General features: G+C 54.8%; 2 protein-coding genes across 2 annotated transcripts in view; one reads left to right on the top strand and one right to left on the bottom strand.

Moving 5' to 3' along the window:
* Nucleotides 1-11,118: 11,118 nt before the first annotated feature.
* Nucleotides 11,119-41,437, top strand: LOC116956417 (uncharacterized). Its single transcript, XM_076054363.1, has 4 exons — nucleotides 11,119-11,470; nucleotides 39,956-40,555; nucleotides 40,586-40,852; nucleotides 40,919-41,437. The coding sequence occupies exons 1-4, from the start codon at nucleotides 11,453-11,455 to the stop codon at nucleotides 41,117-41,119; spliced, it is 1,086 nt and encodes a 361-aa protein (XP_075910478.1). The 5' UTR covers nucleotides 11,119-11,452; the 3' UTR covers nucleotides 41,120-41,437.
* Nucleotides 41,438-70,071: 28,634 nt separating this feature from the next.
* Nucleotides 70,072-71,684, bottom strand: part of LOC142906455 (uncharacterized) — a 2,846-nt gene continuing 1,233 nt past the window's right edge. Inside the window, exon 2 of the mRNA XM_076054219.1 lies at nucleotides 70,072-71,579. Within this exon, the coding sequence (XP_075910334.1) occupies nucleotides 70,925-71,579 (655 nt within the window). The 3' untranslated portion in view covers nucleotides 70,072-70,924. The remainder of the gene's footprint in view (nucleotides 71,580-71,684) is intronic.

Below are 71,684 nucleotides of genomic sequence, written 5' to 3'. Positions count from 1 at the left end.
AAAAATGGAAATATGTTTTTTTTGGGGGGGGGCAGAGCTTTGTGACGTCATATTTGAGGGGGGGGGTCTGACTTTTTGTGACGCCGTGTGACGAAGTGGGGGGGGGGGGGGGGTCAAAAATCATCCAAAATTGCGTGACGTCATTTATGGACGGCTCTTAAGCCCTTTGCCTCTGCGCTTGTGTACACACAAGGCAAAAGATAACCCCCCCCCCCCCACGCCCCTTGTATAGCCTCAAACAGATTGTCAGGGCAAGTTCTGTTAGCGAGTAGCACCTCTGAAGGCCGGCACTGTGCTCAATTAAGGCTGAGTCAACCTAGGCGATGCCCAGGGACCGGACAAAGACACCCCGTATAGCCCTTAACAGACTGGAGGGGCAAGTGCTGTTAGCGAGCACCTATAAAGGCCGGAACGGTACACGAGGGGGTGGGTGGCCAACACCACGCCCGACCGCCTTTGTCGCCCCAGTGGCGATATTTACACACCGCACCAGCTACTCATTGGAGGCTGAGTCGAGCTAGGGGAGGCCCAGGACCGGTTCAGATAATCGTCACTGGGTGTTGGCCGTGAGCGGGAATCGAACCCGGGTTTGCCGGGTTCATAGCGCAGCGTAGCGCTAACCGCTGCACCACCGCTCCCCCAGTGAGTGTATGGGTCTCTGTGTAAGTCTATGGGTGTCTTTACGAGGTTATGGGTCTCTTCGTGAGTCTATGGGGTCTCTGTGTTTGAGTTTGTGGGTATCTCTGTGCGAGCCTATGGGTCACTGACCACGTCTATGGATCTCTGTGTTGCGTCGATGGGTCTCTGTGCGAGCCTCCCTGAGGCGGTTCGAATTCCAGGTGTTGGTTGGGGGCGTTGAACAGCGAAACGAGTGAGTGTCGAAGGGCTCGCGACAGGCAGCGATTCCAGGGTTGACCGAAGCGTAGGCCAGGCTCAGTACCGGACGAAGCTGGTGCGGTGCCTGTAGCATGTGATGTTATAAATGGGGCCCTACATAAAAAAAAAACAATATATATGAAAACACACATTTTTTTACTTGCATAGTAAAGTAATTGTATTTTTTTTAATTTTGCTATACAGCCCAGATAATACGACAAATCGCTAACCTTAAACACCCGGTCGTTCATATAAGTTGAAGGTGGTATAGTACTATAGTAATAGAGCAAGTGCAGAATCACTGAACCGGAATTGATAGCTTGAAAATATTTAGCGTGGGGCCCTTGAAAGTGCGGGGCCCGTAGCTACTACATATGTAGCTACTACATATGTAGTAGCTACATAGTGTAGCAGCTACACTATGCAGCAGCTACACTATGTAGTAGCTACATATGTAGCTGCAACATATATAGCTACTACGATAATCCGGTACTGATGGGCTGAGTGTGAGTCTCTGTGTCTGTGAGTCTCTGCGTCTGTGTGAGTCTCTGTGTCTGTGTGAGTCTCTGTGTCTGTGTGAGTCTCTGCGTCTGTGTGAGTCTCTGTTTCTGTGTGAGTCTATGTCTCTGTGTGAGTCTCTGTGTCTGTGTGAGTCTCTGTCTCTGTGTGAGTCTCTGTGTCTGTGTGAGTCTCTGTCTGTGTGAGTCTCTGTGTCTGTGAGTCTCTGTGTCTGTGTGATTCTCTGCGTCTATGTGAGTCTCTGTGTCTGTGTGAGTCTCTGTGTCTGTGTGAGTCTCTGTGTCTGTGTGAGTCTCTGTGTCTGTGAGTCTCTGCGTCTGTGTGAGTCTCTGTGTCTGTCTGAGTCTCTGTCTCTGTGTGAGTCTCTGTGTCTGTGTGAGTCTCTGTGTCTGTGTGAGTCTCTGTGTCTGTGCTAGTCTCTATGTCTGTGTGAGTCTCTGTGTCTGTGTGAGTCTCTGTGTCTGTGAATCTCTGCGTCTGTGCGAGTCTCTGTGTCTGTGTGAGTCACTGTGTCTGTGTGAGTCTCTGTCTGTGTGTGAGTCTCTGTGTCTGTGTGAGTCTCTGCGTCTGTGTGAGTCTCTGCATCTGTGTGAATCTCTGTGTCTGTGTGAGTCTCTGTGTCTGTGTGAGTCACTGTGTCTGTGTGAGTCTCTGTGTCTGTGTGAATCTCTGCGTCTGTGTGAGTCTGTTTCTGTGAGTCTCTGTGTCTGTGTGAGTCTCTGTGTGAGCCTCTGTGTCTGTGTGAGTCACTGTGTCGGTGTGAGTCTCTGTGTCTGTGTGAGTCACTGTGTCTGTGTGAGTCTCTGTCTGTGTGAGTCTCTGCGTCTGTGTGAGTCTCTGTGTCTGTGTGAGTCTCTGCGCCACGAACCCGGCGACTATTGCCTCGCTCACGGCCAACCAAACACCGGTGGCGATTATCTGAACCGGTCCTGGGCCTCCACCAAGGTCGACTCAGCCTTAATTGAGCACGATGAAGTTGTTATTGTTGTCGTCGCTTGCAGCCCGCGATTTACATTCGCTTCGTTTGCGGATTTCCCACCCCCCCGTCCTCCTTTGCCACTGAGACTCCGATCCTCGTGCGCGTTCGTGAGCACATCGCAAAGCTGCCACTGCAGCTGCCCCTGCTGCTACTGCAGTAGGTGTAGCTGCAGTAGCTACAGCTGCAACTGCAGCCACAGCTGCTGATACTGCAGATGCAACTGCTGCTACAGCAGCTGCTGCTGCAGCTACAGCTGCCGCTACTGCAGATGCAGCTGCCGCTACTGCAGATACAGCTGCTGCTGCAACTTCAGCTGCTGCTACTGCAACGGCTACTACAGCTGCTGCTACTGCAGCTACAGCTGCTGTTACTGCAGCTACAGCTGCCGCTACTGCAGATACAGCTGCTGCTGCTGCAACTTCAGCTGCTGCAACTTCAGCTGCTGCTACTGCAACGGCTACTACAGCTACAGCTGCTGCTACATTTGCTGTTACAGCTGTAGCTGCAGCTATAGCTGCTACTGCTGCGGATACAGTAACAGCTGCTGCAGATACAGCTGCTGCTGCAGATACATCTACACATGCGAAAGCTACAGCTGCTCCTGCAGATACAGCTGCTGCTACAGGTACAGCTGTAGCAGCTACAGATAATTCTGCAGGTACAGCTGTAGCAGCTACAGCTGCAGATACAGCTGCTGCTGCTGCTGTAGAAAATGCTGCTGCAGATAGAGCTATTGCAGCTGCAAATGCAGCTACAGCTGCTGCTACTGCAGATACAGCTGCCGCTACTGCACATACAGCAGCTACAGCTGCTACAGCTGTGTGCGTGTGCGCAGCCTCATGGGGGTAGGCTGTGCGGTTCCCGCTCACGGCCACCGACGCCAATGACGATCTTCCCTCCCCTAGGTCGACTCGGCCTGAATTGAGTACAAACATCGCCATGCGGGGAGACAAAGGCGGCCGGGCATGGCGCTGGCCACCCAAGCGCTCGTGCGCCGTGCCGGCGTTAACTCGCGAACAGCACTTGACCCCCAAAAACAGCCTGTTGAAGGCTATGCGGGGGACCTTTGTCTTTGTGTATGTGTGCGCGTGGGGAGCGGTGGTGCAGCGGTTAGCGCTACGCTGCTGCGCTACGAACCCGGCCACCAGGGTTCGATTCCCGCTCACGGCCAACACCAGTGACGATTATCTGAACCGGTTTTGCCCCCCCTCTAGGTCGACTCAGCCTCAAATGAGCACCCGGTGCTGTGTGTAGTGAACATCGCGCCTAGGGAGACAAAGGCGGCCGGGCGTGGGTGCTGGCCACCCCACCCCCTCGTGTACCGTGCCGGCCTTCATAGCGAGTGGTGCCACTCGCTAACAGGCTATAGGGCCGTCCATAAATGACGTCACGCACCTAGGGGGGGGGGTCAGACATTTGTGACGATGTGTGACGAGGGGGGGTTTGAGAAATGTGACGTCACGTGAAAATGCGCAACTTTAAATAAATATATAATTGTTATAACAACACTCCTACAACATCAGAGTGCAGCGCCACATTAAACACGCACGACAATGACGATAGTTTAAAGCGATTTGAAGCATGGTTTATTTTCAAAATGGTTTTGGGGGGGCAGAGGGGGGGGGGTCAGTGCTTTGTGACGTCATATTTGAGGGGGTGGGGGTCTGACTTTGTGTGACGAGGGGTGGGGGGGTCAGAAATCGTCCAAAATCGCATGACGTCATTTATGGACGGCCCCTATATACTATTTTTTTTAAATTGATCATTGCTTCTACCACGCGGCCTAGGTTTTAATGAGGTTTTGCCAACTCGCTCGAGATGAGCGCTCAGACTCCTTCCAGGGCTACTCCCGCCAGCAGATTGTTACGTAACGCGCTCTCTCGCTCTCTCACAACACAACGACAAACACAGCACACAATCTGTACCGCGTAGCTAGCCGCAGATCATACATTATACATGCGAGTGATTGTGTGTGTGTGCGTGTGTGTGTGCGCGTGTGCGTGTGTGTGTCAAGCGGAGAGGTGGCGCAGCGGTTAGCGCGCTGCGCTACGAACCTGCTCCCCCGGGTTCGATTCCCGCTCAGGGCCAACACCGGTGTTAGATTATCTTATCTGAACCGGTCCTGGGCCTCCCCTAGGTCGACTCAGCCTCAAATGAGTACCTGGTGCGGTGTGTAAATATTGCCATTGGGGAGACAAAGGCGGTCGGGCGTGGTGCTGGCCACCCACCCCCTCGTTTATCGTTCCGGCCTTCATAGGTGCTCGCTCGCAGCACTTGCCCCTACAGTCTGTTGCAGGCTACACGGGGGATCTTTGCCTTTGTTGTGTGTTGTTGTGAGTGTGGAACGGGCACCGCGCTACGATACCGGCGATTACCTGGGCCTCCCCTAGGTCGACTCAGCCTCGAATGAGTAACCTGATGATGATGGCGATGTGTCGTCAGCGTCGCCGTGCCGGCCTGCATAGGCGCTGCTACTCCCTTGCTCCAACAGTCTGCTAAAGGCTACACGGGGGATCTTTGTCTTTACGCGTCTCGGTTGACAATTCAAAGCGACCCGTGTCATCGTCAACAACAGCAGCAGCACTGTGTTTGATGTTCCGTCTATATGATTGGCGACGTTTCGGGCACGTCGTCTGTCATTTACAGTGTTGACGAATGCGTTTGATGTTATTTTTCATTCACGTGAACGAGAGAACACACGCACCCTCACGTTGATCTTCATCGAGCAGTGGATCGACCACGATGACGGTGGCACCCGGAGAGGAACACGTGGACTCGAGAACCCGCGTGGGTTCGAGTGGAGCCTGGGCAGGACGCGTCCCGGCCAGGAGGGATGTTGATGATGATTGAGGATGGTCGAGACTAACAATGGAACAGCAGCTAAGGGATGGAACGTGCGTGCGTCTGGTGGGGGGGGGGGGGGGGCAGCGTGTAGGAGACGGAGCGATAGCGAGGTCGAGTTAATGCGCAAGTTCGTGCCCCCTACTGGACATCTGTCGTAGGAAAAACAAACAGACAAGAGCTTCATAGCTCATCGGATTCCTCCTGCAAGTAGAAATTACCGATTCTGGATTTGTTACTTCGCAGGATCGCGAGAGGTGGAGGCGGCTCGGCGGCCTTCATCCAGCAGTGGATTGACCATGGCTGGCGATGATGATGATTTAATTTTTTTGTTTACAAAAAATATATCCAAATTAAGGGTGGATACAAAACGGGGGGGGGCGGGGTGGGGGGGGAGCCTTCGATTTCGACGGCCACAGCTAACATCGGGCGCCAAAGTAAATATTACTGACACTATGTACCACGCATTTTTGTTCCTGGGTATTCAGTGTTTTTATATTTTTGTTTATTGCTTATGCCTGAAAAGTATAGAAAATGGCTTTTTGTTCCCCGCAATCTTTGCTTTTGTGACCAGGACTTAACGTGAAGGAATGACACAAATTCCGCACCCTTTTCTCATTGAAAATAGCTACATTTCAAAATATCAATGCCCTCGTCACAAAAGCGAAGTTTGTGGGGAATAATAGCCACTTTCTGCACTTTTGAGGCATAAGCAATTAGGAAGTAATACTTACTACCCAGGGACAAAAAAAAATGTGCTTGTTACACTGTGTTTGACCAGGGTCTGGGCCACGCCTAGGTCGACTCAGCCTTAGAGAGACAAAGGTGGCCTTGCACTGTTGCTCGCTACAATCATCCCACTGTGCGCGCCTCGAACACTTCAATAGCTCGTGTAGGCTGCATCTGTGTGCGTTAGATCTCTGTGTGTGCATCTCTGTGTGCGTGCGTGTGTGTGTTTCTCTGTGTGTGCGTATCTACGTGTCACTGTGTGTATCTGTGTGTGTGTGTGCGTATCTGTGTGTGTGTGTGCGTATCTGTGTGTCACTATGTGTGGGGAGCGATAGTGTAGCGGTTAGCGCGCTGCGCTATGAACCTAGCGACCCGGGTTCGATTCCCGCTCACGGCCAACACCAGTGACAATTATCTGAACCGGTCCCGGGCCTCCCCTAGGTCGACTCAGCCTCAAATGAGTACCTGGTGCGGTGTGTAAACATTGCCACTAGGGAGACAAAGGCGGTCGGGCGTGGTGCTGGCCACCCACCCCTTCGTGTACCGTTCTGGCCTTCATAGGTGCTCGCTAACAGCACTTGCCCCTACAGTCTGTTAAGGCTATACGGGGGATCTTTGTCACTATGTGCATCTGTGTGTGTTTATCTGTATCTGTGACGATGATCTGAACCGGTCCTTTGCCTTCCCTAGGTCGACTCAGCCTCAAATTAGTACCTGGTGCGGTGTGTAGTAAGCATCGCCACTAGGGGAGACAAAGGCGGCCGGACGTGGTGTTGGCCACTAACCCCCTCGTGTGCTGTTCCGACCTTCATAGGTGCTACTCGCTGACAGCACTTCCCCCTACAGTCTGTTAAGACTATACAGGGGATCTTTGTCTTTATTTGTCTGCGTATCTCTGTGTGTGTCTGTGTATCTCTATGTGTATCTCTATGTGTATCTCTGTGTGTATCTCTATCTCTGTGTGTATCTCTATCTCTGTGTGTATCTCTATCTCTGTATGTATCTCTGTGTGTATCTCTGTGTATCTCTATCTCTGATACACACAGAGATACACACAGAGATACACACAGAGATACACACAGAGATACACACAGAGATACACACAGAGATACACACAGAGATACACACAGAGATACACACAGAGATACACACAGAGATACACACAGAGATACACACAGAGATACACACAGAGATACACACAGAGATACACACAGAGATACACACAGAGATACACACAGAGATACACACAGAGATACACACAGAGATACACACAGAGATACACACAGAGATACACACAGAGATACACACAGAGATACACACAGAGATAGAGATACACACAGAGATGTGTGTATCTCTATGTGTATCTCCATCTCTGTGTGTATCTCTATCTCTGTGTGTGTCTCTATGTGTATCTTTATCTCTGTGTGTATCTTTATCTCTGTGTGTATCTCTGTGTGCATCTCTATCTCTGTGTGTATCTCTGTGTGTATTTCTGTGTGTATCTCTATCTCTGTATGTATCTCTGTGTGTATCTCTGTGTATCTCTATCTCTGATACACACAGAGATACACACAGAGATACACACAGAGATAGACACAGAGATAGAGATACACATAGAGATGTGTGTATCTCTATGTGTATCTCCATCTCTGTGTGTATCTCTATGTGTATCTCTATCTCTGTGTGTATCTCTATCTCTGCGTGTATCTCTGTGTGTATCTCTGTGTGTATCTCTATCTCTGTGTGTATCTCTGCGTGTATCTCTGTGTATCTCTATCTCTGTGTGTATCTCTATGTGTATCTCTATCTCTGTGTGTATCTCTGTGTGTATCTCTGTGTGTATCTCTATCTCTGTGTGTATCTCTATCTCTGTGTGTATCTCTGTGTATATCTCTATCTCTGCGTGTATCTATATCTCTGTGTGTATCTCTGTGTGTATCTCTGTCTCTGTGTGTATCTCTATCTCTCTGTGTATCTCTGTGTGTATCTCTGTGTGTATCTCTATCTCTGCGTGTATCTCTGTGTGTATCTCTATCTCTGTGTGTATCTCTGTGTGTATCTCTATCTCTGTGTGTATCTCTCTGTGTATCTCTATCTCTGTGTCTATCTCTATCTCTGTGTGCATCTCTGTGTGTATCTCTATCTCTGTGTCTATCTCTATCTCTGTGTGTATCTCTGTGTGTATCTCTATCTCTGTGTGTATCTCTGTGTGTATCTCTATCTCTGTGTGTATCTTTGTGTGTATCTCTATCTCTGTGTGTATCTCTGTGTGTATCTCTGTCTCTGTGTGTATCTCTGTGTGTATATCTGTGTGTATCTGTCTCTGTGTGTATCTCTGTGTGTATCTCTATCTCTGTGTGTATCTCTATCTCTGTGTGTATCTCTATCTCTGTGTGTATCTCTGTGTGTATCTCTGTCTCTGTGTGTATCTCTGTGTGTATCTCTATCTCTGTGTGTATCTCTATCTCTGTGTGTATCTCTATCTCTGTGTATCTCTGTGTGTATCTCTATGTGTATCTCTATCTCTGTGTCTATCTCTATCTCTGTGTGTATCTCTATCTCTGTGTGTATCTCTGTGTGTATCTCTGTCTCTGTGTGTATCCCTGTGTGTATCTCTATCTCTGTGTCTTTCTCTATCTCTGTGTGTATCTCTGTGTATCTATCTCTGTGTGTATCTCTATGTGTATCTCTATCTCTGTGTCTATCTCTATCTCTGTGTGTATCTCTGTGTGTATCTATCTCTGTGTGTATCTCTGTGTGTATCTCTATCTCTGTGTGTATCTCTGTGTGTATCTCTGTCTCTGTGTGTATCTCTGTGTGTATCTCTATCTCTGTGTGTATCTCTATCTCTATGTGTATCTCTATCTCTGTGTGTATCTCTGTGTGTATCTCTGTCTCTGTGTGTATCTCTGTGTGTATCTCTATCTCTGTGTGTATCTCTATGTGTATCTCTATCTCTGTGTCTATCTCTATCTCTGTGTGTATCTCTATCTCTGTGTCTATCTCTATCTCTGTGTGTATCTCTGCGTTAAGAGGAAGCTCGCGCGCCTCCCTGCCCCTCGCGCGCGCGCCCGTGACTCACCCCTCCCCCCAATCCCCCTGCCCGCCCTCCTCCCCCCATTCCCCCCCTCCCCCGCGGAGCCCCCGGATAAAATCGGCCCCGCGCGCCACTCCGCGCTCACTCGGCGCGGCATCTCGAGACGCGCGCAGCGCCGCTACCGGCAAGCGGCACGGCACGGGTACACCACGGCACGGGTACACCACGGCACGGGTACACCACGGCACGGGTACACCACGGCACGGGTACACCACGGCACGGGTACACCACGGCACGGGTACACCACGGCACGGGTACACCACGGCACGGGTACACCACGGCACGGGTACACCACGGCACGGGTACACCACGGCACGGGTACACCACGGCACGGGTACACCACGGCACGGGTACACCACGGCACGGGTACACCACGGCACGGGTACACCACGGCACGGGTACACCACGGGCACGGGTACACCACGGCACGGCACGGGTACACCACGGCACGGCACGGCACACTCCATCCAGTATCTCCTCCCCGTGCCTGACAAACCTGCCTCTAGCGCCATCGTGCCTCCACCATCATCACAATCATCATCATCACAATCATCATCATCACAATCATCATTATCACAATCATCATCATAATTATCACAATCATCATCATTACAATCATCAGCAGCAGCAGTAGCTAGCGGCATAGTCATCATGATCATCAGCAGCATCATCATCAGCAGCAGCAGTGTCGACATCGTGTCATCATAATCAGCATCATCATCAGCAGTATCCCCAAAGGTCCCGTCGGCGTTTGTTGTTGAATGTGACGAAGTGCGAAGCGACTCATTGAGACTTCGATCCTCTTCAGATTGCGCAAGGAACGCGTGGCCTGTAGCAGCAGCAACAGCAACAACAACAACGTCGTCAACAACAACATCGTCGTCATCATCGGCGTCGGCAAGAGACATCGGGGAGCAGCTACAACAACAACATCATCATCAACAGCAGCAGCAGCAGCAACAACAACACCATCATCATCAGCAGCAAGTGCAACAGAAGAAGAAGCTGCAGCGACAACATCATCAACAGCAGCATCATCATCAACAGCAACATCATCAGCAGCAGCATCATCAGCAGCAACATCATCATCATCATCAGCAGCAAGTGCAACAGAAGAAGCTGCAACAACATCATCATCAGCAGCAACATCATCATCAGCAGCAGCAGCATCATCAGCAGCAACATCATCATCAGCAACATCATCATCAGCAGCAACATCATCAGCAGCAGCAACATCATCATCAGCAGCAACATCATCAGCAGTAGCAGCATCATCAGCAGCATCATCATCAGCAGCAGTAGCAGCAAGCGCAACAGAAGAAGCTGCAACAACATCATCATCAGCAACATCATCATCAGCAACATCATCATCAGCAACATCATCATCAGCAACATCATCATCATCAGCAACATCATCATCATCATCAGCAACATCATCATCAGCAATAGTAGCATCATCAGCAGCATCATCAGCAGCAGCATCATCATCATCAGCAGCAGCATCATCATCAGCAGCAGTAGCAGCAAGCGCAACAGAAGAAGCTGCAACAACATCATCATCAGCATCATCATCAGCATCATCATCAGCAACATCATCATCAGCAGTAGCAGCAGCATCATCAGCAGCAGCATCAGCAAGCGCAACAGAAGAAGCTGCAACAACATCATCATCAGCAACATCAGCATCATCATCAGCAACATCATCATCAGCAACATCATCATCATCAGCAGCAGCAGCTGCGGTGGCAGGGACCGCGCCAATGCTGAGCGCTCCCAATTAGAACCACGAAGTAGAACCACGAAGTTCCCGTGCCCCTTGCGGCTGCTGCGGCTGTGGAGGAGAGCCGAGGAAGCGAATTGCCACGTTCTGCCGTGAGCGTGCGGACTGAGCGAGAGGAAGTGGAGAGAGAGGAAGAGAGAGAGAGAGGAAGAGAGGAGGAGAGAGAGGAGAGAGGAGGAGGAGAGAGAGAGGAGAGAGGAGAGAGGAGGAGAGAGAGGAGGAGAGAGAGTGGAGAGAGAGAGACGAGAGAGAGAGGGCAAGAGGGGAACACCACACCACCCAGCAGCAGAGCAGCAGGTTAGTTTGAGAGTGGTGCAGGAGGAGGAGGAGGGGGGCGAATTGCAACGTCCTTGCAGAGCGTGCGGACTGAGCTAGAGGAGGAGGAGAGAGGCGAGGAAGAGAGGAGGAGGAGAGGAGGAGGAAGAGAGGAGGAAGAGGGGGGGTCGCGAGCTTCGTGGGAAGGGAGTGGCGGCTGCGGGGAGGCCTCCCGGCCGGGACGAGCATGGGCCGGTCTCGAAGTGGGACGACGACGACGATGATGATGATGGTGGTGGTGGTGATGGCGATGATGATGGTGGTGGTGGTGATGTGATTCCGTTGGGGGACACCTCTCGTCTCTCCAGCTCCTGCCATGGGCGCCGCAGTAAAGGTGAGAGGAAGGAAACTCTCCCTCCCTCCCTCGCTCTCTCCTGGCTCGCTCTCTCACAACGTCTCCCTCCTCCCACCCCTCCAACGTCTCCCTCCTCCCACCCCTCTCTCTCCACACGTCTCTCGCTCTCTCTGTGTCCACGTCTCTCTCTCTGTCTGTGCCCACGTCTCTCGCTCTCTCTCTCTGTGTCCACGTCTCTCTCTGTGTCCACGTCTCTCTCTCTCTGTGCCCACGTCTCTCGCTCTCTCTGTGCCCACGTCTCTCTCTCTCTGTGCCCACGTCTCTCGCTCTCTCTGTGTCCACGTCTCTCGCTCTCTCTGTGTCCACGTCTCTCTCTCTGTGTCCACGTCTCACTCTATCTGTGTCCACGTCTCACTCTATCTGTGTCCACGTCTCTCTCTCTCTCTGTCCACGTCTCTCGCTCTCTCTCTGTCCACGTCTCTCGCTCTCTCTGTCCACGGCTCTCGCTCTCTCTGTGCCCACGTCTCTCTCTGTGTCTACGTCTCTCCCTCTCTGTGTCCACGTCGCTCTCTCTCTCTCTGTGTCCACGTCTCCCGCTCTCTGTGTCCACGTCTCCCGCTCTCTGTGTCCACGTCTCCCGCTCTCTCTGCGTCCACGTCTCTCGCTCTCTGTGTCCACGTCTCTCGCTCTCTCTGCGTCCACGTCTCTCGCTCTCTGTGTCCACGTCTCTCGCTCTCTCTGTGTCCACGTCTCCCGCTGTGTCCACGTCTCCCGCTGTGTCCACGTCTCTCCCACTCTCTGTGTCCACGTCTCTCTCTCTCTCTGTGTCCACGTCTCTCGCTCTCTCTGTGCCCACGTCTCCCGCTCTCTGTGTCCACGTCTCCCACGTCTCTCTCTGTGCCCACGTCTCTCGCTCTCTCTGTCCACGTCTCCCGCTCTCTGTGTCCACGTCTCCCGCTCTCTGTGTCCACGTCTCCCGCTCTCTGTGTCCACGTCTCTCGCTCTCTCTGTGCCCACGTCTCTCGCTCTCTCTGTGTCCACGTCTCTCGCTCTCTGTGTCCACGTCTCTCTCTCTCTGTCCACGTCTCCCGCTCTCTCTGTGCCCACGTCTCTCGCTCTCTCTGTGCCCACGTCTCTCTCTATCTCTGTGTCCACGTCTCCCGCTCTCTCTGTGCCCACGTCTCTCTCTATCTGTGTCTACGTCTCTCTGTCTCTCTCTCTCTGTGTCCACGTCTCTCTCTCTCTGTGTCCACGTCTCTCGCTCTCTCTCTCTGTGCCCACGTCTCTCTCTCTCTCTGTGCCCACGTCTCTCTCTCTCTCTGTGTCCACGTCTCTCGCTCTCTCTCTCTCTGTGCCCACGTCTCTCGCTCTCTCTGTGCCCACGTATCTCGCTCTCTCTGTGTCTACGTCTCTCTGTCTCTCTGTGTCCACGTCTCTCTCTCTCTGTGCCCATGTCTCCCGCTCTCTCTGTGTCCACGTCTCTCGCTCTCTCTCTCTGTGCCCACGTCTCTCGCTCTCTCTGTGCCCACGTCTCTCTCTATCTCTGTGCCCACGTCTCTCGCTCTCTCTCTGTGCCCACGTCTCCCGCTCTCTCTCTCTCCCCACGTCTCTCGCTCTCTCTCTCTCTCCCCACGTCTCTCGCTCTCGCTCTCTCTCCCTTCCTCTGCTCGGCGAGTCTTGGAGTGGTACCTGCGCGGGTTTTCCGTTTGTTTGTCACGGGTCCCGCGGTTCGCTCGTTCATCTACCCCTCCCGCATGCGTGTGAATGCGCTCGTTAATTACCCGATAACACCTTGATGATGATGACGACGATGATGATGATGATGACACCTTGATGATGATGACGACGATAATGATGACACCTTGATGATGACGACGATGATGATGATGACACCTTGATGATGACGATGATGATGATGACACCTTGATGATGATGATGATGACACCTTGATGATGACGACGATGATGATGACACCTTGACGATGATGATGACACCTTGACGATGACGACGATGATGATGACACCTTGATGACGACGATGATCATAGTGACACCTTGACGACGATGATGATGACACCTTGATGATGACGACGACGATGATGACACCTTGATGATGATGACACCTTTACGCTGACGACGACGATGATGATGATGCCACCTTGATGATGACGACGATGATGATGACACCTTGATGATGATGACGACGATGATGATGATGACACCTTGATGATGATGACGATGATGATGACACCTTGATGATGATGACGATGACACCTTGATGATGAAGACGACGATGATGATGACACCTTGACGATGATAACGATGATGATGACACCTTGATGATGATGACGACGATAATGATGACACGATGATGATGACACCTTGATGATGATGATGATGACGACGATGATGATGACACCTTGATGATGATGACGATGATGATGACACCTTGATGATGATGACACCTTGATGATGATGACAACGATGATGATGACATCTTGATGATGACGATGATGATGACACCTTGATGATGATGACACCTTGATGATGATGACGACGATGATGACGACGACGATGATGACGACGACGATGATGACGACGACGACGATGATGACGACGACGACCACGACGATGATGATGACAACGACGACGATGATATATAGAGGACCTCAGCCTGGGTGATTGCCCAGTAGCGTCGGCTCTTCACGCGCGCGTGGCTCATGCTGCTGAGTCGTCCTTTCTCTCTGAGTCGTCTTCTCTCTCTCTGAGTCGTCCTCTATTTGAGTCGTCCCCTCTCGGAGTCGTCCCCCCTTCTCTCTCTTGCGTCGTTCTCTCTCTCTCTGAGTCGTTCTCTCTCCGAGTCGTTCTCTCTCTCTGAGTCGCCCCCTCTCTCTGAGTCGTCCTCTCTCCACGAGAGCGAGCGACTACCCGTGCGTCACGAGTGGACATCGCTCGGTCGCCCTTTGTCTCCTCCCTCCGTGTCGTCCTCCAGTTGTCCACCTCTCCCCGCGTCCATCCTCCCTCGAGTCACCCTCCACATACTCGCTCCCGTCCCCCACGGTTGAAGTTCTATCCCAGGTCATGTCTCGCGCGCGCGACCGTGAAACGAGCTAAACCGCTACGAACCCGGCGGCCTGAGTTAGATTTCCCCTGGCGCGATGCGTAAACATCGCCGCAACAGGAGATGAAGGCGGCCGGGCGTGATGGTGGTGGTGGTGGTGGCCGCATTCCCATCGTTGAGTAGCCGTGCCGGCCTTCGTAGGCGCTGCTACTCGCTAACAGCGCTTGCCCCAACAGTCTGTCGAGGCTACGCGGGGGAGCTTTGTGCGTTGTGGAACGGTCCCCCGCGTGTCCTCTCGTGGCCACGTCGAGGGGACGTGGTGACATCGACTCCTGCCCGCTCCTCTGTCGTCTCTCTCCCACTTACTTGTTGGAGAGTGCACGGTGATCGCGTGCACTCTCCAATAATGGAGTCACGCGTCCCGGCACCTGCTACATCATCATTACCACCGCCACCGCCATCATCGCCACCTCCATCATCGCCGCCTCCATCATCGCCGCCTCCATCATCGCCGCCTCCATCATCGTCGCCTCCATCATCGCCGCCTCCATCATCGCCACCTCCATCATCGCCACCTCCATCATCGCCACCTCCATCATCGCCACCTCCATCATCATCATCATCGCCACCTCCATCATCATCGCCACCTCCATCATCATCACCTCCATCATCACCACCTCCATCATCACCACCTCCATCATCGCCACCTCCATCATCGCCACCTCCATCATCGCCACCTCCATCATCATCACCTCCATCACCATCATCGCCACCTCCATCATCGCCACCTCCATCATCGCCACCTCCATCGCCACCTCCATCATCGCCACCTCCATCATCGCCACCTCCATCATCGCCACCTCCATCATCGCCACCTCCATCGCCACCTCCATCATCGCCACCTCCATCATCGCCACCTCCATCATCGTCATCGCCACCTCCATCATCATCATCGCCACCTCCATCATCATCATCATCATCGCCACCTCCATCATCATCACCTCCATCACCTCCATCACCATCATCATCACCACCTCCATCATCACCACCTCCATCATCGCCACCTCCATCATCGCACCTCCATCATCGCCACCTCCATCATGGCCACCTCCATCATCGCCACCTCCATCATCGCCACCTCCATCATCGCCACCTCCATCATCGCCACCTCCATCATTGCCACCTCCATCATCGCCACCTCCATCACCGCCACCTCCTTCACCGCCACCTCCATCACCACTTCCACCACCACCACTTCCACCACTTCCACCACCACCACTTCCACCACCACCACTTCCACCACCACTTCCACCACCACCACCTCCACCACCACTTCCCCCACCATTTCCACTTACACCACCACCACCACCTTCACCACCACTTACACCACCACCTCCACCACCACTTCCACCACCACCTCCATCACCACCACCACTTCCACTACCACTTCCACCACCTCCACCACCACTTCCACCACCAGCACCACCTCCACCACCTCCACTACCACCACCACTTCCACCACCACTTCCACCACTTCCACCACCACTTCCACCACTTCCACCACCACCTCCACCTCCACTTCCACCACCAGTTCCACCACTTCCACCACCACCACCACCACTTCCCGCTCATTCTGCCCTTCCACCGCCTCGTGACGATGCCGGCACGCGGCGTCGTCTGTCCCTGGGGCTCCGGACGTGACGATGATGACGATGATGATGACGACGATGATGACGACGATGATGGATCATTGGGGCCATTTGATGATGATGATTGCGTCATCGGACAATGATGCTGATTCTGCTGCTTAGTGGTGATGGTCATTCTGATGACGCTGATGATGGATTAGTCATCATGAAGATGCTGATGATGATGCTGCTGATGATGAATCAGTTATCATGAAGATGCTGATGATGAATTAGTCATCATGAAGATGCTGAGGATGCTGATTCTGTTGCTTGGTGGTGATGGTCATTCCGATGATGCTGATGATGAATTGGTCATCATGAATATGCTGATGATGCTGATGATGAATTAGTCATCGTGAAGATGCTGATGATGCTGCTGGTGAAGCGGGGGGTGGGGGTAGAATGCGCGCCCGTGCCTTGTGGTTTAACTTCTAAGCGCTGTGGGTTGGGGGGTTTGGGGGGGGTTGTGTGTGTGTGTGTGGGGTATTGAGTTCAGTGGTGAGTGTGGTGGTGAGTGTGTGGGTATCGGGATGAGTGTGGGGGGGGGGGGTGTAGTGGTGAGTGTGGCAAGCGTATCGGGCTGAGCGGTGAGTGTGTGTGGGGGGTGTAGTGGTGTGCCTGGAGGGTGAAGCGGTGGGGGCGGGGGGGTGAGGACGACCTATGGCTGCGGCTCGCTCCACATGGCTTCTGTTGCAGCCACAGAGAGGCGGCTGTGGGCGCAATGCCAGTGTGCGTGCACGTGTGTACAAGTGTGTGCACGTGTGTACAAGTGTGTGCACGTGTGTGTGTGTGTGTAGGCGTGTGTGTGTGTGTGTACGCGTGGGTGTGTGTGTGTACGCGTGGGTGTGGTAGTGTAGCGGTTAGCGCGCTGCGCGAAGAAACCCGGCGGCACGAGTTCGATTCCCGTTCACGGCCAACAGCAGTAACGATTAATTGAACCGGTCCTGGGCATTCCCCTAGGTCGACTCAGCCTCAAATGAGTACCTGGTGCGGTGTGTAAACATCGTCACTGGGGAAGACAAAGGCGGTCTGGCGTGATGCTGGCCACCCACCCCTTCGTGTGCCGTGCCGGCTCTTCATAAGTGCTCACTAACAGCACTTGCCGCAAATCTGTTAAAGCTATACGGGGGGTCTTTGTCTTTGTGTGCACGCCTGGGTGTGTGTACACGTATGTATGTGTGTACTTAGTGTACTTAGTGTAGCGGTTAGCGACGCCCTGCGCCACGAACCCGGCTACAGGACATGAGCGACGATGATTTGAACCGGCTCTGGGCCTCCTCTAGGTCAACTCGGCGTCAAATTCGGCCCGGCGTGGTGCTGGTCACCCACCCGCTCGTGCGCCGTGCCAGCCTTCATAGGTACCTGGTAACAGCACTTGCCCCAAACAGGCTGTGTTGGGCTACACTGGGAACCTTTGTCTTTGCATCATGTATTTTTTTGGTTATCCTGGAAACTTTGTGAATATATCATCGGACCTTTTTTGTTGTTGCCAGCATCAAAGTTTGAAAAAATGAGAATAGGTTTTTTGCCCTTTCTGGGAATAAAACACGAGCTGTGTTAAGATGTTCAAACACAAAGTATATACATTTGGCAAGGATTCAAGTCTGTATTTACCACACACAGTACTTGTGGTGAACATGCTAACTAAAATCTGGTAATATACGGCATGGTCCTTGTGCTGTTCGCCGTTTGGCGTTAGTCTCTGGTCTGGCACTGGTAGTGAGATCAGGGTACAAAGAAGGCTGTTGTCTCTGGTGTAGGCCCATCAGTTTCAAAGACACTGCACATTTATTATCGGGGCAATGTCTGTTTGCACGTTCACCACAAGTGCTGTGTGCGTGGTTAAAGCAGTACTTGGTGACTTGCAAAATGAATCTACCTGTTTATTTGTCACAAAGGGTAAAATGTAATCTTATTTTTTTTTATACCTTTGTGAAGATCTTAAGATCGTTTGGCCGCTGGTCGGTTTGCACGCCCCCACGTGCCTCTGGCCGCCAACGAAAGTGACGTCACTGGCCGTCACGTGACACCGACATTTATTTGGCGGGAATTTGTTTTACGTCACTGGACTCCACGTGCCACCGTTTTTTTTTGGCGCTCGTAAAAAGACGTCACTGGACCACAGATTTTTCTTTTTTTGGCGGGAAAACAAACGCGCACTTCCATCATTGGGAATGAATTCCTCAACAACAGCAACAACAACAAAAAACTATTTTGGGATCTTCCGAAATATTTCATGTCTCGGCCTGGTTGTCGGTTACGGGGTTAACCGAGAAAATCTGGAGCACACCTCTCGTGCCTGCCTGTGCGTGTGTCTGTGCGTCTGTGTGTGCATGTGTGTGTGTGTCTGAACGGGCGCGACACGGGGCTAGAGAAGAGATGGAGTGATGTGGTACGGGAGGACGTGGAGCTGAGTGGACTTGCCGATGACTGGTACCAGCGGTGTCAAGATCGGCCTCTGTGGAGGAGGCTCGTGAAGGACGCTGCTGGGCAGTTGGAGGTAGTCGCCCTCCAACAACAACAACGGAGGGCGGAGGAGCGACGCTCACAACAACGAGCGGAGTGCCGGGTGGCTAAAGCACAACAGGTTGGCACAGTAGGGGGCACAGGCTGTGCATCGGCCAGTCATCTCAGTCAGTCGACCCATGGCACCGGGATCTGCCCCGTGACCTCCTGCCAGCGGGCGTTTGACACTTCACGTGGCCTTAACGTGCACATAGCCTGGTACAAGCGCCGTGGTGACGTAACCGCAATTAGTGGCTGTTTGTTTGTAGTTATTGTTGTTGTTGTTGGTTGTGCGTGTGGTGTTGGCCACTCGCTTCCAGCACTTGCCCCTAAATCAGCCTGTGGAGGCTACCCGGGGGATCTTTGTACATGTGGTTTTGTGAGCGGGAATCGAACCCAGGTAGTCGCAGTGGGAGGCAGCAGCTCTCGATGAGTTACCTGGTGCGAGGGAGAGAGGGGATGGAGGGAAGAGGAGGGATAGATGGAGGGGAGGGGGGACGGGGCGATAGGAGGGGGATGGGGGGGGGGGAATGCGATGGAGAGAGAGAGGGTAGGGGGAGAGGGTGGGTGGGTGGGTGGGGGGAGAGGTTGGGTGGGTGGGGGGAGAGGGTGGGTGGGTGGGGGGAGAGGTTGGGTGGGTGGGGGGAGAGGGTGGGTGGGTGGGGGGAGAGGTTGGGTGGGTGGGGGGAGAGATTGGGTGGGTGGGGGGAGAGGTTGGGTGGGTGGGGGGAGAGGTTGGGTGGGTGGGGGGAGAGGTTTCGGTGGGTGGGGGGAGAGGTTTGGGTGGGTGGGGGGAGAGGTTTGGGTGGGTGGGGGGAGAGGTTTGGGTGGGTGGGGGGAGAGGGTGGGTGGGTGGGGGGAGAGGGTGGGTGGGTGGGGGGAGAGGGTGGGTGGGTGGGGGGAGCTAGAGAGTGGGCGAGAGGGGAGGGAGCAATTGAAGATAGGGGAGGGGGGAGAGTGGGAGAGAGATGGAGAAGGAGGAAACGAGAGGGAGGGAGAGCAGAGGAAGGGATTATTGGGCAAGAGATGAGAGAGAGGGAGGGAGGGACAGCGAGGGAGGGAGGGAGAGTGACAGGAAAGGAGGATTGGGGAGGTGGAGGGTGAGAGATGGAGAGAGAGAGAGGGAGAAAACAGGGGGAACATAGAGTAGTGAGAGGAGGGGGTAGAGAGAGAGGGAAGGGGTAAGGAGAGCAGAGCGTGAAATCTTTCATTTGAAAAGAGGGGGGCGGGGGGGGGTTACATAAAGCAAAGCATTGAAAAAAAACCCGAAATGATGAACGAATCAAAGTGCCGACTACATCAAGCATCTTCCTGTTTCCTCTGATGGTAAAAAAGGGAGAGAGGGAGGGAGAGAGGGAGGGAGAGAGTTGGAGAGTGTAATTAGTGGCTATATTTAGGCTCCGGTTCCGCCAATTAGCGCGCGGGCAACGCGCGCTCTGGACACGAGGCCCTATGACGTCACAGAGCAAGGTGCATCCCTTAATCAGCATCAACATCGTCATCAACATCGTCAGCGTCAGAGACACACAACGTGAAACACGTGCCTCGCTAATGCTGTGGTGACTAGACGTGCGTGGACACGTGATCTGTGTGTTCGCTGTGGCCTTAGTAACCTGGTGGTGGGTGGGGGCTGGTGGATGGGGGGGGGGCTGGTGGTGGGGGGCAGGAGAAGACAAAGGTCTTGATTGGGGGGCCACCATATCAACCCTACCTCTCACACCTTCACTCCTCACCTGTCCAACCCCATCACTCCTCACCTGTCCACCCCCATCACTCCTCACCTGTCCACCCCCATCACTCCTCACCTGTCCAACTCCTTCACTCCTTACCTGTCCAACTCCTCACCTGTCCAACTCCTTCACTCCTCACCTGTCCAACCCTTCACTCCTCACCTGTCCAACTCCTTCACTCCTCACCTGTCCAACCCCATCACTCCTCACCTGTCCACCCCCATCACTCCTCACCTGTCCAACTCCTTCACTCCTTACCTGTCCAACTCCTTCACTCCTCACCTGTCCAACTCCTTCACTCCTTACCTGTCCAACTCCTTCACTCCTCACCTGTCCAACTCCTTCACTCCTCACCTGTCCACCCCCATCACTCCTCACCTGTCCAACTCCTTCACTCCTCACCTGTCCAACCCCATCACTCCTCACCTGTCCACCCCCATCACTCCTCACCTGTCCAACTCCTTCACTCCTCACCTGTCTAACCCCATCACTCCTCACCTGTCCACCCCCTTCACTCCTCACCTGTCCACCCCATCACTCCTCACCTGTCCAACCCTTCACTCCTCACCTGTCCAACCCCATCACTCCTCACCTTTCCAACCCCATCACTCCTCACCTGTCCAACCCCTTCACTCCTCACCTGTGCAACCCCATCACTCCTCACCTGTCCAATCCCATCACTCCTCACCTGTCCAACCCCTTCACTCCTCACCTGTCCAACCCCATCACTCCTAACCTGTCCAACCCCATCACTCCTCACCTGTCCACACCATCACTCCTCACCTGTCCAACTCCTTCACTCCTCACCTGTCCAACCCCGTCACTCCTCACCTGTCCAACCCCGTCACTCCTCACCTGTCCACCCCCATCACTCCTCACCTGTCCAACCCCATCACTCCTCACCTGTCCAACCCTTCACTCCTCACCTTTCCAACCCCATCACTCCTCACCTGTCCAACCCCTTCACTCCTCACCTGTCCAACCCCATCACTCCTCACCTGTCCAATCCCATCACTCCTCACCTGTCCAACCCCATCACTCCTCACCTGTCCAACCCCATCACTCCTCACCTGTCCAACCCCATCACTCCTCACCTGTCCAACCCCATCACTCCTCACCTGTCCAATCCCATCACTCCTCACCTGTCCAACACCTTCACTCCTCACCTGTCCAACCCCATCACTCCTCACCTGTCCAACCCCATCACTCCTCACCTGTCCAACCCCATCACTCCTCACCTGTCCAACTCCATCACTCCTCACCTGTCCACACCATCACTCCTCACCTGTCCAACTCCTTCACTCCTCACCTGTCCAACCCCGTCACTCCTCACCTGTCCAACCCCATCACTCCTCACCTGTCCACCCCCATCACTCCTCACCTGTCCAACCCCATCACTCCTCACCTGTCCAACCCTTCACTCCTCACCTGTCCAACCCCATCACTCCTCACCTTTCCAACCCCATCACTCCTCACCTGTCCAACCCCTTCACTCCTCACCTGTCCAACCCCATCACTCCTCACCTGTCCAATCCCATCACTCCTCACCTGTCCAACCCCATCACTCCTCACCTGTCCAACCCCATCACTCCTCACCTGTCCAACCCCATCACTCCTCACCTGTCCAACCCCATCACTCCTCACCTGTCCACCCCATCACTCCTCACCTGTCCAACACCTTCGCAGGTGAGGATTGACGGGATTGGACAGGTGAGGTTGCGGGGCAAGTGCTGTTGACGAGCACCTGTACACAGGCAGACCCAGAGATCCACCCTCAGGAGGCTGTCAGGGCCAAGTGCAGGCATCGAACAACATCGGAAGAATCACACGAGGAGCCGGTGGGGGTGAGGTGGGGGTGCGGTGGGGTGGGGTGGGGGTAGGGGTGGAGTGGGGTGGGGGTAGGGGTGGGGTGGGGGTGGGGTAGGGGTGGGGTGGGGGTGGGGTGGGCCAACGTCACGCCCGGCCGCCTTTGTCTCCCGCGTGCTGACGTTAACACGCCGAATAAACCCACCCATACCCCCACCACCAACCCCCAACCCCCCCACCTCAACCCCCACCCCAACACCCACCCTCACCGCAACCCCTCCACCTCAACCCCCAGCCCGACCTCCACCCCAACCCCCACCCCAACCCCATCCCAACCCTCACCCCAACCACCGCCCCCCCAACCTCCACCACCACCCCGCACCCCAACACCCACCCTCACCCCAACCCCCCCACCTCAATCCCAACCCCCAACCCCGACCCCCACCCCAACAACCCCCAACCCCCACGTGACAGAACGCGTTGGTCTCGGTGCAGAAATCTGCGTTGCAATCAACGCACGGACAAAGATCCCCCGTGTAGCCTGCACAGACTGTAGGTGGCAAGTGCTGTTAGCGAGCACCTATGAAGGCCGGCACGGCACACGGAGGGGGTGGGTGGCCAGCGCCACGCCCGACCGCCTTTGTCTCCCCCAGTGGTGATGTTTACACACCACACCAGGTACTCATTTTGAGGCTGAGTCGACCTAGGGGAGGCCCAGGACCGGTTCAGATAATCGTCACCGGGTGTTGGCCGTGAGCGGGAATCGAACCCGGGTCGCCGGGTTCGTAGTGCAGCGCGTGTGCGGGAGCGGTGGTGCAGCGGTTAGCACCACCGCTCACGCATACACACAGACAAACGCTCGCACAAAAAAGCGCACTTCCATCCTCTAGAAAGAATTCCTCAACGAGAACACAAAAAAATGTTTGGGATCTTCCGAAATTTTTTTGTGTCTCGGTTTGATTGTCGGTTACGGATTAACCCGAAGATCTGGAGCGGACGTCTCGTGTCTGACTGTGCGTGTGTCTGTGTACAGGGAGCGGTGGTGCAGCGGTCACCGCTATGCTGCGCTACGAACCTGGCGACCCGAGTTCGATCCCCGCTCACGGCCAAAATCAGTGGCGATTATCTGAACCGGTCCTGGGCCTCCCGTAGGTCGACTCAGCCTCAAATGAGTAACCTGGTGCGGTGTGTTGTAAACATCGCCACTCGAGAGACAAAGGCGGCCGGGCGTGGTGCTGGCCACCCACCCCCTCGTGTGCCGTGCCGGCCTTCACAGGTGCCCGCTAACAGTACTTGCCCCAACAGTCGGTTAAGGCTGTACGGGGGATCTTTGTCTTTGCGTGTCTCTGTGTGTCTGAACGAGCGCGGCACGGGCTAGAGAAGAGATGGAGTGACGTGGTACAGGAGGATGTGTAGCTGGGTGGACTTGTCGATGACTGGTACCAGCGGTGTCAAGATCGGCCTCTGTGGAGGCTCGTGAAGGACGCTACTGGGCAGTTGGAGGCAGTCGCCCTCCAGCAACAACGGAGGGCGGAGGGAGCGACGCTCACAACAACGAGCGGAGCGCCGGGCGGATTCAAAATCGCCGCGAGATGTCACAGTAGGGGGGTGGGCACGGGTTGGTTGGTGCATCAGTCCAACCCGTGGCCCCTGCTGGGTCCGTCCCGTGACCTCCTGGTGCACCTAGCCTGGCACAGTAGGGGGCACAGGTGGTGGATCGGTCAGTCATCTCAGTCAGGCGACCCGTGGCACCTGCTGGGTCTGTCCAGTGACCTCCTGGTGCACCTAGCCTGGCACAGTAGGGGGCACAGGTGATGTATCGGCCGGTCGTCTCAGTCAGTCGACCGGTGGCACCTGCTAGGTCTGTCCCGTGACCTCCTGGTGCACCTAGCCTGGCACAGTAGGGGGCACAGGTGGTGGATCGGTCAGTCATCTCAGTCAGGCGACCCGTGGCACCTGCTGGGTCTGTCCAGTGACCTCCTGGTGCACCTAGCCTGGCACAGTAGGGGGCACAGATGGTGGATCGGTCAGTCATCTCAGTCAGGCGACCCGTGGCACCTGCTGGGTCTGTCCAGTGACCTCCTGGTGCACCTAGCCTGGCACAGTAGGGGGCACAGATGGTGGATCGGTCAGTCATCTCAGTCAGGCGACCCGTGGCACCTGCTGGGTCTGTCCCGTGACCTGGTGCACCTAGCCTGGCACAGTAGGGGGCACAGGTGGTGGATCGGTCAGTCATCTCAGTCAGGCGACCCGTGGCACCTGCTGGGTCTGTCCCGTGACCTCCTGGTGCACCTAGCCTGGCACAGAAGGGGGCACAGGTGGTGCATCGGCCGCTCATCTCAGTCGGTCGACCAGTGGCACCTGCTGGGTCTGCCCCGTGACCTCCTGCCAGCGGGCGTTCGACACTTCACGTGGCCTCAACGTGCACCTAGCCTGGCACCAGCGCCGTGGTGGCGCCGCCGCCACTTAGTGGCGACTGGCGGTTGTTGTTGTTGTTGGTGGTGGTGGTGGTGGAGTAAGAGAGAGAAAGCTAAAGAGGAATTGTTCTGTCGTAGGCGACGTTTCGGGCACTGGATCTTCTTCGCCGTACTTGAATGCGTGCGGGTGATTTGTGCCCGGAAGACGTTCGCGTCACGCGCGTCGGTGCGTCTTGACTTGAGTGAGGCGTGCGTGTGCGGGTGTGTGTGTGCGTGTATGCGTGTGTGTGTGTGCGTGTATGTGTGTGCATGGGTGTGTGCACACAAGCACGAGGCTCGTCTGCACGTAGTGACCGGTATGAGGCAGAGACACGTGTTGGGTGGTACGTGGGGGTGAGTTGGGTGGTACGTGGGGGTGAGTTGGGTGGTACGTGGGGGTGAGTTGGGTGGTACGTGGGGGTGAGTTGGGTGGTACGTGGGGGTGAGTTGGGTGGTACGTGGGGGTGAGTTGGGTGGTACGTGGGGGTGAGTTGTGTGGTACGTGGGGGTGAGTTGGGTGGTACGTGGGGGTGAGTTGTGTGGTACGTGGGGGTGAGTTGGGTGGTACGTGGGGGTGAGTTGGGTGGTACGTGGGGGTGAGTTGTGTGGTACGTGGGGGTGAGTTGAGTGGTACGTGGGGGTGAGTTGGGTGGTACGTGGGGGTGAGTTGGGTGGTACGTGGGGGTGAGTTGGGTGGTACGTGGGGGTGAGTTGGGTGGTACGTGGGCGAGTAGTTGGGTGGTACGTGGGGGTGAGTTGGGTGGTACGTGGGAGTGAGTTGTGTGGTACGTGGGGGTGAGTTGGGTGGTGTGTGGGGGTGAGTTGCATGGTACGTGGGGATGAGTTGGGTGGTACGTGGGGGTGAGTTGGGTGGTACGTGGGGGTGAGTTGGGTGGTACGTGGGGGTGAGTTGGGTGGTACGTGGGGGTGAGTTGGGTGGTACGTGGGGGTGAGTTGGGTGGTACGTGGGGGTGAGTTGGGTGGTACGTGGGGGTGAGTTGGGTGATACGTGGGGGTGAGTTGGGTGGTACGTGGGGGTGAGTTGGGTGGTACGTGGGGGTGAGTTGGGTCGTCCGTGGGGGTGAGTTGTGTGGTACGTGGGGGTGAGTTGGGTGGTACGTGGGGGTGAGTTGGGTGGTACGTGGGGGTGAGTTGTGTGGTACGTGGGGGTGAGTTGAGTGGTACGTGGGGGTGAGTTGGGTGGTACGTGGGGGTGAGTTGTGTGGTACGTGGGGGTGAGTTGGGTGGTACGTGGGGGAGTAGTTGGGTGGTACGTGGGGGTGAGTTGGGTGGTACGTGGGGGTGAGTTGTGTGGTACGTGGGGTTGAGTTGGGTGGTGTGTGGGGGTGAGTTGCATGGTACGTGGGGGTGAGTTGGGTGGTACGTGGGGGTGAGTTGGGTGGTACGTGGGGGTGAGTTGGGTGGTACGTGGGGGTGAGTTGGGTGGTACGTGGGGGTGAGTTTGGTGGTACGTGGGGGTGAGTTGGGTGGTACGTGCGGGTGAGTTGGGTGGTGTGTGGGGGTGAGTTGGGTGGTGTGTGGGGGTGAGTTGGGTGGTACGTGGGGGTGAGTTGGGTGGTACGTGGGGGTGAGTTGGGTGGTACGTGGGGGTGAGTTTGGTGGTACGTGGTGGTGAGTTGGGTGGTACGTGGGGTGAGTTTGGTGGTACGTGGGGGTGAGTTGGGTGGTACGTGGGGGTGAGTTGGGTGGTACGTGGGGGTGAGTTGGGTGGTACGTGGGGGTGAGTTGGGTGATACGTGGGGGTGAGTTGGGTGGTACGTGGGGGTGAGTTTGTTGGTACGTGGGGGTGAGTTGGGTGGTGCTCCTCAGTCCCCCGTTGGAGTCGCGGTCGCTAGGAGATGTTAACTCCCTCGCCTGGTGTACAGGAGGTCGCCGGTTCGATCCCGAGCCTGACCCCCTGCTGTATATTTGGAGTTTGCGTGTCTCTCTCCCTCCCTGTGACAAGATGTTAATTACCTCGCCTGGTATACAGTAGGTCGTGGGTTCCATGCCGACCCTGACACCTGCTGATGTATATTTGGAGTTTGCGTGTCTTTCTCTCTCTCTCTCTCACCGTGGTCGTGTGGATTTTTATCCTCCGGATTTTCCCTCCACATTTATAAAAAAAAACATCACGCATTGAGATTATTTTCATGACTTTGGTTGCTGTAAATGTTCCAAATTGATGGGGCCACTTTGTTGAGCCATAGTTTGCAGTAGCCACCGGGTCGCTACCGAAAAATAAATCAGTCGCTCGGCGGGGCTTTGCCTTGGTAGGATGGGGATGGTTTCGTGTTGTATTTGCACGTGGTTCGGTGATTCGGTGACCTTTCTTGTTACTCCCGTTTTCTCCCCTCCACATTGAGGACCGCACGTCACGCCGTTAGAGTATTTGGCGACTGCTAAACGTTTCCACACGACCATGATGATGATGATCGTGATGGCAAGCCGCCAAGTCGTTGAGCTCCTACGATGTTTGTGATCGCCAAGTGGCATCTTTAAACAACAACAAAAGATCAATTCTACGTCAGAATCAGAAAGGGTTTCATTCGCCATGAAAGTTCACACCGACACGGAATTTACTTTGGCAGGATGGTGCATACATTAAACATATATCTAAAATCTTAAATAAGTTTAAAACAAGTCTTACTATAGTAAGGGTTAGAAGTCTAACTAATACCAAGGCGCTGAAGTATATAAAATTGAATAAATATCGAATATAAAATAGCTGTAAGATATAATTTAAAAATAAAAAATACAAATAGGTTAACATAGTTAATATCAGCAAGGTGTCATTATGTGGATAAAATATTAGTGGGGCCTTAGCTGGTAAAATAAATAAAAAATCAGTTCAGTAGTTTTTTTCTTCTTTCATTATCGAGCTTTTTTGGCTTAGACTGTGTAAATATTAATGCGTCGTTAAATCCACCGACACAGGCAATTAAGTAAGGGGGTTTGTAACGTAAACATAACGTGGACTATTCGTTACAAGTACAGCATCACAGCGATTGTTGCGTGTTGGAGAGTGAACCTCACTGCAGCATTCACAAATCGAGTAACGTGACGTTTCGCCGGTAATTACATCAACAACAACAACCAGCATCATCAGGCGGCAGCCAGAGTTTACGTGACACAACCCTTACTAATTGGCTGTGTGTAGGGTGGTGGCGGGTTTAACGACACATTTATCTGCACGTGATCTAACACAACAAACACCCCCCCCCACTCCCCTCTATTATGGATAATATTTAACACGTAGGCCGTCGCATAATAGAGTTTTTGTTGGATTAGATGGCGTAAATATATAAATGTTGCGCCGTTGAACCCGCCACCACCCGACACAGCCAATTAGCAAGGGGTTTGTCACGTACAACAGAACGTGGCCCTAATTCGTTAAGAGTAACAGCACCACGCCGGTCGTGTGTTGGAGAGTTAAACCCCAACTACAACATTGACAATTGTTTGTTCTGTTTACGTGACGAACCTTTGCTGATTGGCTGTGCGTCGGGTGGTGGCGGGTTCGACGACACAACGTTTATATTTGCGACATCGAACCCAACGAACCCGCTCCATCGCTGCCCGTCTTCTATCATGGATAATATTGGTCTCGAAATTCTGACTACTACGACTACTACTACGACTACTACGACCACTAATACGACCACTACTACGACTACTACTACGACCACTAATACAGCTACTACTACTACGACTACTACTACGACTACTACTACGACTACTACCACTACTACGACTACTACTACGATTACTACTACGACCACTAATACAACTACTACTACGACTACTACTACGACTACTACTACGACCACTACTACGACTACTAATACACTACTACGACTACTAATACGACTACTACTACGACTACTACGACTACTAATACGACCACTCCTACGACTACTACTACGACCACTAATACAACTACTAATACGACCACTCCTACGACTACTACTACGACCACTACTACGACTACTAATACGACTACTACTACGACTACTAATACGACCACTACTACGACTACTACTACGACCACTCCTACGACCACTACTATGACTACTAATAAGACTACTAATACACTACTAAGACTACTACTACTACGACTACTACGACTGACCAGGAGATGTTCAACTCGACTTTCTCAAGTTGTCAGAGTTTTCCGTGGCAGGGTTTGAACCCTGGTGACCTCGCACCGCTTGTGGACCGCCCCGTGACCCACCCGGGGTTGGAGGGGAGGGGGGTAAGGGGAGGGGGGAGGAAGGGGGGGGCCCTCATCCAGCAGTGGAGTGGCAACCAAAATGGTAGCGGCAAACACGTGGTCGCTCAGCGGTGGGGAGCACAGCGACCCACAATGTGGAGGACGTCACGGGTTCGACTCCTGATCTGGGGCGGCGGTGGGAGTGCTGGTGGGGGGAGGGGGAGGTTGACTCGGCCCATCATCAACATCCCCATCAACATCACCATCATTATCAACATCACCTCCATCATCAACATCACCACCATCATTATCATCATTATCGTCACCATCATCATCATCAACATCATCGTCAACATCACCACCATCGTCAACATCATCGACATCGCCATCATCATCAACATCACCTCCATCATCAACATCACCACCATCATCAACATCACCACCATCATTATCATCATTACCATCACCATCATTATCAACATCACCTCCATCATCAACATCACCACCATCATTATCATCATTATCGTCAACATCACCATCATCAACATCATGGTTAACATCACCACCATCATCAACATCATCGACATCCCCATCAACATCACCACCATCATCAACATCCCCATCAACATCACCACCATTATCAACATCATCATCATCACCACCATCATTATCATCATTATCGTCAACATCACCATCATCATCAACATCATGGTCAACATCACCACCATCATCAACATCATCATCGATATCATCAACACCACCATCATTCATATAAATATCACCATTAACATCATCAACATCCCCATCGTCATCAACATCAACATCATCATCCCCATCAACACCACCATCGACATGGACATCATCTCTCCCTCCTTGGTCGATCAAATAGCGGTGGGGTTGTCCTACGTAGACACTCACCCCCACGCCTACCGACCGGCCATAGTAACGTGGAATTTCCACCCGCCGCCTGGGTGTAAAATTAACTGACCCGCCATCTCGACGCTCGCCGTCCACGTTGTCTGTTCGGCAGCCGACGCAGATTCCCTCCGATCATTTCGTGATCCACCAACCCCCCCCCCCCTAATTCTAGCCCCTCCCCTCGCGACCCCAGGGGTGTGTGTTTAGGGGGGGGGGGGGTCACGAAAAGACGCCGCAGGCTCGGATTGCTCGCGCTGAATAATTGAACTTCGCGTGGAGAGGTGCTCGCTAATTATTGATGGGGCCAGGCTCACCCTCCCTCGGCCCCCCCCCCTCTCGCCCTCACGTCCCACACCGTGAACATGGCACAGGGGTACAGGGGGTGAGTGGCACGCGACGTGCCCGGTGAGCAGGGCTGGGGAGGGGGTATGGTGGACATCTCAATCCCGCTACTGCTGCTGATACTGCTGCTTCTGTTGTTGGGGTGATGTGCCACTTGTTACGCGTGGCTCTGTGTGTGTGTACACGTGTCTCTGTGTGTGTGTCTGTGTGTGTTACACGTGTCACTGTGTGTGTGTGTGTACACGTGTCTCTGTGTGTCTCTGTGTGTGTGTCTGTGTATGTGTGTCTGTGTATGTGTGTCTGTGTGTGTGTACACGTGTCTCTGTGTGTACACGTGTCTCTGTGTGTCTGTGTGTGTACACGTGTGTCTGTGTGTACACGTGTCTGTGTGTGTACACGTGTCTGTGTGTGTGTGTACACGTGTCTCTGCGTGTGTGTACACATGTCTCTGTGTGTCTGTGTGTGTGTAGGCGTGGCTCTGTGTGTGTGGGTACACGTGTCTCTGTGTGTGTGTACACGTGTCTCTGTGTGTCTCTGTGTGTGTGTCTGTGTATGTGTGTCTGTGTGTGTGTGTACACGTGTCTCTGTGTGTCTCTGTGTGTGTGTACACGTGTCTCTGTGTGTCTCTGTGTGTGTCTGTGTGTGTACACGTGTCTCTTTGTGTCTCTGTGTGTGTGTACACGTGTCTCTGGGTGTGTCTCTGTGTGTGTGTGTGTGTACACGTGTCTCTGTGTCTGTGTGTGTGTACACGTGTGTGTGTGTACACGTGTGTCTGTGTGTACACGTGTCTGTGTGTACACGTGTCTGTGTGTGTACACGTGTCTGTGTGTCTGTGTGTGTACACGTGTCTCTGTGTGTGTACACGTGTCTCTGTGTGTCTGTGTGTGTGTTACACGTGTCTCTGTGTGTGTGTGTGTACACGTGTCTCTGTGTGTGTCTGTGTGTGTGTGTACACGTGTCTCTGTGTGTGTCTCTGTGTGTGTGTACACGTGTCTCTGTGTGTCTGTGTGTGTGTACAAATGTGTCTGTGTGTACACGTGTCTGTGTGTGTACACGTGTCTGTGTGTCTGTGTGTGTGTACACGTGTGTCTGTGTGTGTACACGTGTGTCTGTGTGTGTGTGTCCGTGTGTGTGTGTACACGTGTCTGTGTGTGTACACGTGTCTTCGTCTCGGTATGGGGGAGCGGTAGTTCGATTCCCGCTCACGGCCACCACCGGTGACAATTATCTGAACCGCTCGTGGGCCTCCCCTAGGTCGACTCAGCCTCAAATGAGTACCTGGTGCGGTGTGTAAACATCGCCACTGGGGAGACAAAGGCGATCGGGCGTGATGCTGGCCACCCACCCCCTCGTGTGCCGTGCCGGCCTTCACAGGTGCTGCTACTCGCTAACAGCACTTGCCCCAATAATCTGTTACAGGCTACACACACTACCGCTCCCTCATACACACACACACAGCCACGTGTACACACAGACACACGTGGACACACACCGATACGTGTACAAAGACACACAAAGACACGTTGACACACACAGACACGTTAACACACAGACACGTGTAAACACACGCAGAAATGTGTACACACAGACACACGTGGACACACAAACCGACACATGTACAAAGACACACACAGACACATGGACACACACACAGACACGTGTACACACACAGAGACACGTGGACACACACCCAGACACATGGACACACACACAGGTGAACACACACAGACACGTGTACACACACACACGCGATCGCTCCACTCCTGGATCACACTTAATCCCAGCCCCAGGGATTCAACTCTCTTCACTCTCTCTCTCCACCCTCGCTCACTCTCCCCTCCCACACTCTCCTCCGACTCTACCCACCATCTCTTACCCCTCTCCCTGTATCACTCACATCACTACCCAGTACCTCTCACTACCCCCACGTGTCACTCGCATCACTACCCAGTACCTCTCACTACCCCACGTATCACTCACATCACTACCCAGTACCTCTCACTACCCCACGTGTCACTCGCATCACTACCCAGTACCTCTCACTACCCCCACGTGTCACTCACATCACTACCCAGTACCTCTCACTACCCCCACGTGTCACTCGCATCACTACCCAGTACCTCTCACTACCCCACGTGTCACTTGCATCACTACTCAGTACCTCTCACTACCCCACGTGTCACTCGCATCACTACCCAGTACCTCTCACTACCCCACGTGTCACTTGCATCACTACTCAGTACCTCTCACTACCCCACGTGTCACTCGCATCACTACCCAGTACCTCTCACTACCCCACGTGTCACTCACATCACTACCCAGTACCTCTCACTACCCCACGTGTCACTCACATCACTACCCAGTACCTCTCACTACCCCACGTGTCACTCGCATCACTACTCAGTACCTCTCACTACCCCACGTGTCACTCGCATCACTACTCAGTACCTCTCACTACCCCATGTGTCACTCGCATCACTACTCAGTACCTCTCACTACCCCACGTGTCACTCACATCACTACCCAGTACCTCTCACTACCCCACGTGTCACTCACATCACTACCCAGTACCTCTCACTACCCCACGTGTCACTCACATCACTACCCAGTACCTCTCACTACCCCCACGTGTCACTCGCATCACTACCCAGTACCTCTCACTACCCCACGTGTCACTCGCATCACTACCCAGCACCTCTCACTACCCCACGTGTCACTCACATCACTACCCAGTACCTCTCACTACCCCACGTGTCACTCGCATCACTACCCAGTACCTCTCACTACCCCACGTGACACTCGCATCACTACCTAGTGCCGCTCACAATGATTGCGAGCGGGCGTCCAGACAACATCGTGACGAGTTGAATTCCTGCGGAAAGATGTGCGCCACACCCCCCCCCCCCGTAGGGCAGCTGTTTCAACGCCCCCCCCCCCCGTAGGGCAGCTGTTCCAACGCCCCCCCCCCGTAGGGCAGCTGTTCCAACGCCCCCCCCCCGTAGGGCAGCTGTTCCAACGCCCCCCCCCCGTAGGGCAGCTGTTCCAACGCCCCCCCCCCGTAAGGCAGCTGTTCCAACGTCCCCCCCCCCGTAAGGCAGCTGTTCCAACGCTCCCCCCCTCGTAGGGCAGCTGTTCCAACGCCCCCCCCCGTAGGGCAGCTGTTCCAACGCCCCCCCCCCCCCGTAGGGCAGCTGTTCCAACGCCCCCCCCCGTAGGGCAGCTGTTCCAACGCCCCTCCCCGTAGGGCAGCTGTTCCAACGCCCCCCCCCCGTAGGGCAGCTGTTCCAACGCCCCCCCCCGTAGGGCAGCTGTTCCAACGCCCCCCCCCCCGTAGGGCAGCTGTTCCAACGCCCCCCCCGTAGGGCAGCTGTTCCAACGCCCCCCCCCGTAGGGCAGCTGTTCCAACGCCCCCCCCCGTAGGGCAGCTGTTCCAACGCCCCCCCCCGTAGGGCAGCTGTTCCAACGCCCCCCCCCGTAGGGCAGCTGTTCCAACGCCCCCCCCCCCCGTAGGGCAGCTGTTCCAATGCTCCCCCCCCGCCACCGCAGAATCTGGCCGGGTCGTCACACCCTCGAAGTACAAAACAAATAACCAAAACAAATAAACAGAACAAATAAACAGAACAAATAAACAGAACAAATAAACAGAACAAATAAACAAAACAAATAAAAAAACAAATAAAAAACATAAAAAAACCAATAAAAACAAATAAAAACAAATAAACAGAACAAATAAACAGAACAAATAAACAGAACAAATAAACAGAATAAATAAACAGAACAAATAAACAGAACAAATAAACAGAACAAACAGCACAAATAAACAGAACAAATAAACAGAACAAATAAACAGAACAAATAAACAGAACAAATAAACAGAACAAATAAAAAAACAAATAAACAGAACAAATAAACAGAACAAATAAACAGAACAAATAAAAAACAAATAAACAGAACAAATAAATAGAACAAATAAACAGAACAAATAAACAAACAAATAAACAGAACAAATAAAAAACAAATAAACAGAACAAATAAACAGAACAAATAAACAGAACAAATAAAAAACAAATAAACAGAACAAATAAACAGAACAAATAAACAGAACAAATAAACAGAACAAATAAACAAAACAAATAAACAGAATAAATAAACAGAACAAATAAACAGAACAAATAAACAGAACAAATAAACAGAACAAATAAACAAAACAAATAAACAGAACAAATAAACAGAACAAATAAACAGAACAAATAAACAGAACAAATAAACAGAACAAATAAACAGAACAAATAAACAGAACAAATAAACAGAACAAATAAACAGAACAAATAAACAGAACAAATAAACAGAACAAATAAACAGAACAAATAAACAAAACAAATAAACAGAACAAATAAACAGAACAAATAAACAGAACCAATAAACAGAACCAATAAACAGAACCAATAAACAGAACAAATAAACAGAACCAATAAACAGAACAAATAAACAGAACAAATAAACAGAACAAATAAACAGAACAAATAAACAGAACAAATAAACAGAACAAATAAACAGAACAAATAAACAGAACAAATAAACAGAACAAATAAACAGAACAAATAAACAGAACAAATAAACAGAACAAATAAACAGAACAAATAAACAGAACAAATAAACAGAACAAATAAACAGAACAAATAAACAGAACAAATAAACAGAACAAATAAACAGAACAAATAAACAGAACAAATAAACAGAACAAATAAACAGAACAAATAAACAGAACAAATAAACAGAACAAATAAACAGAACAAATAAACAGAACAAATAAACAGAACAAATAAACAGAACAAATAAACAGAACAAATAAACAGAACAAAAAACAAAGAGCGGCTGTGGCGACCCCGCTCGCTCTTCCGTCGTGCCCTTGTGCAAGGGTGCGCGGCGGAGGCGGGGGGCGGGGCTTGTTTGCGGGGGCGGGGCGTGTGTCGGCCCACGTGCCTTGTCCCTTGGTGCATCTGCCACCTAGTGGCACGGCGTGGGAACTCGCGGTTGGGTTGCCAGTCGCCATTGAACCGCACGGTCACGGCAAAAGCCTCCGGTTACCCAGAGCTGTGAACCCCATATCAGTGCCCTACCTTATTACAGACCAATTATAGACCTCATTGGTCACCCCGTGCCCCTTATAAATCTCAACGTCCATCCTACAAAGTCCCATCGCAAGGGAGACGCAAAACAAAGAAATTGACAACGACTAATTTCGCCCGTATTGACGCGGCTGTACGCCGAATGGACCCTGAAAACTCAGTCTCCCTTCGCAAGAATACGGGGTGATCCGTAATGGGTTGGCAGTTGTGGTTTACCTGTTTGAATCGACCTCGTGCTGCACGTGGTTGCTCTGACGAACATCATGGGCCATGCTCAGTCCACTGCTGGATGATCGTCTCCCCAAGCCTCGGTCTCTGCGAATGTGCGCGGGTGTTGTGTGTTGTGTGTTTGTTGTGTGTTGTGTTTTGTGTGTTGTGTTGTGTGTTGTGTTGTTTCTTCACGCGATGAAGGCGGTGTGCCCGAGTTCGATTTCCCCTCTCTCACTGCCGACCAGCAGCCAGTGGGGATTTATCTGAACTTGGCGGCCTCAATTGAGCTCCTGGTGCGATGTGTGAACATCGCTGCTGGGGAGACAAAGGCGGCCGGGCGCGGTGCTTGCCACCACGTGCCATGCCGGCCTTCATAGGTACTCGTTAACAGCACTTTTCCCCGGCAGCTTGCGTTTACTAGACGGGAGATCATTGTCTGCGTCTGCGGAGCGGTGCACACGCAAAGCGGGAGAAGCTGAAGCTCGCCCACTCCTTGGCTGTCTTGGCCAAACTGCCGCGGGGCAACACTTAGCCCTGCCGCTGTAAGGGTCACAGCGATATCCACACGCTGGGTCCCAGTATCTCAGGGGAGTCTCCTGTGCTTTTGGGGGGGGAGGGAGGTGGGGGTGGTGGTGGAGGTGGTGGTGGTGGAGGGGGTAGAGGAAGAGGTTATTAGGAGATGGGGGCATAGGGGGTGGGGGTATAGGGGATGGGGTATGGGGGGTGGGGATATAGGGGATACCGGTGGGGTATGGGGTGAGAGCGGATTATGGGGAGAGGGGGTTAGAGGAAGGGGGGTATAGGCGTTGGGGGTATAGGGGGAGGGGTCTTCCTGATAAAGCGACGTCCGTGCCCTGATTGGGGCATCAGATACCCACGTGCACGCGTGTAACACGTGTGAGTGTGTACCACGTGTGAGTGTGATTCATCCACCTGGCCAAGGCTTTATGATATCTTCAATAGGCCAGGGCCCTGGGTTATTGTTCGTGCTTTCGGGCGTCTCCGACTCTCCGCTCGCAATCATTGAGGGCCTTCATGATGGTGGGCAGGCGCGGGTAAAGCTGCGTGGCCGGGAGTAGGAGGCCAATCCATGTTCACCTTGGGGTGCGACAGGAATTGTTCCTGGCTCCCACATTATTGAACAATCATCTTTGACCACGGAGTTCGAGAAGCTTTCTGTGGCTGCAACGGCGGGATTTCCATCTGGTGCAGATGCAGTGGGATGCTGATCGCTGCTCGGGTGCGGTCGAGGGATGTGACTGCCTATCGGTCAACCATGCCATGTATGCTGATGATCTGGTGATTGCTTCCCACTCTGACAAGGGTTTGGGAGATGCTAATGGCTTGAACCTGGAGTGTGCTACTAAGAGATGGGGCCTTACCATCAGCCCCCACAAAAACACTGCACCTTCCCGGCTATCTTATGTAATCGAACGCTCCCCTCCCTCCGCTGCACGTGGAGTGATGGGGCAGTTGTGGAGAGAGTGGATATGTTTGCGTACCTGGGCAGTGTGCCAGTCGAGCGGTATTATCTTTTCATGAATTGCATAACGCAGTGTGCAAGCTTCCTGGTATGTCGCTCCAGACTGCTCCGGGTCTTCTCAGCCACAGTTATGCCACTCCCTTTCTACGACTTTGAAACGCGGAGCCCTCAAAAAGGAACATCTGCGCCGGTTTGAAACATTTTGGCCAGCCTGCCTACGATCCATCGTGGGTTTAACCAGACAGGATTGTGCGAGGAGCTCACAGATTACTTGAAAGATCTGGGCACAGTCCCATAATCGGTAAGCTCCTCTGGCAGGCACGGTTGTGCTGGCTGAGTCACGTAGCTCGCATGCCCAGCCACCGCATGCCCAAGCAAATCAGCTTCTGTTTGGCCGGATAGAGGGGGCTCAACTGGGCGCGGCACGGGGCTAGAGAAGAGATGGAGTGATGTGGTACAAGGGGATGTGGAGCTGAGTGGACTTGCCGATGACCGGTACAAAGATCGGCCACTGCAGAGACGGATGCTCGTGAAGGACGCTACTGGAAAGTTGGAGGCAGTTGCCCTCAAAGTTTACTTAGCCTGGCACGAGCGTCGTGGTGAGGGTGGTTGTTGTTGTTGTTGTGCGTGTGTAATTCTGTGTATGTGTGTGTAGGTCTGTGTATCTCTATGGGTCTCTATGTATTTCTATGCGTCTCTATGGGTTCACTGTGCAGTCCACAGTTTGCGTTGCACAGCCAGAGTTACACCACCGTGGCTGAGTCTTTAATTTCCCATTCATGGAGGTGATGCGGTGAAGCGGCATCGTCCTGGTGGTGGTGTCCTGATGATGCGGTTCATGGTTCCACCGATGTCTTCGAGCAAGAGGTGGCAGAATGTCAAAGCCAGCAGGAGGAGCAGGTGCGATGATGAGGTGTGGGTCTCGGATGAGGAGGCGTTTGTTTCTCTGGACGTCCGCGTTGTTGCACTGTTTGCACAGTAGCAGCAGCAGAGTTCTTCCGGTTCCTGTGGTGAGACTCTAGGATCTGGTTGGTGAGACTCTAGGATCTGGGTGGTGAGACTCCAGGATCTGGGTAGTGAGACTCTAGGATCTGGGTGGTGAGACTCTAGGATCTGGGTGATGAGACTCTAGGATCTGGGTGGTGAGACTCCAGGATCTGGGTAGTGAGACTCCAGGATCTGGGTGGTGAGACTCTAGGACCTTGGTGGTGAGACTCTAGGATCTGGGTGGTGAGACTCCAGGATCTGGGTGGTGAGACTCCAGGTCTGCGTGGTGAGACTCTAGGACCTTGGTGGTGAGAATCTAGGATCTGGATGGTGAGACTCCAGGATCTTGGTGGTGAGACTCCAGGATCTGGGTGGTGAGGCTCTAGGATCTGGGTGGTGAGACTCCAGGATCTGGGTGGTGAGACTCCAGAATCTGGGTGGTGAGACTCCAGGATCTGGGTGGTGAGACTCCAGGATCTGGGTGGTGAGACTCTAGGATCTGGGTGGTGAGACTCTAGGATCTGGGTGGTGAGACTCTAGGATCTGAGTGGTGAGACTCCAGGATCTGGGTGGTGAGACTAGGATCTGGGTGTTGAGACTCTAGGATCTGGGTGGTGAGACTCCAAGATCTGGGTGGTGAGACTCCAGGATCTGGGTGGTGAGACTCCAGGATCTGGGTGGTGAGACTCCAGGATCTGGGTGGTGAGACTCCAGGATCTGGGTGGTGAGACTCTAGGATCTGGGTGGTGAGACTCCAGGATCTGGGTGGTGAGACTCTAGGATCTGAGTGGTGAGACTCCAGGATCTGGGTGGTGAGTCTCTAGGATCAGGGCGTTGAGACTCTAGGATCTGGGTGGTGAGACTCCAAGATCTGGGTGGTGAGACTCCAGGATCTGGGTGGTGAGACTCTAGGATCTGGGTGGTGAGCCTCTAGGTTCTGGGTGGTGAGACTCTAGGATCTGGGTGGTGAGACTCCAGGATCTGGGTGGGGAGACTCCAGGATCTGGGTGGTGAGACTCCAGGATCTGGGTGGGGAGACTCCAGGATCTGGGTGGTGAGACTCTAAGACCTTGGTGGTAAGAATCTAGGATCTGGATGGTGAGACTCCAGGACCTTGGTGGTGAGACTCTAGGACCTCGGTGAATGAGACTCTAGAGTCTGGTTGGTGAGACTCTAGGATGGGATGGGATCCTTGGGATTCGAGTCGGCGGTAATGGTGAGGAGCAGGTGACATCTGTCGAGGTCTCGGTGGACGGTGGCTGTTGAGGGTGGCTGTCGAGTGGCAAGAGCACGCGTGGAGTGCTCTTCGGAGATATGCGGGGGGCGGATCGCGTGCTCGTCCAGTGAGTGCCCCCTCGCGGACAGAGCTCGGTACTGCAGCAGCTGGCGAACCACGCGGGCTGGCGGCCACGTGGGAAGGCGGAGGGGCCTCCACGTGACCCCCTAGTCAGTGACACGAGGCCACCAATCACGTGGCTCCCTGTTCTGGAAGACCACTCTGGTCTGCCAGCGACTCTGCGCAGAGACGTCGCGTGGGCCGCGAGAGAGTTGATGACAACCACAACCACCCACCCATCATCAACCACAACCACCCACCCATCATCAACCACAACCACCCACCCTTCATCAACCACAACCACCCACCCATCATCAACCACAACCACCCACCCTTCATCAACCACAACCACCCACCCATCATCAACCACAACCACCCACCCATCATCAACCACAACCACCCACCCATCATCAACCACAACCACCCACTCATCATCAACCACAACTACCCACTCATCATCAACCACAACCACCCACCCATCATCAACAAAGACCTCATCAATATCACCTCCTCCTGACCATCACCGCCGACTCAAGTCCCAATGATCCCATCCATATTGGGATCGCCCTGCTTGGTCTTCTGGGCCCGGTCTCAGCAACCCGTGGTTAATTAACCGCCCACCCCCTCCCCCTCTCCAATTGCCCCCCCCCCCCCACCCCCAGGCAGACACAGCGATGAGAAATCTTCTTCTGCTCCTGCTGCTGCTGCTCGCTCACTCTGGGGGGGTCCTACTGCCGTCCTCCTCCTCCGCCGCCGCGGCCGCCGCGGCCGCCACGGCCCAGCAAGGGGGGCCCGGGGCCCCCGGAGGCGTCGCGGCGGTCGGGGCGGGTGGCGGCCCTTTCGGCGGCCGGAGCGCCGCTCAGCAGCAGCAGCAGCGGCGGAGGCAGGGCTCCCCGCCGCCGCCGCCGCCGCTGCTGGTCCGTCTGCTGCGGGAGAAACTGTCCCGGGCCAGGGTGGCGCGGTGGCCCTCGGCGTCACGGAGGGACGGCGCTCCGGCGCGCTGGAGGCACCGCGGGCAAACGGCGGCGGCGGCGGCGCCGCCTGGCCCCGCGGCCCCGCCGGTCTTCGGTTCGGGGAGCGCGAGGCCGGGCACCGAGGACGCCCCCGCGCCATCTCCCCGCGTGATCCTCAGCGAGCGCCGCCCGCTGGCGCCACCGCCGCTCTTCGGCATCGGGGAGGCGGCGGCGGCGGCGGCGGCGGCGGCCGCGGCCGCCTCCGCGATTGCGGCGGCGGAAGAGCGGGCGGAGGAGGCGGAGGAGGAGGCGGAGGAGGCGGAGGAGGCGGAGGAGGAGGAGGAGATCGCGGTGGGGGTCGGCGTGGGCGGGGCACCGTGGGTCGCGGGCCCCGCCAACGGCACGGCGCGCTCCAAGCGGCACCCGCAGGGCCGCGTGCACCGCGGCGAGTACTCGGTGTGCGACAGCGAGAGCCGCTGGGTCACGGACAAACCCAGCGCCTTTGACATCCACGGGCACCGAGTTCGCGTGCTGCTCGAGTTCAGCACGGCGGGGCGCCCCGTGCGCCAGTACTTCTACGAGACGCGCTGCAAGGGTGGAGGAGGAGCGGGAGGAGGAGGAGGAGGAGGAGGGGGAGGGAAAGGAGGAGGAGGAGGAGGGAGGGATGGAGGGGGAGGAGGAGGGGGGGGTGCCGGGCAGTTTGGCTCGTCCTGCCGCGGCATCGACGAGAGACACTGGGACTCGCGGTGCAAGACCACGCAGTCGTACGTGCGGGCGCTGACGCTCGACAAGAGCGGCCAGTCCGTGTGGACGTGGATTCGCATCGACACTGCGTGCGTGTGCACGCTCACGCGCAAGTTCGGCCGATACTGACGGGCGCGGGAACTGGGCGGATCGTCGGGCGGACGGGCGGGCGGACGGAGGATATCGGCGGACGAGCGGGCGGATGACGAAAAGGGATAATTTGGTGAATTGGTGGGTCGGATTGGGTCGGGTGGATGGGAGAAGGAATGGATGGATGGATGGACGGATGGATCGGCCGATGGAGAGAGGGGAAGAATATCGTGGGGTGTACGAATTCGGCCGGCGGGCGTGCGCGCCGGCCGAGTACGGATGGAGAATCGGAATTGGACGGCGAGAGTTGAACGGGTGGAGCAAGGGAGTTTATTTGTAGCGGATAAAGAGGATGGGGGGGGGGGGGGTTAGGCGACGCAGGCCCGGGCTGGGGGGGGGCCCGCGTCGGGCAACCCGTTGCTCGCCCTTCGCCCGCGTTGGACAGCCGGGGCACGTGGGAGGGCGAGCGGCGCGGGGTGGGGGGGGGGGGGGCTGGGTGAACGAAGGGCGATGGACGGAGGGAGGAGCTGACGGGGAGATCGAAGGAGTTGATCGCACCGATGGGTGCGCGGGGATTGCCGATCCGGAGGAGTCGGTGATTCGATGGGGCCGGGCGAATCGAAGGGGGTCGATGCGTGGCAGCTTGATGGATGGGTGTACAAAAGGCACGGACGGATGGCTGACGTTGTGGGGGGGGGGGGGAGGGATTTGGTGCAGATGAAACGATTGGTGATCTATGGTGGGTGGAGGTGAGGGTCTGGTGGATGTAGGTGAGCGTCTGGTGGGTGGAGGTGAGCGTCTGGTGGGTGGAGGTGAGCGTCTGGTGGGTGGAGGTGAGCGTCTGGTGGGTGGAGGTGAGCGTCTGGTGGGTGGAGGTGAGGGTCTGGTGGGTGGAGGTGAGGGTCTGGTGGGGGGGGGGGTCTGGTGGGTGGAGGTCAGGGTCTAGTTGGTGGAGATGAGGGTTTGGTTGGGGGGGAGGGGGGTCTAGTGGGTGGAGGTGAGTGTCTGGTGGGTGGAGGTGACGGTCTGGTGGGTGGAGGTGAGGGTCTGGTGGGGGGGGGGGGTGAGGGTCTGGTGGGTGGAGGTGAGTGTCTGGTGGGGGGGGGGGTGAGTGTCTGGTGGGTGGAGGTGAGCGTCTAGTGGGTGGAGTTGAGGGTGTGGTGGGTAGGGGATGCGCAGACTCGCAGTGGATCGAGAGCCAACCGTGTCGGCGAGAGAGAGAGAGAGCGGAGAGAATGGAGAGAATGAAAAGAGTGCAGAGAGAGAGCAGAGGGAGTGGATAAAGTCGAGAGGATGGAGAGTGCGGAGAGAATGGAGAGAGTGCAGAGAGAGAGTGGGGAGAGTGGGGAGAGAGAGCAGAGAGAGAGTGGGGAGAGGGAGCGGAGAGAGGATGGAGAGAATGGAGCGAGTGGAGAGTGCAGAGTGGAGGGAGAGCAGAGATAGCGGAGAGGGTGCAGAGAGAGTGGAGTGGCTAGAGAGAGCCCGAGGGAATATAGAGCGAGTGGAGAGTGGAAGGCGGAGAGAGTGGAGAGTGCAGAGAGAGTGGAGGGATAGCGGAGAGAATGTGCAGAAAGGGAGCGCAGAGAGAGTGGAGAGTGCAGAGAGAGTGGAGGGATAGCGGAGAGAGCCGAGTGTGTGCAGAGAGAGAAAGAGTGCAGAGGGAGTTGCCAGAGAGCGGAGAGTGGAGAGAGCGGAGAGTACAGACAGAGAGAGGATGCAGAGAGAGAGAGAGTGGAGAGAGAGAGAGAGTGGAGGGATAGCGGAGAGAGCGGAGAGTGTGCAGAGAGAGAGTGGCAGAGGGAGTTGCCAGAGAGAGCGGAGAGTGAAGAGAGCGGAGAGTACAGACAGAGAGAGAGGACGCAGAGAGAGAGAGAGTGGAGAGAGAGAGAGTGGAGGGATAGTGGAGAGAGCGGAGAGTGTGCAGAGAGAGAGTGGCAGAGGGAGTTGCCAGAGAGAGCGGAGGGTGGAGAGAGCGGAGAGTACAGACAGAGAGAGAGGACGCAGAGAGAGAGTGGAGAGTGGAGAGAGAGAGAGTGGAGGGATAGCCCGGCAAGGTAACACGGCATCACAGGTGTGTGTGTGTGTGCGTCAGGAACCGGAGGAGGAGGAGGATGCGGAGGCAGGCAAAAATTCAATCATTGAGTCGCGTTTAAATTATTCCATTAAATTATGAGACGTTGGCATGTACAGTGAATATATTTTATTTTAATGAACATTTTATTTATTAAACAACAATGCATCAACTCTGCACGCGCCCTCTCCCGCCTCTTTCATTTATGTCGTTCGGGAACCCCCCGCCAGCCCCCCCCCCCCTGCCAGCCCCCCCCCCCACCCCCCGGGGTCGCCACGAACGCTCCGGTGGGCACGTGAACGTTGTGCCAACGTCAGGCCGACATGGAGGAGACCGTTTGAACGTTAGACAGACGTTGTCCCAACCTTGGTCCACAGATTCCCCCCCCCCCACTAACCCACCCACCCACCACCCACCCACCCCGCTACAGCCTGTAACAGACTGTAGGGGCAAGTGCTGTTAGCGAATAGCACCAACTATGAAGGCCGGCAAGACACACGAAGGGTGGGTGGCCAGCACCACGCCCGGCCGCCTTTGTCTCCCCAGTGGCGATGTTTTACACACAGCACCAGGTTATCCAAATCACTCACTCACACTCTGCAGAGCAGGGGGAGATCACACAAACGCCACTCTGTAGAGCAGGGGGAGATCATACAAACTCCACTCACTCTGTAGAACAGGGGGAGATCATACAAACGTCACTCACTCTGTACAACAGGGGGACATCACACAAACTCCACTCACTTGCTCTGTAGAACAGGGGGAGATCACACAACCTCTACTCACTCTGTAGAACTGGGGGAGATGATAAAACTCCACTCACTCTGTAGAACAGGGGGAGATCATCCAAACTCCACTCACTCTGTAGAACAGGGGAAATCATACAAACTCCACTCACTCTGCAGAACAGGGGGAGATCATACAAACTCCACTCACTCGAGAACAGGGGGAGATCATACAAACTCCACTCACTCTGCAGAACAGGGGGAGATCATACAAACTCCACTCACTTGCTCTGTAGAACAGGGGGAGATCACACAAACTCTACTCACTCTGTAGAACAGGGGGAGATCATACAAACTCCACTCACTCTGTAGAACAGGGGGAGATCATACAAACTCCACTCATTCTGTAGAACAGGGGGAGATCATACAAACTCCACTCACTCTGTAGAACAGGGAAAATCACACAAACTCCACTCACTCTGCAGAACAGGGGGAGATCATACAAACTCCACTCACTCGAGAACAGGGGGAGATCATACAAACTCCACTCACTCTGTAGAACAGGGGGAGATCATACAAACTCCACCCACTCTCACTGTAGAACAGGGGGAGATCATACAAACTCCACTCACTCTGTAGAACAGAGGGAGATCATACAAACTCCACTCACTCTGTAGAACAGGGAAATCATGCAAACTCCACTCTCTGTAGAACGGGGAGATCACACAAACTCCACTCACTCTGTAGAACAGGGGGAGATCATACAAACTCCACTCACTCTGTAGAACAGAGGGAGATCATACAAACTCCACTCACTCTGTAGAACAGAGGGAGATCATACAAACTCCACTCACTCTGTAGAACAGGGGAAATCATACAAACTCCACTCACTCGCTCTGTAGAACAGGGGGAGATCATACAAACTCCACTCACTCTGTAGAACCAGGGGAGAACATACAAACTCCACTCACTCTGTAGAACGGGGAGATCACACAAACTCCACTCACTCTGTAGAACAGGGGAAATCATACAAACTCCACTCACTCTGTAGAACAGAGGGAGATCATACAAACTCCACCCACTCTGTAGAACAGGGGGAGATCATACAAACTCCACTCACTCGCTCTGTAGAACAGGGGGAGATCATACAAACTCCACTCACTCTGTAGAACAGGGGGAGATCATACAAACTCCAATCACTCGCTCTGTAGAACAGGGGGAGATCACACAAACTCCACTCACTCTAGAACAGGGGGAGATAATAGAAACTCCACTCACTCTGTAGAACAGGGGGAGATCACACAAACTCCGCTCACTCTGCAGAACAGGCGGAGATCATACAAACTCCACTCACTCACTGTGTAGAACAGGGGGAGATCACACAAACTCCACTCACTCTAGAACAGGGGGAGATCATACAAACTCCACTCACTCTGCAGAACAGGCGGAGATCATACAAACACCACTCACTCACTCTGTAGAACAGGCGGAGATCACACACACTCCACTCACTCTGTAGAACAGGGGTAGAACACACAAACTCCACTCACTTTAGAACAGGGGGAGATCACACAAACTCCACTCACTCTGTAGAACAGGGGGAGATCATACAAACTCCACTCTGTAGAACAGGGGGAGATCATACAAACTCCACTCACTCTGTAGAACAGGGGGAGATCATACAAACTCCACTCACTCGCTCTGTTGAACAGAGGGACATCATACAAACTCCACTCACTCTGTAGAACAGGGGGAGATCATAAAAACTCCACTCACTCTGTAGAACAGGGGGAGATCATACAAACTCAACTCACTCTGTAGAACAGGGGGAGATCACACAAACTCCACTCACTCGCTCTGTAGAACAGGGGAGGTCACAATCTCCACTCACTCACTCTGTAGAACAGGGGGAGATCATACAAACTCCACTCTGTAGAACAGGGGGAGATCACACAAACTCCACTCACTCACTCTGTAGAACAGGGGGAGAACTCCACACGCCCGAGTCGGGAATCGAACCCAGGAACTTGCTCCTTGCCGTCCGTGTGTGGTAGGGGCCGTGTTGACCGTGGAGTTGACGCTGCGTTTAGATCTCTTGACCCACCCCGCCCCCACCCTGTGCTGTTGATCCCACGTGCTGTCACTACCAGTGCCGGATGATCCTCGTAGCAAAAGTAGCTACATTTGAGGTAGCTTCTACATATCTAGTAGCGACACATATGTAGTGGCTACTACATATGACGTAGATACTACACGTCATATGTAGCAGCTTCTACATATGTAGGAGCTACACATATGTAGTAGCTGCATTTCATATGCAGTATCTACACGTCATATGTAGTAGCTACGGGCCCCGCACTTTCAAGGGCCCCGCGCTAAATGCTTTCAAGCTATCAATTCCGGTTTAGTGATTCGGCACTTGCTCTATGACTATAGTACTATACTGCCCTTCAAGTTTTACGAACGAACGGGAGTTTAAGGTTGGCGATTTGGCGCATCATCTATGGCTGTGTAGCAAATGAAAAAATACAATTACTTTACTATGCAAGTAAAAAAAAAATAATGTACGTCTTTGGATATTTTACGTTTTGTTAAATTTAGGGCCCCTTTATAACATCATATGCTCCAGGCCCCGCTCCTAGCTTCATCCGGCACTGGCCACCACCACCACCCCTAGCGTGAAGATCCCCACGTGGCTATTCGAGGCGACGCTCATTGTCATAGTTGATAGTTCATTTATTAGGTATAGTCCTGTGAGCCATTCGGCTCTTGAATCGGGTGCAACCACAACAAACAAAAAACATGAACAAGAAAAACATCTTAAAGTGATTATGTGACTGTGCAAACAGAAAATCCAAGAAAAAAACATCAAAATATTCCTGAAATAGCACCGTACACCAACGCTGTGTGCAAAAATCCCAGTGGGATGCAAGTCAAATAACAACAACAACCACAAGACAACTAAGATTAAAGCCATCAGTCTAACTCCGTACTACAATAAACAAAAACATGGCCAAAACAAAAAAAAACGTTTTCGAAATCACCAAAATAAAAGCCATAAATGCAATGTAACAGTGATCATAGGGACTGTGACCGAATTTTTAACAATAAACTACATAAATAAATTATAACACCAAAATCTAGAGCCATATTTTAGGCCACCGAATAGCAGTGGCAGCTAGGGGTGTACAACTCCTCTAGAGCAGTTTTGAGTGAAGATCTCATAGGTAGTGATTCAAGTTGCAGTTTATTGGCAATAGCATTCCAGACCCTGGGGGCATCAATAGCAAAGGCCCTTCCTCCAGTTTTTGTACGGCAATAGGGAATGTGAACAACAGTCGCGCGCGTGACTTCGCGTCAAACAGAAGTCTCTCATTGGCACCGAGGTGGCACCCACATCCACACATTGCGGTGCCACTTTCAGCGTCCTCTCGCCGGGCAGCCGCGTGTGGGCAAGGCCGTTCCTCGTTCCTCCTCCTAGAGTCCCCAGGGGTGGTGAACCTTTTGTTCTGCCAAGGGCCATTTGGATACTGTATTTATAACATCATTTCGCGGGCCATTACAAAATGATCAACTTAAAAATTAAGCTGTTATATTTGTATTCTTGGTTCTTTCGGTAAAGTCACGTAGAAGGGAAACAATAAAATAATAAAAATATACATTTTTATTTTTTATATTATTTTTATTATTTCATTGTTTGCCTTCTACGTGACTTTACCGAAAGAACCAATACTATGAATCCCTGCAGTCACGAAAGCTTTAAATAAAAAAAAATCTGTTATATTTGGTCAAACATTTAATTAACTCACCCCTAATGCGATGGCTGGAACTGCTTCCACTTGGTGAGGCGTGTGATGATGTTAGCCGGTATTGACGATGTTGTTGCTACTCGCAACTGCTTTTCCTGCTCCTAGATTTATTGAATTTCGAGTCCCGCCTGCGGTTGCCTTGGCAGGGCCACACCAAATGATTTCGCTGGCCTCACACGGCCCGCGGGCCGGACCTTCCCCACCCCTCCCCCCCGTGTGTACGCGGCGGTGAAGACAGCGCGGGACCCTGGGAGGAAGACAAAGGCTGCCCGGCGCGGTAATGGGATCGATCCCTCCAAGTGCCGCTGGCCGGCCGGCTGGCGTAGGCCCCTTAATAGGTGCTCGCAGACATCTCGAGTTCGCGTGGCCGTGCAAAGGGAGCAGACGTTTTGGGCGGGGAGACGGAGCGAGAAAACCGCGCTCCGTGTTCCAGGTGGAATGTTTTTGAGTCGTCCGATTATGAGAGGCGGTTGCGGCGTTGGGAGGCGGCCTCCATCCAGCAGTGGAGAGAGCAAGGCCCGAACGCCGCTCTGCTTGCTCATTGGCCGAGCAAGCAACGGCGACGAGCGCCTTTCATCCACTCACCCAGCTACTCACCCAGCCACTCACCCAGCTACTCACCCAGCTACTCACCCAGTTACTCACCCAGCCACTCACCCAGCTACTCACCCAGCCACTCACCCAGCTACTCACCCAGTTACTCACCCAGCCACTCACCCAGCTACTCACCCAGTTACTCACTCAGCCACTCACCCAGCTACTCACCCAGCCACTCACCCAGCTACTCACCCAGTTACTCACTCAGCCACTCACCCAGCCACTCACCCAGCTACTCACCCAGCTACTCACCCAGCCACTCACCCAGCCACTCACCCAGTTACTCACCCAGCTACTCACCCAGCCACTCACCCAGCTACTCACCCAGCCACTCACCCAGCCACTCACCCAGTTACTCACCCAGCTACTCACCCAGCTACTCACCCAGCTACTCACCCAGCCACTCACCCAGTCACTCACCCAGTTACTCACCCAGCTACTCACCCAGCCACTCACCCAGCTACTCACCCAGCCACTCACTCAGCCACTCACCCAGTCACTCACCCAGTCACTCACCCAGCCACTCACCCAGCTACTCACCCAGTCACTCACCCAGCTACTCACCCAGCTACTCACCCAGCCACTCACCCAGCTAATCACCCAGTTACTCACCCAGGCACTCACCCAGCTACTCACCCAGCCACTCACCCAGCTACTCACCCAGTTACTCACTCAGCCACTCATCCAGCCACTCACCCAGCCACTCACCCAGCTACTCACCCAGTTACTCACTCAGCCACTCATCCAGCCACTCACCCAGCCACTCACCCAGTCACTCACTCAGCTACTCACCCTGTCACTCACCCAGCTACTCACCCAGCCACTCACCCAGCCACTCACCCAGCCACTCACCCAGCTACTCACCCAGCCACTCACCCAGCCACTCACCCAGCCACTCACCCAGCTACTCACCCAGCCACTCACCCAGCCACTCACTCAGCTACTCACCCAGTTACTCACTCAGCCACTCATCCAGCCACTCACTCAGCCACTCACCCAGCTACTCACCCAGCCACTCACCCAGCTACTCACCCAGCCACTCACCCAGCTACTCACCCAGTTACTCACTCAGCCACTCATCCAGCCACTCACCCAGCCACTCACCCAGTCACTCACTCAGCTACTCACCCAGTCACTCACCCAGCTACTCACCCAGCCACTCACCCAGCCACTCACCCAGCCACTCACCCAGCTACTCACCCAGCCACTCACCCAGCTACTCACCCAGCCACTCACCCAGCCACTCACTCAGCTACTCACCCAGTTACTCACTCAGCCACTCATCCAGCCACTCACTCAGCTACTCACCCAGTCACTCACTCAGCCACTCACCCAGCCACTCACCCAGCCACTCACTCAGCTACTCACCCAGTTACTGACTCAGCCACTCATCCAGCCACTCACCCAGCTACTCACCCAGTTACTCACTCAGCCACTCATCCAGCCACTCATCCAGCTACTCACCCAGCCACTCACCCAGCCACTCACCCAGTCACTCACTCAGCCACTCACCCAGCTATTCACCCAGCCACTCACTCAGCTACTCACCCAGCCACTCACCCAGCTACTCACCCAGCCACTCACTCAGCTACTCACCCAGCCACTCACCCAGCTACTCACCCAGTCACTCACCCAGCTACTGACCCAGCCACTCACCCAGCTACTCACCCAGTCACTCACCCAGCTACTCACCCAGTCACTCACTCAGCCACTCACCCAGTCACTCACTCAGCCACTCATCCAGCCACTCACCCAGCCACTCGCCCTGTCACTCACCCAGCCACTCGCCCAGTCACTCACCCAGCCGCTCACCCAGCCACTCACCCAGCTACTCACCCAGTCACTCACCCAGCCACTCACCCAGCCGCTCACCCAGCCACTCACCCAGCTACTCACCCAGTTACTCACTCAGCCACTCATCCAGCCACTCACCCAGCCACTCACCCAGTCACTCACTCAGCTACTCACCCAGTCACTCACCCAGCCACTCACCCAGCCACTCACCCAGCCACTCACCCAGCTACTCACCCAGCCACTCACCCAGCCACTCACTCAGCTACTCACCCAGCCATTCACCCAGCCACTCACTCAGCTACTCACCCAGTTACTCACTCAGCCACTCATCCAGCCACTCACTCAGCTACTCACCCAGTCACTCACTCAGCCACTCACCCAGCCACTCACCCAGCCACTCACTCAGCTACTCACCCAGTTACTCACTCAGCCACTCATCCAGCCACTCACCCAGCTACTCACCCAGTTACTCACTCAGCCACTCATCCAGCCACTCATCCAGCTACTCACCCAGCCACTCACCCAGCCACTCACCCAGTCACTCACTCAGCCACTCACCCAGCTATTCACCCAGCCACTCACTCAGCTACTCACCCAGCCACTCACCCAGCTACTCACCCAGCCACTCACTCAGCTACTCACCCAGCCACTCACCCAGCTACTCACCCAGTCACTCACCCAGCTACTGACCCAGCCACTCACCCAGCTACTCACCCAGTCACTCACCCAGCTACTCACCCAGTCACTCACTCAGCCACTCACCCAGTCACTCACTCAGCCACTCATCCAGCCACTCACCCAGCCACTCACCAAGCCGCTCACCCAGTCACTCACCCAGCCACTCACCCAGCCGCTCACCCAGTCACTCACCCAGCCACTCACCCAGCTACTCACCCAGCCACTCACCCAGCCACTCACCCAGTCACTCACTCAGCTACTCACCCAGCCACTCACTCAGCCACTCACCCAGTCACTCACTCAGCCACTCACCCAGCCACTCACCCAGTCACTCACTCAGCTACTCACCCAGCCACTCACCCAGTCACTCACCCAGCCACTCACTCAGCCACTCACCCAGCCACTCGCCCAGCCACTCACCCAGCCACTCACCCAGTCACTCACCCAGCCACTCACTCAGCCACTCACCCAGCTAATCACCTAGTCACTCACCCATCCACTCACTCAGCCACTCACCCAGCAACTCACCCAGCCACTCACCCAGCTACTCACCCAGCCGCTCACTCAGCTACTCACCCAGTCACTCACCCAGCCACTCACCCTGTCACTCACCCAGCCACTCATCCAGCTACTCACCCAGTCATTCACTCAGCTACTCACCCAGCTACTCACCCAGTCACTCACTCAGCCACTCACCCAGCCACTCACCCAGCCACTCACTCAGCTACTCACCCAGTTACTCACTCAGCCACTCATCCAGCCACTCACCCAGCTACTCACCCAGTTACTCACTCAGCCACTCATCCAGCCACTCATCCAGCTACTCACCCAGCCACTCACCCAGCCACTCACGCAGTCATTCACTCAGCCACTCACCCAGCTATTCACCCAGCCACTCACTCAGCTACTCACCCAGCCACTCACCCAGCTACTCACCCAGCCACTCACTCAGCTACTCACCCAGCCACTCACCCAGCTACTCACCCAGTCACTCACCCAACTACTGACCCAGCCACTCACCCAGCTACTCACCCAGTCACTCACTCAGCCACTCACCCAGTCACTCACTCAGCCACTCATCCAGCCACTCACCCAGCCACTCACCAAGCCGCTCACCCAGTCACTCACCCAGCCACTCACCCAGCCGCTCACCCAGTCACTCACCCAGCCACTCACCCAGCTACTCACCCAGCCACTCACCCAGCCACTCACCCAGTCACTCACTCAGCTACTCACCCAGCCACTCACTCAGCCACTCACCCAGTCACTCACTCAGCCACTTACCCAGCCACTCACCCAGTCACTCACTCAGCTACTCACCCAGCCACTCACCCAGTCACTCACCCAGCCACTCACTCAGCCACTCACCCAGCCACTCGCCCAGCCACTCACCCAGCCACTCACCCAGTCACTCACCCAGCCACTCACTCAGCCACTCACCCAGCTAATCACCTAGTCACTCACCCAGCCACTCACTCAGCCACTCACCCAGCAACTCACCCAGCCACTTACCCAGCTACTCACCCAGCCACTCACTCAGCTACTCACCTAGTCACTCACCCAGCCACTCACCCTGTCACTCACCCAGCCACTCATCCAGCTACTCACCCAGTCATTCACTCAGCTACTCACCCAGCTACTCACCCAGTCACTCACTCAGCCACTCACCCAGCCACTCACCCAGTCACTCACTCAGCTACTCACCCAGCCACTCACCCAGCTACTCACCCAGTCACTCACCCAGCCACTCGCCCAGCTACTCACCCAGTCACTCACCCAGTCACTCACTCAGCCACTCACCCAGCCACTCACCCAGCTACTCACCCAGTCACTCACCCAGCCACTCACCCAGCTACTCACCCAGTCACTCACCAAGCCACTCACCCAGCCACTCACCCAGTCACTCACTCAGCCACTCACCCAGCTACTCACCCAGTCACTCACCCAGCCACTCACCCAGCTGCTCACCCAGTCACTCACCCAGCCACTCACTCAGCCACTCACCCAGCCACTCGCCCAGCCACTCACCCAGCTACTCACCCAGCCACTCACTCAGCTACTCACCCAGTCACTCAACCAGCCACTCACCCAGTCACTCACCCAGCCACTCACTCAGCCACTCACCCAGCTACTCACCCAGTCACTCACCCAGCCACTCACTCAGCCACTCACCCAGCAACTCACCCAGCCACTCGCCCAGTAATTCACCCAGCCACTCGCCCAGTCACTCACCCAGCCACTCACCCAGCTACTCACCCAGCTACTCACCCAGTCACTCACCCAGCCACTCACTCAGCCACTCACTCAGCCACTCGCCCAGCCACTCGCCCAGCCACTCACCCAGCTACTCACCCAGCCACTCAACCAGCCTCTCACCCAGCCACTCACTCAGCCACTCACTCAACCACTCACTCAGCTACTCATCCAGCCACTCACTCAGCCACTCACCCAGCTACTCACCCAGCCACTCACTCAGCCACTCACCCAGCCACTCGCACAGCCACTCACCCTATCACTCACTCTGCCACTCACCCAGCCGTTCACCCAGCCACTCGCCCAGCCACTCACTCAGCCACTCACCCAACCACTCACCCAGCCACTCACTCAGCCACTCACCCAGCCACTCACTCAGCCACTCACCCAGCCATTCGCCCAGCCACTCGCCCAGCGACTCACCCAGCCACTCACCCTGTCACTCACCCAGCTAATCACCCAGCCACTCGCCCAGCCACTCACTCAGCCACTCGCCCAGCCACTCGCCCAGTCACTCACCCAGCCACTCACCCAGCCACTCACCCAGCCACTCACGCAGCCACTCGCCCAGCCACTCGCCCAGCCACTCAGCCAGCCACTCGCCCAGCCACTTGGCCAGCCATTCATCCAGTCACTCACCCAGCTACTCACCCAGTCACCCACCTAGCCACTCACTCAGCCACTCACTCAGCCACTCACCCTGTCACTCACCCAGCCACGCTCCCAGCCACTCACTCAGCCACTTACTCAGCCACTCACCCAGCCACTCGCACAGCCCCTCGCCCAGTCACTCGCCCAGCGACTCACCCTGTCACTCACCCAGCCACCCACCCAGCCACTCGCCCAGTAACTCACCCAGCCACTCGCCCAGTCACTCACCCAGCCACTCACCCAGCCACTCACCCTGTCACTCACCCAGCCACTCACCCAGCCACTCACCCTGTCACTCGCCCAGCGACTCACCCAGCCACTCACCCTGTCACTCACCCAGCCACTCACCCAGCCACTCGCCCAGTCACTCACCCAGCCACTCACCCAGCCACTCACCCTGTCACTCACCCAGCCACTCGTCCAGCCACTCGCCCAGCCACTCACCCAGCCACTCGCCCTGTCACTCACCCAGCCACTCGCCCAGCCACTCGCCCAGCCACTCACCCAGTCACTCACCCAGCCACTCACCCTGCCACTCGCCCAGCCACTCGCCATGTCACTCACCCAGCCACTCACCCAGCCACTCACCCTGTCACTCGCCCAGCGACTCACCCAGCCACTCACCCTGTCACTCACCCAGCCACTCACCCAGCCACTCGCCCAGTCACTCACCCAGCCACTCACCCAGCCACTCACCCTGTCACTCACCCAGCCACTCGTCCAGCCACTCGCCCAGCCACTCACCCAGCCACTCGCCCTGTCACTCACCCAGCCACTCGCCCAGCCACTCGCCCAGCCACTCACCCAGTCACTCACCCAGCCACTCACCCTGCCACTCGCCCAGCCACTCGCCATGTCACTCACCCAGCCACTCACCCAGTCACTCACCCAGCCACTCACCTAGCCACTCACCCTGTCACTCACCCAGCCACTCACCCAGCCACTCACCCTGTCACTCGCCCAGCGACTCACCCAGCCACTCACCCTGTCACTCACCCAGCCACTCACCCAGCCACTCGCCCAGTCACTCACCCAGCCACTCACCCAGCCACTCACCCTGTCACTCACCCAGCCACTCGCCCAGCCACTCGCCCAGCCACTCACCCAGCCACTCGCCCTGTCACTCACCCAGCCACTCGCCCAGCCACTCGCCCAGCCACTCACCCAGTCACTCACCCAGCCACTCACCTTGCCACTCGCCCAGCCACTCGCCATGTCACTCACCCAGCCACTCACCCAGTCACTCACCCAGCCACTCGCCCAACCACTCGCCCAGCCACTCACCCAGACACTCACCCAGCCACTCACCCAGCCACTCACCAAACTACTCACCCTACTCCTCACCCTGCTACTCACCCAGCTACTCACCCCCACTCCACTCCACCAACAGCTACTCACCCAACTCACCACATTCCTCACCCAGTCTCGCCACCACATTGCTTGCCACACGTCTCGCTCCTCTCCTCATCCCCTCCCCTCTACCCCCCCCGCCTCCCCTCCCCCCCTCCCCCCCGTCCCGTGTGTCTATAAAAGTTCCGGCTCTGGGGGTCCCTCCAACGCGCGCTAAGGCATGGATGCCAACGACACACGTGGGGTCGGCCCCCCTACAGGTGAGAGAGGAGAGGGGGGGTACAAGTGAGAGAATGGGGGGGGGAGGGGACTACAGGTGATAGAGTGGGGAGGGGGGGGGCTACAGGTGATAGTGGGGGCCCCCTACAGGGGAGACAGTGGGGCGGGGAGGGCTACAGGTGAGAGAGCTGGGGTAGGGGGTCCTATAGGTGAGAGAGTGGGGGGCTCTCTATAGGTGAGAGAGTGGAAGGGAGTATGGAACAGATGGATACTTTAATTATTAGTCCACACTTTGCTGTTCAGACTTCTCCATGGCGAGCTAGGGGGTACGGCTCCTCCCTCGCGGTAGAGAAGGGAGTTCCACATCCCATCAGTTGTGTGTGCGTGCGTGTTCATGTGTGCGTGTGTGGGGAGCGGTGGTGTAGTGGTTAGCGCGCTGCGCTACGAACCTGGCGACCCGGGTTAGATTCCCGCTCACGGCCAACACCCAGTGACGATTACCTGAACCGGTCCTGGGCCTCCCCTAGGTCGACTCAGCCTCAAATGAGTACCTGGTGCGGTGTGTAGTAAACATCGCCACTGGGGAGACAAAGGCGGTCGGGCGTGGTGCTGGCCACCCACCCCCTCGTGTACCGTTCCGGCCTTCATAGGTGCTCACTAACAGCACTTGCCCCTACAGTCTGTTAAGGCTATACGGGGGATCTTTGTCTTGTCATTTGTGTGCGTGTGCGTGCGCGTGCGCGTGTGACCCACCAACCCTCGCTGCTGCTGCCACCACAGCGCCGAAACACAGGCCACGCCAGGCGAAGCACCTCCGGTCAGCACGGTTGGCTACGTACGGTGCGAAAGACGTTCAACATACACGCACGCACGCGCACGCACGCGCACGCACGCGCACGCACACATGCACTACGCACCCAGCGACCGACACCACCAGTACAATGTTAATAATTACATAGAGGGTTTTGATGAAACAAAGTAAGCTGTGTACTTCCGTTGCCCCGTTGCTTAATTTGTGTGTTTTCGATTATTTACCTTCTAAAAAGGAAAAGTCTGGCCCACGTCTCGCCACCCACCCCCCAGAGAGGGCATCTCGCACCCCCCCCCAGGGACTTTAAGAATATCCGCTCTAGGCGAAAGGCCTGGTGGGCCAGAGAGCTGAGATGGGCAGATTTAAATAGCTCCCGAGATTCTGATCAGTCTCATTATCGAGAGGCTAACGCGTTCCGCAGAAGCTTGGAGCTGCGCTGGCAAAGCAGTGAGAATGTTGAGCTCCACTGTGAACATTGGCCGAGTAGCATTTCTGCTCCGTAATGCAGGGCCGTGGGGGATGCGGGTGGTGAGGTGTGCGTGGGAGGTTGCGTAACGCTGTGTGGAAGCTACCGGGTCTGTCGCTCCGCACGAAGCTTCAGGTCGTCTCGGCCACGGTCATTACCTCCCTTCTCTACGCTTGCGAAACGTGGACCCCCCCCCCCTAATGGAACATCTTCGCCGGTTGGAAACATTTAGGCTGGCTTGCCTACGATTCATCCTGGGTTTAACCTGCAGGCTGGATTGTGTGAGGAGCTCACAAATCCTCGAAAGATCTGGGAAAGGTCCCATCGGTGAGTTCCTCCGGCCGGCAGGCAATGCTGCGTTGGTTGGGTCATGTAGCCCGCATGCCCAGCCACCGCATGCCTAAACAGCATTTGTTCGGCCGGATCGAGGGGGCTAAACGGGCGCGGCACGGGCTAGAGAAGAGATGCAGTGATGTGGTACAGGAGGACGTGGAGCTGAGTGGACTTGCCGATGACCGGTACCAGCGGTGTCAAGATCGGCCTCTGTGCAGGAGGCTCGTGAAGGACGCTACTGGGCAGTTGGAGGCAGTCGCCCTCCAACAACAACGGAGGGCGGAGGAGCGACGCTCACAACAACGAGCGGAGCGCCGGGTGGCACAGTAGGGGGCACAGGTGGTGCATCAGCCAGTCATCTCGGTCATCTCAGTCAGTCGACCCGTGGCACCTGCTGGGTCTGCCCCGTGACCTCCTGCCAGCGCGCGTTCGACACTTCACGTGGCCTCAAGGCGCACATGGCCTGGCACAAGAGTCGTGGTGACGTGACCGCCAATTAGTGGCGAATGGCGGTTGTTGTTGTTGTTGTGGGGGGAGAGAGATCTCGGCAGTAGTTCAGCGATGTCTGCTTCAGCGGGTCGTTCTCGCTTCCAGGCCGCGTCTCGCCGATGATGTGACACCACGAATTGAAAGGTGTCATGCTTCGCGAACGCCACGTGCTGGTTTACGTGACAACCCTTACCGGCCGCGTCGGGTGGTGGAGGGTCACGACACACGTGTACTCACGCGATCTGACCCCCAAAAAAACGTCGAATATGGAAAAAAAAAGCTAAGGAGCCGTCCATAAATGACGTCACGCACCTGGGGGGGGGGGGGGTCAGACATTTGTGACGATGTGTGACGAGGGGGGGGGGTGTTTGAGAGATGTGACGTCACGTCAAAATGCGCAACTTTAAATAATTATAGACAACACGTTCTACTTAATTAAGTAGACTTTTTAATAAATGTTTTCTACCTACAACATCAGAGTGCAGCGCCACATTAAATAGGCACTACAGTGACGATAGTTTAAAGCGATTTGAAGCATGGTTTATTTTCAAAATGGAAATGTTTTTTTTGGGGGGGGGTAGCGCTTTGTGACGTAATATTTGAGGGGGCGGGGTCTCACTTTTTGTGACGCCGTGTGACGAAGGGCGGGGGGGGTCAAAAATCGTCCAAAAACGCGTGACGTCATTTATGGACGGCCCCTAAACTGCTAAACTATTTTTTTTTATTTTACCAGCTAAGGCCTCACTACGGAGATACGTAGAATTGATCTTTTGTTGTTGTTTAAAGATGCCACTTGGCGATCACAACATCGTACCAGCTCAACGACTTGGCGGCTTGGCATCACGATCATCATCATCATGGTCGTGTGGAAATGTTTAGCAGTCGCCAAATATAAATATTCTTGGTTCTTTCGGTAAAGTCACCACGTCGAAGGGAAACAATAAAATAATACAAATGTAAAACAGTCAAATTCTCACGACCTTTCGACTGCAACACAAGCAATCATCATCGGGTGTGAAAACCACAGCAAGATAATTTGAAAAAATTCCAAACAAAAATGTATTGCTGTGGTTTTCACACCTGAAGATGATTGCTTGTGTTGCAGTCGAAACGTCGTGAGAATTTAATTGCTTTATATTTTTAGATTTTTACTATTTGATTGTTTCCCTTCTACGTGGTGACTTTACCGAAAGAACCAATAATATGAATCCCTGCAGTCACGAAAGCTTTAAATCAAAAGTCGCCAAATGCTCTAAACGCGTGACGTGCGGTTCTAAATGTGGATTTGGGTTGGAGGTGTGCAAGAAAGGTCAAGGAATCACCGAACCACGTGCAAATACAACACGAATCCATCCCCATCCTACCAGGGCAAAGCCCCGCCGAGCGACTGATTTATTTTTCGGTAGCGACCCGGTGGCTACTTCAAACTATGGCTCAACAAAGTGGCCCCCATCAATTTGGAACATTTACAGCAACCAAAAATCATGAAAATAATAATCTCGACGCGCGATGTTTTTTTTTTTTAACAAATGCGGAGGGGAAATCCGAAAGACCCGGGAGGAAAAAAAATCCACGCTACCACGGGGAGAGAGAGAGATAGATAGACGCGAAAAACCCCTAAATTATTACGAATGAAATTAGTCGTGAAAGTCTTGCTCCGTGTTGAATCAAAACGACGACGAAAAATGACATTCAACAAACGACAGCTTCTCAATTGCGATTGCTACAGATTAGAAACCAGAATAGGAATCTTTAGTTGGCCCGGAGGAATCCGATGAGCTATGAAGCTCTTCACACCTCCAACCCCCCCCCCCCACTACCCACTCACCCCTACGTCGCTGTGCATTGCAGGAGGCGGTGGCGGGGAGAGTCACGCTACAGGTGCCTGGGGTGGTGAACCTGAGGTGAGGACAGGGCACAGACACGGACTCTCTCCTACTACAGCCATCACCGCCACCACTACTAACACTACTAACACCACTACTACTACTAACACCACTACCACCACTACTAACACCACTACCACCACTACTAACACCACTACCACCACCACCACTACTAACACCACTACTACTACTACCACCACTACCACCACCACTACTAACACCACCACTACCACCACTACTAACACCACTACTACTACTAACACCACTAACACCACTACTACTAACACCACTACCACCATTACTAACACCACCACCACCACTACGAACACCACTACTACTACTAACACCACTACCACCACCACTACTAACACCACCACTACCACCACTACTAACACCACTACTACTACTAACACCACTACTACTAACACCACTACTAACACCACTACCACCACCACTACTAACACCACTACTGCTACTAACACCACTACCACCAACATTACCACCACTAACAACACTACTAACACCACTACCACCACCACCACTACTAACACCACTACCACCACTACTAACACCACCACCACTACCACTACTAACACCACTACTAACACCACTATACTACTAACACCACTACCACCACCACCACTACTAACACCACTCCCACCACTACTAACACCACTACCACCACTACTAACACCACTACCACCACCACTACTAACACCACTACCACCACCACCACTACTAACACCACTAACACCACCATTACTACTAACACCACTACTAACATCACTACTACTACTAACACCACTAACACCACTACTAACACCACTACTAACACCACCACTACTAACACCACTAACACCACTACTACTACTAACACCACTACCACCACCACCACTACTACCACCACTACTAACACCACTACTAACACCACTACCACCACCACCACCACCACTACGAACACCACTACTACTACTAACACCACCACAACCACCACTACTAACACCACTTCTACTACTAACACCACTAACACCACTACTACTAACACCACTACCACCACTACTAACACCACTACCACCACCACCACTACTAACACCACTACTACTACTAACACCACTACCACCACCACCACTACCACCACTAACACCACTACTAACACCACTACCACCACCACTACTAACACCACTACCACCACTACTAACACCACTACCACCACCACTACTAACACCACTACTACTACTAACACCACTACCACCACCACCACTACCACCACTAACACCACTACTAACACCACTACCACCACCACTACTAACACCACTACCACCACTACTAACACCACCACCACTACCACTACCACCACTACTAACACCACCACTACCCCTAATAACACAACCACCACTACTAACACCACCACCACTACTAACACCACTGCTAACATCACCACCACTACTAACACCATCACTACTACCATCACTACTGACACCACTACTACCACTACTAAAAAACAACCATTACTACCACTACTAACACCACTACTAACACCACTACTACCACTACTAAAACAACCACTACGACCACTAACACCACTACCACCACTACTAACCACTACTAACACCACCACTACCCCTAATAACACAACCACTACTAACACAACCACTACCACCACTACTAACACTATCACTACTACCACTACTAACACAACCACCACTTACACCACTACCACCACTACTAACACAACCACTACCACCACTACTAATACCACTACTACCACTACTAACACCATCACAAGCACTACCACTACTAACACCACTACCACCACCAATACCACCACACTGGCGTAATTCATATGTTCATGTTCACCCGTCCAGGTGTAAACCTGGGCACATGTTCACCTGGGCACGTGTTGACCCGTCCTCATGTGTTGGCCTGGTAACATGCTCACCTGCTCACCCGCTACACGCACACCTTGGCACGCGTGATCACACGTGCACGTGTTCACACTGGTACGCATTCACATGGGCGCGCGTTCGCATGGGGCACGTGTTCACACTGGCACGTGTTTGCCCCGGCACGTGTTCTTAACCCACCCTGGCACTTGTTCGCCTGTGTGTGTGCGCGTGTGTGTGTCTGTGCGTGTGTGTGTCTGTGCCTGTGTGTGTGTGTCTGTGCGTATGTGTGTGTCTGTGCGTGTGTGTGTCTGGGCCTGTGTGTGTGTGTCTGTGCGCATGTGTGTGTGTGTGTGTCTGTGCGTGTGTGTGTGTCTGTGCGTGTGTGTGTGTCTGTGCGTGTGTCTGTGTGTGTCTGTGCGTGTGTGTGTCTATGTGTGTGTCTGTGCGTGTGTGTGTGTGCCTGATAGTGTAGCGGTTAGCGCGCTGCGCTGTGAACCTGCGACCCGGGTTCGATTCCCGCTCACGGCCAACACCAGTGACGATTATCTGAACCGATCCCGGGTCTCCCCTAGGTCGACTCAGCCTCAAATGAGTACCTGGTGCGGTGTGTAACATTGCCACTAGGGAGACAAAGGCGGTCGGGCGTGGTGCTGGCCACCCACCCCCTCGTGTAAAGTTGTAGGGGCAAGTGCTAACAGCACTTGCCCCTACAGTCTGTTAAGGTTATATGGGGATGTTTTTTTTTATATTTTTCTGTGCCTGTGTGTGTGTCTGTGTGTGTGTGTCTGTGTGTGTGTCTGTGTGTGTCTGTGTGTGCCTGTGTGTCTGTGCGTGTGTGTGTGTGTCTGTGTGTGTGTCTGTGTGTGTGTGTGTGTCTGTGTGTGTGTGTCTGTGTGTGTGTCTGTGCCTGTGCGTGTGTGCAGGTGACGAGGCAGCACCCTGAACGAGCAGGCGAGGAGGAGAGACGGAACCACCTGGAGGATCTGAGAGAGGTGAGGTCGATCTAGTGGTGGTGTTAGTGGTGGTGGTAGTAGTGGTGTTAGTGGTGGTGTTAGTGGTGGTGTTAGTGGTGGTGTTAGTGGTGGTGTTAGTGGTGGTGTTAGTGGTGGTGTTAGTGGTGGTAGTGGTGGTGTTAGTGGTGGTAGTGGTGGTGGTAGTGGTTGTGGTAGTGGTGGTGTTAGTGGTGGTAGTGGTGGTGGTAGTGGTGGTGTTAGTGGTGGTGTTAGTGGTGGTGTTAGTGGTGGTGGTAGTGGTGGTGTTAGTGGTGGTAGTGGTGGTGGTAGTGGTTGTGGTAGTGGTGGTGGTAGTGGTGGTGGTAGTGGTGGTGGTAGTGGTGGTGTTAGTGGTGGTGGTGTTAGTGGTGGTGTTAGTGGTGGTGGTGTTAGTGGTGGTGTTAGTGGTGGTGTTAGTGGTGGTGGTAGTGGTGGTGTTAGTGGTGGTGGTGGTGATAGTGGTGGTGTTAGTGGTGGTGTTAGTGGTGGTGGTAGTGGTGGTGGTAGTGGTGGTGGTAGTGTTAGTGGTGGTGGTGTTAGTGGTGGTGTTAGTGGTGTGGTGTTAGTGGTGGTGTTAGTGGTGGTGGTAGTGGTGGTGGTAGTGGTGGTGGTAGTGGTGGTAGTAGTGGTAGTAGTGGTGTTAGTGGTGGTGTTAGTGGTGGTGGTAGTGGTGGTAGTAGTGGTAGTGGTGGTGGTAGTGGTGGTGGTAGTGGTGGTAGTGGTGGTGGTAGTGGTGGTAGTAGTGGTAGTGGTGGTGTTAGTGGTGGTGTTAGGTGGGTGGTGTTAGTGGTGGTGGTAGTGGTGGTGGTGTGTAGTGGTGGTAGTGGTGGTGTTAGTGGTGGTAGTGGTGGTGGTAGTGGTGGTGGTAGTGGTGGTGTTAGTGGTGATAGTGATGGTGGTAGTGGTGGTGGTAGTGGTGGTGGGTAGTGGTGGTGTTAGTGGTGGTGGTGGTAGTGGTGGTGTTAGTGGTGGTGGTAGTAGTGGTGTTAGTGGTGGTAGTAGTGGTAGTAGTGGTGTTAGTGGTGGTGGTAGTGGTGGTAGTAGTGGTAGTAGTGGTGTTAGTGGTGGTGGTAGTGGTGGTAGTAGTGGTAGTAGTGGTGTTATGGTGGTGGTAGTGGTGGTAGTAGTGGTAGTAGTGGTGTTAGTGGTAGTGGTAGAGGAGGAGCCGTACCCCTGACTCTGCCTGAAGAAGGCGGTACCGGAAAGTGTGTCGACTAATCCCCATCTGTTCCATCTCACTCCCCTCTACCCGTGTGCGTCGAGAATGTGCCCTACTTTGGCTCACCAGGAGGTGAGCGGTACGGCAACAGTGCGGACCTAATGCAGCCTCGCCGTGCCGCGTGAGGATAGAGCGTTGCCCCCTCGCACGCGTTCGTTTTCTCCCAAATGTACGAACGCTCATTCGTTGGCCGTTACGCCTTGGCATGCAGAGGATCGCAGAGCTTTGTGGGCCAAAGTTGGCCGCTGCTGCCCCTCTGAGTCGTTCTCTCTCTCTCTCTCGGACTCATCCTCATCAGCTTTATTATTATACTGGTAGGAACCTCCTGGTTACACCAGCCCACAGGGGATTATTGTGGGTGGGGAGGGGCTGGGTGGGGAGGGGAAGGTGGGGAGGGGCTGGGTGGGGAGGGGCTGGGTGGGGAGGGTGGGGGAGGGGCTGGGTGTGGAGGGTGGGGCTGGGTGGGGAAGGGAGGGTGGGGAGGGGCTGGGTGGGGAGGGTGGGGCTGGGTGGGGAGGGGCTGGGTGGGAGGGTGGGGCTGGGTGGGGAGGGGCTGGGTGGGGAGGGTGGGGCTGGGTGGGGAGGGGCTGGGTGGGGAGTGGCTGGGTGGGGAGGGGCTGGTCACCCCGTGATGCCCTTATAAAACTCAACGTTTAACCTACTCACGCCGGGCTTGTGCCCGCCCTCACAGTCGGGCATATTGTGCAGAATACACCACGTGGTGCCGCCGTTGACCCTGGCCATTGACCGAGCAACCCAACGTTCCTACCAGCTCCTCCCTCCGCAGGAGGAACGTGTTTTATTGTCAACCATTGCCTCTCTGTGCCGAGTTTGAAATCTCTCCCCATCCCTACACCTTGACCCGCATGGGGGTTCCTTCCGCCTTCTACAGGAGGTGGGGGGGGGGGGGGGGCGGGGGGGGGTGTCCTCCACCCATAGCTAAACCCCACACCCACAGTAGAACTGCGACCTCCGAGTTTGCTCAACTGGGATGACGCGTCATCGCCCTCCGCCACGTGTGGGTGACGGATGGGAGAGTGATGAGCGTGGTTGTTATTGTTGTTGCTATTGTTGTTGTTATTGTTGTTGTTATTGTTGCTGTTATTGTTGTTATTGTTGTTGTTATTGTTGTTGTTATTGTTGTTATTGTTGTTGTTATTGTTGTTATTGTTGTTATTGTTGTTGTTGTTATTGTTGTTGTTATTGTTGTTGTTATTATTGTTGTTGTTATTGTTCACAGACGTCGTGCAGTCGTTTCGCGGGTGTGCAAGCGGTTCAGCCGGGCACCCCCCCCCCCAACACACAGTAGCCTCCACACCCCCACTACCACCTCGCCCCCCCCCCCACACACAGCAGCCCCCTACACCCACTACCACCTCGCCCCCCCCCCCCTCCCCGTTTCGTGGCCTGCTCACCCCAGCGCAGTTGCACGCCTGCGCACTTCGCAGCTGCACCGCTCACCCTCTTCTCTCTTCTTGTGTCTCCCCCCCCGCCTGTCCCCCCCCCCCCGTGTCACTCCGTGTGTGTCCCGCGTAACTTGTGTGCCCGTGTGTCTCCCGTGTCCCCAAGGTGTTTCCCTGTGGCCCCATGTCCCCCATGTCATCTGTGTCCCCATGTCCCCATGTGTCCCCGTGGTGTCCCCCTATCTCCCCATGCCCCCCGTGACCACCATATCCCGTGTCCCGTGGTGTCCCCCTATCTCCCCATGCCCCCCGTGACCACCATATCCCGTGTCCCCGTGGTGTCCCCCTATCTCCCCATGCCCCCCGTGACCACCATATCCCGTGTCCCCGTGGTGTCCCCCTATCTCCCCATGCCCCCCGTGACCACCATATCCCGTGTCCCCGTGGTGTCCCCTATCTCCCCAGTGCCCCCATATCCCGTGTCCCCGTGGTGTCCCCTATCTCCCCATGCCCCCCGTGACCCCCATATCCCGTGTCCCCGTGGTGCCCCCTATCTCCCCATGCCCCCGTGACCCCCATATCCCGTGTCCCCGTGGTGTCCCCCTATCTCCCCATGCCCCCCGTGACCCCCATATCCCGTGTCCCCGTGGTGTCCCCCTATCTCCCCATGCCCCCCGTGACCCCCATATCCCGTGTCCCCGTGGTGTCCCCCTATCTCCACATGCCCCCCGTGACCCCCATATCCCGTGTCCCCGTGGTGTCCCGCTGTGTCCCCCTATCTCCCCATGCCCCCCACCCCCACACCCCCCAAACCGGGAGACAGCTGCAGCAGGAGCAGTGGAGAGCCGAGATCCAGGAGAGACGCGCGGCTCAAGAGAGGGGACTCCAGGAGCGCGCGGGCCGACTCAGAGCCTTCAGAGTGAGTCACACAGACACACACACACACAGACACACACACACACACAGACACACACACACACACAGACACAGACACACAGACACAGACACACAGACACAGACACAGACACAGACACACACACAGACACACACACAGACACAGACAGACACACACAAAAGACACACAAAGACACACAAAGACACACAAAGACACACAAAGACACACAAAGACACACAAAGACACACAAAGACACACAAAGACACACAAAGACACACAAAGACACACAAATAACAAAGACAAAGATCCCCCATATAGCCTTAACAGACTGTAGGGGCAAGTGCTGTTAGCGAGCACCTATGAAGGCCGGAACGGTACACGAGGGGGTGGGTGGCCAGCACCACGCCCGACCGCCTTTGTCTCCCTAGTGGCAATGTTTACACACCGCACCAGGTACTCATTTGAGGCTGAGTCGACCTAGGGGAGGCCCGGGACCGGTTCAGATAATCGTCACTGGTGTTGGCCGTGAGCGGGAATCGAACCCGGGTCGCCAGGTTCATAGCGCAGCGCGCTAACCGCTACACTATCGCTCCCCCACACAGACACACACACAGACACACAGACACACAGACACACACACAGACACACAGACACACACACAGACACACAGACACACACACAGACACACACACAGACACACACACAGACACACACACAGACACACACACAGACACACACACAGACACAGACACACACACAGACACACACACAGACACACACACACACACAGACACACACACAGACACACACACAGACACACACACAGACACACACACACAGACACACACACAGACACACACACACACAGACACACACACAGACACACACACACACAGACACACACACAGACACACACACACAGACACACACACAGACACACACAGACGCACACAGACGCACACACACAGACACACACACAGACACACACACAGACACACACACAAAGATCCCCCATATAGCCTTAACAGACTGTAGGGGCAAGTGCTGTTAGCGAGCAGCACCGATGAACGGCCGGAACGGTACACGAGGGGGTGGGTGGCCAGCACCACGCCCAACCGCCTTTGTCTCCCCCAGTGGCGATGTTTTTATCCACCGCACCAGGTACTCACTTGAGGTTGAGTCGACCTAGGGGAGGCCCAAGACCGTTTCATATAATCGCTGCCACTGGGTGTTGACCGTGAGCAGGAATCGAACCCGTGTGGCCAGGTTCATAGCGCAGCGCGCTAACCGCTGCACCACCGCTCCCCACAAACACGCGCGTACAGACAGACAAAGATCCCCCAGGTAGCCTGTGACAACAGCCTGTCGGGTCAAAGCGCCTGTGAAGGCCGGCACTGTTGCACACGAGGTGGGTGGTGGGTGGCCAGCACCACGCCCGGCCGCCTTTGTCTCCCCAAGTTTTGGAGACGGCGCCAGGTGCTCATTTGAGGTCCGCGTCGACCTGTCAGAGCTTCAGCGACCACGAGTGGAGCGTCGCTAGGAGGCCGAAACCGAAACTGAATTTCTGGTTTCGGCCGAAAACGAAACGATGCCGAAAGAGGCCATTGGTCAACTATTCGGCGCCGAAACCGAGTTTCGGTCGGCCTCTAAGCGTCACTCCGCCCGCTCCTCCTCTTGGCAGGAGTTCCAGAGGAAGATGTCAGAGGAGGATGCGACGCGACTTGATGGGTGACGCATCCGCCGCCTCCGTAGGCGAAAAGAGCGGGGGAGAGACCCCCCCCCTCACCCTCCCTCCTCCTCCCCCCACCCTCCTCCTCCCCCCACCCTCCTCCTCCCCCCACACCCTCCTCCCCCACCCTCCTCCTCCCCCCACCCTCCTCCTCCCCCTCCCCCCACCCTCCTCCTCCCCCACCCTCCTCCTCCACCCGCCCTCCTCCTCCCCCCACCCCCTCATACCCCCACCCTCCTCCTCCCCCCACCCTCCTCCCCCTCCCCCCACCCTCCTCCTCCCCCCGCCCTCCCCCACCCCCTCATACCCCCCACCCTCCTCCTCCCCACCTCCCTCCCCCCACCCCTCCTCCGCCCACCCCCCTCCTCTCCCCACCCCCTTATTCCCCCCCACCTCCATGTGTGTACACATGTTCCACCTGTGTGTGTGTACACACGTTCCACCTGTGTGTGTGTGTACACACGTTACACCTGTGTGTGTGTACACACGTTCCACCTGTGTGTGTGTACACACGTTCCACCTGTGTGTGTGTGTACACACGTTACACCTGTGTGTGTGTACACACGTTCCACCTGTGTGTGTGTGTACACACGTTCCACCTGTGTGTGTGTGTATACACGTTCCACCTGTGTGTGTGTGTACACACGTTCCACCTGTGTGTGTGTGTACACACGTTCCACCTGTGTGTGTACACACGTTACACCTGTGTGTGTACACACGTTCCACCTGTGTGTACAGACGTTCCACCTGTGTGTGTACACACGTTCCACCTGTGTGTGTGTATACACGTTCCACCTGTGTGTGTGTACACACGTTCCACCTGTGTGCGTGTACACACGTTCCACCTGTGTGTGTACACACGTTCCACCTGTGTGCGTGTACACACGTTCCACCTGTGTGTGTACACACGTTCCACCTGTGTGCGTGTACACACGTTCCACCTGTGTGTGTGCGTGTACACACGTTCCACCTGTGTGTGTGCGTGTACACACGTTCCACCTGTGTGTGTGTGTACACACGTTCCACCTGTGTGTGCGTGTACACGTGGAACACGTGAGTGGTCTCGCGACATCAACATCATAAGCCACGCGAAGAAAAACTCCCCAAAATAACTTGATCGGTCCTCAACTTACGAACACAATGAGTTCATGGGAACCGTTCGTAAGACGAACCGTTCGTAAGTTGACCGTTCGCAGGTAGCTACACAATAACGCAGTGTATTTAAATGCCCATACGGTCAGTGTTATGAAATCTCTTACGGTTCAACCAAAAAAGGAAGGTGTTGTTAAATTAAGAAATAATAAGAAATGTTATATATTTGCATGCAACACTGTAAAAAATAACATTCAGTAAATAAAACATAAAATAAAGTCGCATACGTAGAAAACTGAAATCTGTTTTTTTTTCATTTTCCTTGAGTCCTGATGGTGGCTTGCTTGTCGGAAGTGGGGACAATGAGTCACCACGATTACACACAGACACACACACACACACAGACACACACACAGACACACACAGACACACACAGACACACACAGACACACACACACACATAGACACACATAGACACACACACACACAGACACACACAGACACACACACACAGACACACACACACAGACACACACAGACACACACAGACACACACACACACAGACACACACAGACACACACACACAGACACACACACAGACACACACAGACACACACACACAGACACACACACAGACACACACACAGGGGGCACTCACGCACACAGACACACACACAGACACAGACACACACACAAACACACACACACACACAGACACACACACAGACACACACAGACACACACAGACACAGACACACACACACAGACACACACACAGACACACACACAGACACACACACACACAGACACACACACACAGACACACACACAGGGGCACTCACGCACATAGACACACACAAACACACTCACACGGGCACGCATGCACACACACGGGCACAAACACCAACAACAACGATCCCCCCCACCACCCCGTACAGCCTTAACAGACTGTCGGGGCAAGTGCTGTTAGCGAGCAGCACCTATGATGAAGTCCGGCACGGCCCATACGGGGGGTGGGTGGCCAGCACCACGCCCGGCCGCCTTTGTCTCCCCAGTGGTGATGGTTACTACACACACACAGCACCAGGTACTCATTTGAGGCCGAGTCGACCAAGGGGAGGCCCAAGACCAGTTCATATAATCATCACCGGTGTTAACAACCGTAAGCGGGTAATAGAACTCGGGTCGCCGGGTTCGTAGCGCAGCGTAGCGCTAACCGCTGCACCACCGCTCCCCACACACACACACACTTTCATACGCGCAAGGCCGACTCATGCTATCTCGCGGAGGGTCGCTCTACTGAACAAAATAGTTTCGCGGTTGAGTTTGCAAGTGCGAGTTTCGTGTTTTAAGTCGATGTAATTTTTTTTGTATAAATGTATTTCATGGAAGCTGGTTCGTAAGTACGGGTGTTCGTAAGTCGAGTGTTCGTAAGCCAGGTTGTTCGTAAGTCGAGGCCTGTCATCAACCATTCATTCATCAACGGTCCATCAATATCGAAGCGCCGTAATCACAATCGTACAAACCATCCACCACCATCCATCAATCGCTCCACCAACATCATCATCATCCGCATAACTTCACTAAACAAACGTCCAATCCACAGCCACCACGAGGAGACGGAAATTTGCTTATGAGATTTATTCGATTAGAGAGATGGGGTGGGGGGCAGGTGGTTTGGGTGGATGGGGGGGGGGGGGCACAGCCACGCACGCGTCACATCAACAACATGCGGTAAACAAACCGAATCAACAACGGAATCGTCAACAACCAATCAACAGCTCGCGAGTGAACAAATTCGCCAGGGCTGCCCCTCGACACGTCACGCAAAGCGCTGCCCGAGGCTCGCTCCGCGAACGAGAGAGGGAGAGGGCGCTTTGCCCGTCTTCTTTGGCGTAAGGCACTACCACTAGAATGCAAGCTGCGCCCTATGTCCGCGATCTTCTTCCGGTCGTGTTTACAGAAGTAAAAGACCACACGAGTTCGAGTCGGACCCCAGGACACGCTGGCGAGACTGTGTCGTTCGGCAGGCCCGTGAATTCCCCAGCAAGAGCTAGAGTCCGTGTATAGTAATGCATAGTAGTGCATAGTGTAGTGTATAGTGTAGTGGTGTATAGTGGCCTATAGTGTAGTAGTGCATAGTGTAGTGTACAGTGTAGTGTTGTATAGTGGTCTAAGGTGTAGTAGTGCATAGTGTAGTGTATAGTGTAGTGTTGTATAGTAGTCTAAGGTGTAGTAGTGCATAGTGTAGTGTATAGTGTAGTGTTGTATAGTAGTCTAAAGTGTAGAAGTGTATAGTAATGTAGTGCTGAAGTCTGTCGCCAGGGAAAGGGAGTTGCTTAGTACTGACACCGCTATGTGATTCTGATCTTGGAGATGCTTCTGAAATGTTGCCTATTGCTCACCGTGCTGACAATAATAATATTGCTGCTGCTGCTGCTGCTACCGATAATGCTGCAGCAGCAGCAGCCGCAGCCTCAGCCGCCGCCGCCACTTTAGAAATATTTGGCCCCGTAGCCGCACTGCCTCCCGTACCCGGCGAAGCTGCCGCATCCCAAGAACCCGAGCCCCCCGTAGCCGCCGCCGTAGCCGTGAAATCCGCCGCCGGTACCCTGGTGGCCGTAGTGGCGCACGCCGCCGCACACTCGCGGGCACCTGCCCAGCGGCGCGACGCTGTAGTAGCTTCGCGAGGGCACGGCGCTCACCGCGTTCAGACCGCACACGGCCCCGAAACCGCCCCCGTGGCCGAAACGCGAGCCCTTGCCGCAGCCCCCGTGGCCCCACGCCAAGCCGCTGCCCCCGTGGCCCCAGGCCAAGCCGCTGCCCCCGTGGCCCCAGCCGGAGTGGCCGCAGTTGCCCCAGCCGTACGCGGTGGGAGCGCCGTGGCCAGAGCGCCCCACGTGATGCGTGACGCCATAGACGCGTGGCGCGCGGGCCACGTGGCCGCAACCCTTGTTGCTCGCGGGGTACCCGCAGGCCGAGAATGAGCCGTGGCCGCCGTAGCCGCCGTGGCCGCCGTAGCCGCCGTAGCCGCCGTGGCCGTAAGCGGAGCCGCAGGAGCCGGCACGGTGGCCCGAGCAGCTGCCACAGCCGACGGCGGCGTCGTCGGTAGCGCAGCCGATGGTTCCCGGGGGGCAGAGAAGCTCCATGCTGGCGAGAGAGGCGAGAAGGGATCGGCGTCTCTCTCTGTCGTCACTCTGTGTGCGTGTGTGTGTGTGTCTCTCTCTGTGTGTCTCTCTGTCGTCACTGTGTGTG

The sequence above is a fragment of the Petromyzon marinus genome, chromosome 65 (assembly GCF_048934315.1).
Source record: "Petromyzon marinus isolate PM22_M1 ecotype Great Lakes invasive population chromosome 65, UKy_Petmar_22M1.pri1.0, whole genome shotgun sequence".
In the NCBI taxonomy this organism is placed as follows: Eukaryota; Metazoa; Chordata; class Hyperoartia; order Petromyzontiformes; family Petromyzontidae; genus Petromyzon; species Petromyzon marinus.
Note: the sequence above shows the minus strand (reverse complement) of the source record. Positions and strands in the feature narration are given on the sequence as shown.

Bases quoted from the DNA above. Each gene is read 5' to 3' on its own strand.
- LOC116956417 (XM_076054363.1), top strand. The intron at 40,556-40,585 runs GCGGAGGAGGCG...GCGGAGGAGGAG, and splicing joins CGGAGGAGGCGGAGGAGGAG to GAGGAGATCGCGGTGGGGGT. The intron at 40,853-40,918 runs GCGGGAGGAGGA...AGGGATGGAGGG, and splicing joins GCTGCAAGGGTGGAGGAGGA to GGAGGAGGAGGGGGGGGTGC.